Genomic DNA, 67,147 nt, shown 5'->3' with positions numbered 1-67,147 from the left:
GTTAGAGTAAAAATTTAGTCCAACGATAATACTATGTCATCAGTGACATGTGATATCACCAACTAATAATAAAAGATTAAATTACAAATATACATCATGAAATTGCTTAAAATTAATACAAATTGTCTCTTATGATTTGAAAAATTACAAATACTTCCCTATAAAAAAATATATTTAACAAAATTAACTGAAAAAATAAAATTCCTAATTGTTCTCCTATACAATAATAAAATCATTTGAATTATTAATCGTAATAAATTTATGACATCATTAAGAATTATTAATTGACTTTTTTTTATTGATAAAATGGGTCATTTGTTATGAAATTATAAACTTCAAGGGGTAAGATGTAATTTTCAAAACTACAGGAGACAATTCATATATTAAGAAAACTTTAAGGGGTGTATTTGTAATTTACCAATAATGAAACTATGTGAGAGATGAACCTACTTTTCATTATGTAACCAAGTTGCCACATATACATAAGAGAAAAAATAGCAAATAATTATTGCATGTGAAACCAATAATTTGATAAGTTATAATAATTTTTTTACTTTTTAACTAAAATACTTGATTCCCAAACATCCTTGACTTTTTTTTCCTGAGTTGACAGTTTTAACCCCCTTTATAGGGCAATCGTCCAAAAAATAAATACAACCATGACAAATGAATTTAAATGCAAGTGGGGATATTTTAATCCTTATACTATTGCTTGTTGGGAAATTGCTTGTTGTATTTGTCCATATCGGGAGTGTCTGGTATGGATTATGTTAGGTTTTATTCTTGGCAACCCTGTTTGACAAAACTCCTTTCAGTTGTATTTTTTTCGCACTTTTATTTCAGTGAGGCTATGAGTGTTTAGATGCGAATCCAACCCGAATTGTGCTTTTCAGAGAAGGTACTACCTATGTTGTCAAATCCGGAGACAAAACATTGTGTTGATTCAATTGTAATTTTTTGTGTTTTTGTTCTGTCCGCTTGAGCGTAGATTAGCAGGTCTCAGTATTTTGTCAGGGCAAGCAAAAAATACTGGTGGGTGTGATTTTACGCTCGAGCGGATTCTCCTACGCTCGAGCGCATCTCAGTTTGTTCGCACGCTGTTTTTGGTCAGTCCGCTCGAGCGGGCTGTGTTGAGCTCGAGCGGACCACGCGATCCCAGATTTCCAGATTTGATTAAAGAGTTGGTTTTCTTCTGAAATTAGGATTGCTTTGGTTCTCTATAAATACTTGGTTTTCTCCCAAAACTAAGTGATTTGATTGAACTTCTCCAGATCTTATTTTTGGATCTTAAGGTTTATATCTGGAGAGATTTTGCTAGTTTTCTTTGATGTTTTTATTGAGTTTTTCAACTCATGATTTAAAGAGAGTACATCAAAGGTTTGTTTGTTATACACAAAAGAGAGAGTTGTTCTTCAGTTGTGGATTCTGAAGAGTTCGAGCCTGAAGCTTTGGTGGAATCCGGAGTGGCTCATCAGAAAGACAATTCCGTGGTGAAGATGGGGTTGGAAGAGGCACATAGAGGTTGGTTCAATTAGGCGTTGTGGATTCGCTAGGTAATTTAGAGTATACTTGTGTAATTCCTTTAAATCTTCTTAGTGGATTGTTCTTGTAGCTGTTGCCCGTGGTTTTTTTATCACAGTTGGAGGTGTCCAATTGTGGTTTTTTCCACGTTAAATCGTTGTGTCTCTTTGTTTGATTGTTTGATTGGGATTGTTATATTCTGCTTAAAATTGATACATAATCACAAATCAACATCTAGGGGATTTCTAGATTTTTCAGATTATTTTTGGCCAACTTATATATTTTATATTTGAAAAAGTTATTTTGAATTGTTTGGTTAAACTTATTTCAAACAGATTCTGATTCTAGCAACATATTTTAACTCAAAAAAGTTGATTCTGAGAAACTGCTTATCCCTTACTTCTGATTATCAACTTCTACTATGGATATATTAATTTACAATTATACACTTAGTTTATTTTTATTTATTTATTTTTTTTTGAAAATAGAAAATGACCCAAATGGACTATGGATTTATTTTATTTTTTATATATTATTTATGAGAAATGTGCACTGATAGTGAATAACAAAAAATAAAAGTTAATTCAATTTATAAACTAACAAAGGTTAATTCAATTTACAATTAATAAGGGTAAAAATGATATTTATGCATCAAAAATTTATCTCATAGCTTATTTACCAAATACTACTCAACAACTTAAATCTATAATCCAGAAATTGCACCAAACAGATTAACAACTTCTTATAAAAGCTATAATCTATAATCTGTTAAGTTATAATATATAATATGTTTTAGCAATTGCACCAAACACCTCCATTACCTTTGAATAAGTCTCAATCCTCACCTCTTATCCAATTATCGGTTGACTTATTTAAGTTGTTAACATGTAGGCAATTTTGATTTTAGGAGTTAATTGATGATCAAAATAGTTACAAGTTGAACCCAACAATAACTCTCGCCCCCCCCCCCCCCAAAAAAAAATATTGGTATTAGTTTAATTAATTTGATCTATAATTAGGGGTTTGTGTAAGTCAATTTTCAATTTTAGGCCTATAAAATAAATAAAAAAAAAAAGACGAAAGTTGGGGAGCAACTCCAACCATACTCTTTATTTTTTACTAGCTAAAATATTAAAAAAAAAGTATACTATTTGTTTTGCCTATTTCCTTTTTAATTTATGTATTTCAATACTGCTCTTTATTTTACCTATTTATCAAAACAAATTGTTTAAAGAGCCTCCCAAAGCTCTTCAAATGTAGTTAGCCTTAAAGAACTTTGTTAAAATAACTATAATAAGAGCATCTCCAATGCTTACTCTTTTTTTTTTTTTTTCCCATCAAATTTGAGTAAAGATTTGGCTAAAAGCTTCATCTGATATCTGATACCAAGTGCTCTAATGCAAAATTTTCATTTTTCATCAAACAACCGATTGATTGAGAAGATGTCCGAGCGGTCGACCGGTTTGTGTAAACTGACCAAAACCTAAAACATTTTTCCCTCCATTTTTGTTTCCCTTTATTCCTTTTCCATTTATTTTTCCCTCCATTAATTATTTCCCTCCAAAATGTATATAAAGATTAAACCCATATATCTATGAATAACAAACCCAACAAACAACATAGTTAAGGAACCAACCAATCTTCATTGGCAAAACTCCAACAGAGCATAATGAGTTGTTCGAATTTTTATTTTTTCATTGATTTCTAATCCTCCTTTTCTTCCTTATCCTCCGATGATGATGATGATGATGAAAAAATAGTTACACTTGTGGGTCTTTATGAGATGAATAATGCTACAATAATGGAGATTTTGACAGCAGCTGAACAATCAAAGAAAAAACGTGGCTCTATTTTATGACATTAATACATACGTCGTGAAAGAAGAGAGGGTCATGATCGATTGTTTGCGGACTATTTTGTTGTAAATCCAGTTATTCCACTTTCAACATTTTGGAGACGTTTTCGAATGTGTCGTGATCTATATCTGCGAATTTTGAATGCCTTTGAAGTACATGACATTTATTTTATTCAAAAAGAAGATGCTTGTCATATTCTTAGATTGTCTCTGCTTCAAAAGATGACTTCGCCAATTAGAATGTTTGCATATGGAGTGGCATCAGATGCGGTTAATGATTATGTGTGAATTAGGAAAAACATGACAATTGAAAGTTTTAAACACTTTTGCAAATCAATTATCGAAATCTTTGGAGTTGACTATCTTAGATATCCATCAACAACTGATATTGCTAGATTACTTGCTATTGGGGAGGCTCGTTGGTTTCCAAAAACATTGGAAAGTTTAGATTGCATGTCTTAAGAGTGGAAAAATTGTCCAACGGCATGTCAAGGTCAATATGTAGGTTATGCGAAAAAGGTAACCATAATTCTTGAAGTAGTAGCTTCTTATGATTTGTGGATTTGACACGCCTTTTTTGGAATACCTAGATCATACAATGACTTGAATGTCTTGGATCGTTGGCTTCTATTTTCTGATCTTGCCCAAGTTAAAGCGCTGCATACTAATTACACTATTAATGGGCACACTTACAATATAGGTTATTACCTTGTTAATAGTATATACCATCCATAGACAACACTAGTTCAGACAATATCTTCTCCTCAAGGAGCAAAAAAGCAACATGTTTCTATGATGTAATCAGCAATGAAGGATGTAGAGCGGGTATTCAAGGTGCTCCAATCCCGATTTGCAATTGTAAGTGGACCAATACGTTTTTGGTATCCCAAAATACTAGGTAATGTAATGAAGACTAGTATTATATTGCATAATATGATTATCGAAGATGAAAGAGATTTTTATCTTGATTTTGATTATGAAACATCAACAACCAATACAGCAGTAATAGTTTCAGACACAAGTAACAATGACTTTGAAATCCTTTATGTCTCGTCATTTAGGTATTAGAGATAAGAATGCATATCATGTCCTTCGCAATGATTTAATTGAGCATCTATGAAAACTTCACGGTGAAAAGTAACGTCGACAATTGGACAAAAGGATATAGTTTTGGTTGGATTTTTTTATTGGGAGGTATTTAGGCAAATGGTTTCTCAGTGTTTGTTGCAAATATGTTATTTTTGTTGTTGTTTTGGTAGTGAATATGTGAATGAACTTGGACACATATATAGTTTTTATTTCTTAATGCATCAAATGAATATATTATGTTTGTTGGGTTATAATATGTTTTAAATTATATTTGTTGAGTTTCATTATGTTATTATATTTCTTTGAATGTTACTGCTAGTTGTTTCATTTATAATGCATAATGAAGTGGGTGAAGTATAAATAAATTTGTCTAGTCTTTCATGGATTTCTTATTATTATTTATTTTTGTTTGTCAGTGTTTGTTCATTATCATCAATGCATCATACTTCAATGAATGGCTTTTGTTGGTTCATTGATATTTGTATGAATGCATTAGTTTAACGAATACTTATTAAAAGTCTCATGAATATATTTTGATTGGGAGGTGTTTAGGCAAATGGTTTCTCAGTATTTGTTGCAAATATGTTATTTTTTGTTGTTGCTTTGTTAGTGAATATGTGAAAGAACTTGGACACATATATACTTTTTGTTTATAAATGTATCAAATGAATATATTATGTTTGTTGGGTTTTATTATGTTATCAATTATTTTTGTTGGGTTTCATTATGTTACTATATTTCAATGAATGTTACTACTAACTAAATTTCATTTATAATGCATAATGAAGTGGATGAAGTATAAATAAATTTGTCTAGTTGATTGGAGCCTAAATGTTACATTTTAGCCCCCTGAAATATATTTTATTAGTCCATTTATTTTTTCTATTTTATAATTTTACACATTTTTGTGCGTTTTTATATATTTTGAGTATTTGTACAAAAATTAACATAACTAATACATTTTAAATATTATTATATTAAAAAGGCGTACAGTATTTAACTATGCACCCATGCGTTTCCACTCAATTAACATTTAATATATATATATATATATATATTATACTAACTTTTGTTTGGTTATGAAGGTTTGAATCTATAAAAGGAGGTGAGAGGGAGCTCAGTAGAGGGCGCAGTTGAAGCTTGGAGCTAAGCTTTGCGAGAGAGAAAAAGAAAAGGAAAAAAACAAAAACAAAAAAAAAAGAAAGAAAGAAAGAAAGGGAGAGTTGGAACGCTGAAGCTTGGAGCTAAGTTTTGCAAGAGAGAAAAAGAAAAGAAAAAGTAAAGAAAGAAAGAAAGGGAGAGTGGGAAGGTTTAGAGTGTATATATTTTATAGTGGTTGTAATATTAGTATGTGGAACTAATTTCCATATCTAAGGGTTAAGATGAAACTCTGATCAAGTGATTGGGATAGTTTGTATTTAGTTTTGTAGATTTTTAATTGATTTTGGTACTGTTGTATAACTTAGATTTTTTTTTTTTTTTTTTTTTGTGCAAATAATGTTTTATCAAATTATGTGTTCATTGGTCATGAATACATGTTATATAATTATTTTCACTGCTTGTGTATTAAAATTATTAGACGAGTCATACTTAGTAAGATGGGTCGTGCATCAATCTTAGTTTAGTTTACTTTAGTTGTGACAGCCCGTGGTAAGCGAAGATGATTCGTAACTTTGTGATTTTAAAACAAAAATCTTTTTAAGTGATGTGTCCCAACCAAGACACATCGTAATCCCCATTTCAATGATTTTTCTACAATCTAAATACAATAACTCCTAATTACAAAATTAGTAGTGAATTCTAGACCTTAAGGTTTTCTTTTTCTCACTTTCCATTTTCAAAACCAAAATCTTTGAACTAAAAATAACTTGCCCTAGTCTCTGTGGTTCGACACCCATTCTCAATTGCTATACTTCGTAATAGTAGTTGCTACCTCTTTTATTCATTTTATTTTGGTGTGCAAATGACAGCATCACTAGTCTTTCATGGTTTATTTATTTATTTATTTTTGTTTGTCAGTGTTTGTTCATTATCATCCATGCATCCTACTTCAATGAATGACTTTTGTTAGTTCATTTAATATTTGCATGAATGCATCAGTTCAATGAATGCTCTAAAATTTTCATTAATATATCTATATCTACCTTATTTAAATTTCCATCTACCCATTTAACTCTTTGATCATCTATTGTTTCACTTTCCTATAAAAGTATATGAGTTTGTTTAATTGTATTCAAGTATGGTAGATGTAATTGGTAGAAGAGGGAACTGGTCATCCGAAATTAAAACAGGACAGACAGTTGCATCAAATTGGTCGACCGGGGGTGCAATTGGGCGAACGTCTAGCCGGTTAATCGGTGGCCTTAGGGATTTCTAATTACAAGTAGGATTCAGGCTCTGTTACTCAGCTTTTCACACCCTTGTTCTGTTGCTTAGTTTTTCACACCTTTTTTTGAACTCTCTCTCAAATATCCACACTAATGCATCTAAAATATTCACATTGACCCCTCTCACTCAAATCCTACTCCATATTCGCACGATCATGCCTAGAACCAAAAGAGCAAGAGGAAGACTTGGACGGCCCTCAAATCTTAAACAATAGTATTTTACTCTATACTTTCTCACTTTGCTCATGAACAAGCCTTTTCGATGTTCTACAACCGACCTATTGTATCAGGTAGAAGGGTTAATCTTGTTCCTCAATATGATGCTCTATTGGTTAGAAAACTTGAGAGTATGGGTTGGAAATTTTGATAAATTTATCACAGAAGGTATATAATCATCTTGTTTCTCTCTTTTATGAGCACTTAGATGTACCTATGAATAAGAGGAAGACTATACTATTATGTCTTGTAAAAGGTAAACATATTGAATTTAACATTCCCACTTTGGCAAAAAATTATTAGAGTTAAGCAAGGGAGATTCAAATATACTTTCACACTGAGTCTCAATTGGTTGATATTGTTGGTGATATGTCTTAAGTATATTCTACTATTTTTATGAACAAATTTACTGGAAATAATTTGCATGCCAAACACTTAAAGCCTCATCTTCGTGTTCTTCAACGATAATGGAAAATGTCACTCCAAAAGGAGGATATTTTGATGTTGTTCCAATTTATAATGCTTATTTTCTATATTGTTTTGAATTTAGACAAAAATTGGATTTATGCTATGTTTTCATGAGAGAAATGGTCGTTGCTATTACTATCATTGGGCGCTCATTGGTTTTTAGAGCTCTACGTATAAAATTTTAAAATATTTCAATATTAGAGTTGCAGGTGAAGTAGAAACAAAAATATCTTATGATATTTAAGAATACTCACTCACTAGAGTTGGCGGTGATGTTTTGTTACTACAAAGTCTGAATGCTCCAAATGCACTAATAGATGATCCCGAAGAACACAATGAGAATGCCATGTCACCACCTCAACAACCTCAATACTGGATTGATTTTCTAGCTATGTGAACAAGAACGACACAATCAGCGCGTTCAATGAGAACAAAACATAGTTAATCAGTTTGATGCATTTGTCACTGCTTAGAACTCATTAATTCAACAATTTGGTGATTTTAGTGTGGACACTGAAAGACGTCATCAAGAATCAATACATTGATCAAATTGAGCACCGAGTGATTGACATCTATCATCGCTACTTTCCTTCACTACCACTTGACACTAAGCATTTAACTTATTGAGGGAAAGAAAGACTGATGTTTCTTACAGAGGGAGAGAAAGACTGAATAGTTATTCTTAATTTTTAAGTTGTTTTTGGTTTGTATTTTAAGTATTTTGTTGGGTTTGTTAGTTTGCATTTTAAGTCTTTTGTTGGTTTGTTAGTTTCTATTTTAAGTCTTTGGTTGGTATCAGACTTATGATAACTTTCTATTATGTTTACTACTACAATTATGTGTATGGATAATAGCAGAAGAGTTTCATGGTCCACATGGTCCATAAGATGTTAAATGTTATTACTAAAACAACCATAATGGAAACTCATACAACCATAAGATGCTAATGGAAACTCAAACTAAAACAATCATGACTAAAAAAAAAAAATTGAAAATTGCTATTAGAAGTCAATTATCATTATTAAATTGAAATGGAAACTAATTCCAAACCCTTGGATCATCTTTGTAAAACATTCAAGACATGTTATTTTTTTATTTAAATAAGATTTGCCATTAAAGATCTTCATAATAAGAGCTGTGCATGGGATTTAAATTGGTCATATCTATTGATATGATTTTATGCTCCTTATTTCTTTGTTCTTTCTCATTCATCGTAGACAATATTTTTAGTTGTTCCTCTCTATCCTCGGCTCTTCTTCGACATTCTGCAGCCTTTTGTTCTCGCTTTATAGTGTTTTGTTCATCTTGATCAACACTTCTAAAGGACATAGTTGACAACACTTCAACAATTTTAGACTGGCTGGCTACCATTTAATTAAATCTAACATCATGAATTGCTTTTTTCTTCAACTTCTCTTTCGTAACTTTAGTATCAATTGGTCATGTTGATGTATCAGTTAAAAGTTGTTTATAGCGATCCCGGTTTTGACCCGACACTTGTGGTAGTCCAGACTTGGGTTTATGGTTTCTGAATGTTGTTCATTGTCATTTTCCCCTTAATCATCCTCAAATTTGGTTATTGGATTGTTGTTGTGTGTTTGGAACAAGTTGGTTGCTTGTTTTTCCAAACCTTTGTTGCCCAGATCTTTACTCTTCCGCTCGAGTGGCCATTCTTGTACTCGAACAGGCTTTGCAATTTTGCCCCTCCACTTGAGTGGCACTTCTCGTGCTCAAGCGAGCTTTGCGAACTCTCAGTACTTTGCAGGTCTGCAAAATTACTGGAAGAGTGTTTTCTACACTCGAGCGGTGTTTCCTACGCTCAAACGGGTGGGCACTCGAGCAGCCTTCCTTGCGCTCGAGTGTTGGTCTGTTGTCTGCAAAACTACTGGATGTGTGTTTTCTACGCTTGAGCGTCCTTTCTTGCACTTGAGTGGTGAGCGTCTTGTTCATTGTGTCTTGGCACTCGAGCAGCCTTTCTTGCGCTCGAGAGGAATAATTTTTTTATGTCTGGTGCTTGAGCGGACTATGCGTACATGTAGACACCCCATTTTTGACCGACCTTAAGACTCAGACGTCCTCGATTGAGCGCTCGGTGATCGCACATGTTTGTGCTCGTTTTGAGTTTCCGGAGTTTTCGGCTGAGTGCCTGGCCTCCGGGCCTATGAACCCTTTGTGTTTTGGCTCGGTTTGTGGACCAAGCCTTGTTGACCTTGCCTGGAGGGAGAGAGGGGTCTGTAGACCACTTTTCTCTCCTGTAGGCTAGTTTCCGGTTTCCGAAGCCTTTCAGTCGCGCGCCTTGTCTCGAGACTGCTTACCGTTCTCCTTTTGGCCTCGTTTTCAAACCATGCCTTGTTGCGTTGGTCTAGAGGGACACAGAGGTCTTGGAGATCACTTTTTGCGATCGTAGACCACTTTTCCCTCGTAGACCACTTTTGGTGCCCGTAGACTAGTTTTCGAGGCTTTCAGCTACGCGCCTCAACTCCCGAACTCTTGTCTTGCATCCTTTTTGGTTTGTTTTTAGCACAAACCTTGTTTTCCTTGCTTGGAGGGTGGAATGAGGGTTGGAGACCAGTTTCTCTCCCTAAAAATCACTTTTTTTCCCCGCTAGCCAGTTTTCTGGTCCGCCAACCGGTCTTGGTGGCCTTTAGACCACCAAAAGTGGTCGGTAGCCATGCCACCACTTTGCTTTCTTGGTGCAGACCACCTCTCCCCCCCTGCTGACCACTTGGTCTTCTTACAGACCACTTTAAGTGGTCGGCCGACCAGTGTAAGTAGCTGGCCGACCACATCAAGTGGTCGGCAGCTTTCTTGCATTTTCTGCAGATGTTATGGATGCCAACTGTGCCAACTGCAGAGCACAGATTGCATCCTCCATACACGTGTATGGAGGGATTACACCAAGCTTCTAGCTTCTCTAAGAAGCTTGAAGCTTGGAGTTCTATAAGAGGGAGGCTCTCTCTCCCTTTTCCAGGTTCAGAAACTAGAGGAGCAAAAAAGTTTACTCTCTCTCTCTCTCTCTCTATATTTGTGCCTTAAAGTGTTGCTTCCTCATACCTTTGCACACAAACACCTACTCAAATACCTTCCTCTTGTTGCTGAGGTACTTGGGAGCTTCATTTGAGTGGTTTTAAGCTGGTTTTTGCCTCAGAGCTTGCTGTTTCCAGTTGTTCTTCAAGGGTGAGTGTTTTCCCTCTTTAAGCTTTGTTTTGCTTAAACATTTGGCCATATTTACATGATGTTTTAGGCCTAACTTTAAACTAAAAAAAGCTTCATTTTCAAGTGCTTAAAGTGTTTGTTTGAGGCCTCTTTAGTGTTGGGGGTGGTCTACCCCCTTTTGTGCCTTATTTTGCCTTATTGTAAGCCATCTCTTTAAGCCTTTGAGATCACCTTCTCTTGGCCTTTTAACCACTGAAATCCAGTGGATTTTCAATGGTAGAAATGTGGTTTTGAGGCCTGAAATGAGAGGGGGGGTCCCTTCTCCTCTTGTCTTGTTTGTATGCATAGAGGGCCTATCAAATGAGCATGAGTTTACACTCCTTCGTGGCTTTGTTTAAGTTTGTTTTTGTGACTTTTTGGACCTAATATGACTCTGTTTTTGGCTGGTTTGGTTGTATCTTGAGTGCTTCATACACTTGTAGTGCAATTCCACATTGCTAGCCTAACATGCTCTATACTTTAGACAATCATTCTAGCCTATTTTGACTACACTCCAGCATAATTTTATGCATGTTTTGCCGTGATTAAGCTCTTTTTTAAGTGTTTTGGGTCATGCATGCCTTGCTTTGTATAGCCTTAGTGCATTTTTGCTCACTAGTTTGAGTTTCATGGTCTCTAACATGGCTTACTTGAGTTATTTGCATGCTTTGGCCTCATCTCCAACATGATTTCAGTGTGTGTAATGTGGCCATACTCTCTCATGTTTCACTATTTTTAATTCTTTTGGTGAGTTGTGCTTTATGCCTTAAAAGTGAGCCATTGTGTATGCATGTTTGCCTAAGCTCTTGAGCTCCATTTCAGCATGTTCTTGACCCTTAACTTGGCATGGTTAAGCTTTGTCCAGCTAGTTTAGTGGTTCAAGCTTAGTATTGCATGCTCCTTGTGTATTGCTCTTAACTAGCCTTATGCTCTAGGCCTTCTAACATGCCTCATTTGTGTTGTTTGGATGATTTGGCATCATTTAACACTTCATTTCAGAGCATGTAGCATTGCCATATTCACATGCATGTCACTCTTTAATTGCATCTAAGAGTTGTACTTTTATGCCTTGCTTGCGAGCCATGAGTTGAATGCGCATTCCATGCTCTTTGTGCCTAGGTCTTGTTGAGTTTTGGCCACTGTGTTGAAGTATCTCAGGTCTGTCCATGTTTGGTTTGGCCATTTGAGCATTGTCTTGCATGCTTCATGTGTGATGCACTTCACTTGTCTTGATACCTTAGCTCCTAAACATGCCATGCATGCATTATTCACATGTTAGGGTCTTACAAATACCATTAGCATTGATAGGTTGATCATGTTGCATGTGTTGCATTGTGTTTGGATTGGGTGTTAATCCAAACACGAGAAATGAGGGACGTTTCATACTTGAAGTGATGAAATGTGCCTCATTTCTTGGTCGCCAACGCTCTTGATCATGCATGATAGAGTTTAAGGCCCTTATTTGTTATTTGTGCATTCATTGACATTGAATTATGCAAACTCGACTTCTCAGCCATCATGCATTGCGATGCTCAGTTGGTGGCCCAAGAGTCGAGAACCGCACTCCCTTGAGTTTGAGAAATGATAGGGAGGGTGGTTGTGCACGCATATCTTGCAAATACACTACTGTACCCCTCTTTGTTCTCTGTTGTGCAAACTGGAAGTGTGTAGAATTTTTGGTTGGCAGACCAATAAAAGTGGCTGACTGACCACTTTTTCTGGTCTGCAGCAAAGGTAAGTGGTCAGCAGGTGGTCTATACCACCAATAAGTGGTCGGCAATGCTCCTGGAGGTCTCCATGTTGGAGTAGAAGCTACCTGGAGCTTTGTGAAATGCTTTGAAAACAAATGCAAATAGAGGCAAGTTGGGGCATAGCGATGGATTTCCGAGCGAGGTGATCGAGCATGCATACACTTCTCGCCTCGAGGCTCCTCTTTTACTGCTTTACTTAGCTTCTTTCCTTAGTTAGCTATTTGGTTCTGTACTTAATTAGTTAATGCGCTTAACTATTCAATTTGTGTTGTAATAACTAATTAGTTAACTAGGATTAGTTAATTAGTTTTTGATTTGTAATCATTAGTTTAATTAGCTTAGATTAGCTAGTTAGCTTATTATTCGGACCCTCCGTCGAGAGGGCACAACTGTTGTAATAAGTGTGCATGTGTGTGATGCATGTCTTCCAACCCCACGTCTTTTTCTCTTTTATTTACCAGCTTTTGATGGTTAGTTTAGGGTCATGTTTTAATTAGCATCCTTATGCTCGCATGTTTGCATCATTCATCTGTCTTACATGCACCGGGCTCGGCGCATCATACTAACTGCATCGTATTTCAATTCATATTTGAATACATGTTATCTAGTTACATTCATATGACATATTAGAATAGCCGAGCCTATCTTAGTTGCATTTTTGCATGTGTTGCATTAGGCATTATTGACATAGCTAGGATCATGCATTGATTACTAACTAGCTTCTTTTTTTGCTCGGAGTACACTATGAGTGTTTATGCTTTAGCATCCCTGTATGCGTGTAAGTGTTGCCATAAGGCTAACTGCTTATGTGTTTAACTGCATGAATGCCAATGGATGGAGGTTGAATTGCTTGAATTGGAACAATTCATCAAAGTGCGAGTTTTAAGCCCACTTAAAGTGGCAAAATCATGTTTTCCTAAGTCCACTTGAGGGTGGCAAATCCGTGTCTTAGCCTACTTGCAAGTAGCAACTTTAAACCATTTTCAAACAAACAAACATGAGATGTTTTGTTCCAATTTAGGCGATCTAGTCTATACTTATATACTGTGCGCATCACGTAGTAAGATTAGCTAATTAACCGGAATAAGAGTGTATATGTTTTCAAAAACAACATATCATGTTAATAAAGGCCGATCATTTGATCGGGCGAACGGGGGTGCTCATTGCATGACCTTTCCCTCTCGTACCCAAGTTCCTGAGCCGAGGCAACTTTGGTGATGACAGACATATGGCCTTAGGCATGAGTCAGGGTTTCCTAAATTTTTCCAAAATAAAATATTTAGGTGGAGACTCTAAAATCTGGCAAAGCAGTCCATGTTTGGCGCTTTTTGATTAAAATCGATTTTCCAAAACGATTTGCCTGATTTGGACTCTTTGGTGATTTATCAGTCTTACATTGCACTTTGTGAGATTAGATTCAGAACCGTGACATAAGCCCGAACTGTAGTAGCTAAGAACAACAATTCATGCCCTCGCGCGCGGAGTAGAGTTTCGGGGGGTCTACAGTATATCAGATCGCGAAAATGACTTTTTACATCACTTTTTCAGATCTTTTCTTCCAGAAACCCTAAAGTGAGACTCTCTCTATATATATTTTCTCCTAGACCCGTTGATTTCTCCGCCCTAGTGTCTTTGGAAAAAGGGTAGAGCATCTTGAGAGCTCCATTTTGATCCAATTGGAGTTTGGTTTCAGCGTCGTTGAAGTTTCGTCCTTACTTCATTGATCATCTAAACTTTAGGTAGGGACTTTCTACACCTTAATATGAGTTTTAACTTGGTTATAGGTTGTTGTGTGAAAATGGTGAGATTTGGGGATGTTTTGAGCAAACCTAGGGTTTGGGTTCAAGTTTGAAAAGAGGGGTTTCTATGTGGGTGTTATATAAATGATTATGGGGTTTGGATATGAAGTCATCTTGTGTTAAAATAGTTGACTTTGGTCTTTGGGTTAATATTTGGAAAATGAGGAGCTTTGCTCTAAAATGTCTTGAATAATTATTTTGTATAAATAATAAAATTGGTATGGAAAATGTGAAACTAGGAGAATGTATACATGAATGGTGTTGTTGGATTTGTTTAATCACTCACGTGTAGAAATTTGATGATTTATCTGTTATAGAGATTATATATCTGTTTAGAAATATCAGCTTTGGGCTATCGGTAGAGGATAGTCATGATTGTTGTAGACATTGCATGTGGATTAGGCGAATTGAAACTAATCCCTTAACCATTATGATTGAATATGATTATGAATGATATACATTGTATATGTATGATATTTCAGAGAAGAAATGAGATGTACTCCATGTTTTGAGGAGAAGAAAGGGGATGGACGCCATTGAACTAAGTTGGCCTATGTGTCCAGAGTGAAAATCTCGAAAACCATTTGTATACATGGATGCCGATTCCCACGAACAAAATTTCCATAAAATGGAAAATATAAGTGAATGTATTTGTATAATGATTTTATTTATTGGAAACTTGTGAGATGTATCCTCTATTGATGGGTTAAATGTAGCGGAGGTGTCTATTGAACCAAAATGAATGAATTTAGATGCGAGTTTGGCATAACTTGGTTTTGGAAAGAATTATAAAGATTTTGTCATAGGACAATGAACATGTGCATTATACTTATATCTTGTTAATTCTTATATATTGTGTTAGTATGTTTCTAATGGGTTTTGGCTCACCCTACTTGGGAACCATTTTTAGGTATTAGAGACATACCTCCGCCGAGACAGTAGTTTGGGGAGACTTGGAGCAAGAGCTTCCTTTTATTTTATTTATTTTGTATAGCCAAGGGCTAAGTTGTATTGAGTTAGACTCTTCCTTTTGCTGTAACCAAGCAATGTCTTGGAAAGATGTAAACTCGTATGGCATTTATTTTGTTGATTACTAACTGGTATTACATGCTATAGATTCAGGATGAACATTTATGAATGTATATTGCATATGTTATCTTTTGTAATACGAACTCTGATGAATGAAAGCATATCAATTCTATCATACTCACTTCTCTTATGAGTTGGATTAGTTGTATTTATTTTGGGGGCGTTACAGTCGAGGTCCACTTTTCCAGTACCGAGTTCGGGGTCTAGGGGAGGTGGTCAGAGAGATATCACTTGTTTCAAATGTGGTCAGTTGGGCCACAAGTCTCCAGCTTGCCCGCATAGAGGAGGAGGGCAGCGATCAGCATCATCTTCGGCTCGTTCTCAGAGCCAGAGTCAGGGGAGAGGCCAGTCGCTCACTTGTTCTCAGTGTGGACAGTCAGGGCATATGAGGAGGTTTTGCCCATAATTAGGTGGCACACCTGGTGCGTCTGGTTCTAGATAGACACAGAGCCACCAGCCAGCACAGTCAGCACAGGCCTCGAGGGCCAATCAAGGAGCCTTTTCGGCTTAATCAGTTCATCAATCCTATGCTCCCAGGGGTAAGCAGGTAGATCAGAGGCCTATAGCGCATGTGTATGCTGCTACCGTGCCGGATTTAGTACCAGCACCTTCAGTAGTAAAAGGTACCTTCTTATTCTGCAATTCAGTTACTAATGTGTTGATTGATACGGGTGTATCCCATTCATTTATTTCGTCTGCATGTGCATCGATTTTGGGGTTGGAGTTGGCACAGTTAGCATCTCCTATTTTTGTAGAGTCACCCATTGGTGGTGAGGTTATTTTTAGATAGGGATGTCAGGGTTGTGGCATAGAGGTTGCAGGTCGCCAACTCCTATTTGCATTTGTATTGATTGATATGTTTAGTTTTGACGTGATATTGGGTATGGACTGGTTGTCTTCGTGTCGGGCTATTATAGACTGCTACCGTCAGAGGGTTACTGTATGTACCTTAAGTGGTGATTGTTTTTACTTCTTGGGGGATCGGCTGGATAAAGTCTTATCACCAGTATATGATTTGCGTGGGCAAAGCGAACTTAATTGCCTTCTTGCTAGTTTCTTGAATAGTGAGTGTGATGAGGTCTGAGTTAAGTTGCCAAGGGTGGTTTGTGAATATCCCGATGTTTTCCTGAGGATCTTACTAGTTTACCACCTTACCGAGCGATCGAGTTCTCTATTGACTTAGTGCCTGGTATGAAACCAATTTCTATGGCACTGTATAGGTTTGCTCTTGCCGAATTGAGTGAGTTGAAGATTCAACTCCAGGAATTGTTAGATAAGGGTTTTATCTGCTCTTGTACTTCGCCTTGGGGAGCACCGACCCTATTTTCTAAAAAAAAAGATGGTGCGTTATGGCTTTGTATAGATTATCGGAAGTTGAACCGGGTAATTGTCAAAAACAAGTACCCAATGCCTCGTATAGATGATCTGTTTGATCAATTGAAGGGGTCTTGTTGTTTTTCTAAGATAGACTTGAGATCGAGTTATCACCAATTGAGAGTGAGGAAGGAGGACATCCCGAAGACAGCATTCTGTACGCGGTATGGCCATTACGAGTTTCTAGTGATGCCCTTTGGGCTAACAAATGCACTGGCCGTGTTTACGGATTTGATGAACTGAATCTTCGGTGAGTTTCTAGACCGTTTTGTAGTCGTCTTTGTGAACGACATCTTGATCTACTCACCCTCTGAGGAGGAGCACGAGGAACACTTGCTGGTAGTACTTGACTCGCTTAGATCTCACAAGTTGTATGCTAAGTTTAGGAAGTGTAAATTTTGGTTGAGAGAAGTTAAGTTCTTAGGCAATGTGGTATTCGAGGAAGGGGGTGATGGTAGATTTATCTAAGATAAAGGCGGTGTAAGATTGGGCACAACCTAAGAATGCATTTGAGCTTCGTAGTTTCTTGGGATTGGCCGAGTACTATCGTCAATTTGTGAAAGACTTCTCTAGTCTAGCCTCGCCATTAACTAGACTGACGAGGAAATGGGTCAAATTCATGTGGAGTGAGACCTGTGAGAAATCATTCCAAGAACTTAAAATTAGACTGACCACTGCTCCAGTTTTGATTATTCCGAAGTGGGGTTTGGGTTATTTAGTGTATTGTGATGCCTCACGGGAAGGCTTAGGTTGTGTTTTGATGCAAGAGGGAAAGGTAGTAGCCTATGGCTCATGACAGTTGAAAACATATGAGGAACTACCCTACTCACGACTTAGAGTAAGCGGCGGTAATCTTTGCCTTAAAGATTTAGAGGCACTATTTGTATGGTGACAGATTTGAGGTGCTTTCCGACCATAAGAGTTTGAAATATCTGTTTACACAGAAGGATTTGAATTTGAGGTAGAGGAGGTGGATGGAGTTTATAGAGGATTATGATTTTGAATTGCATTATCACCTGGGAAAGGCCAATGTTTTAGCTAACGCCTTGAGTAGGAAATCTGTTGGCAGTGTAGCTTGTATTGCCATCCGGGAATGGTGATGTTGGGTGCTATTGGGGAGTTTGACTTGCTTCTTGGCGAGTCTGTTGAGTCTGCTGCTTTGTTTTCGGTGGTTATGCAACCCACACTTGTGAGCTGAGTGATAAAAGCACATAAGGGTGACCTTGAGACAGAATCACTCTGGGAGAAGATCTCCAATGGGAAAGTAGAAAGAGGCTTGAATGTGTATCCTAACCTGAGTGTGAGATACCGTAACCTTTTATTCGTATCAGAGCCTTGCCGAGAGGGAGTACTCCGAGAGTTTCACCATTCACGCCTTGTGGTGCATCCGGGAGGCACAAAGATGTATCACGACCTTAGTTGCCAGTTTTGGTGGAGGGTTATGAAGAAGGATGTGGCAGTATTTTTATCAAGGTGCCTTACTTGTCAACAAGTGAAGGCCAAACATCAGAGGCCAACGGGTTTGTTGTAACCCTTGCCTATAGCCGAGTGGAAGTGGAAGCATGTTACGATGGATTTTGTTGTGGGCTTTCCAAGGACTCAACGGGGAAGTGATGCCATTTGGGTGATAGTTGACCGGTTAACCAAGTCGGCGCACTTTATACCTATGCGTATGAGTGACTCAGTAGATTTCCTTGCCGACTTATATATTCGGGACATAATAAGGTTGCACGGGATCCCAGTGACGATTGTTTCAGATAGAGATTCGCATTTTACGGCTTGGTTGTGGCAGAGTTTACAGGGTGCCTTGGGCACTAGGCTGACTTTTAGCACATTGTATTATCCTTAGACTAACGGGCAGTCAGAGCGTACCATTCGGATTTTAGAGGATATGCTTCGAGGTTATGCCCTTGATTTTAAGGATTCATAGGAGAGGCATTTTTCCTTAGTAGAGTTCGCCTATAATAACAGTTTCCAATCGAGTATTGGCATGGCACCATTTGAGGCCTTATATGGCTGACCGTGTAGGTCCCCTGTGTGTTGGGCCCAGGTAGGTGATGCACCTTTGTTGGGCCCAACGTTGGTTCAGGGAACGATGGAGAAAGTTACGCTTATCTGTAAGAGGTTGGTTACGGCCCAGAGTCGCTAAAAGAGTTATGTCGATCGTAGGAGGAGACCCTTGTCTTTTGAGATGGGGGATCATGTGTTCTTGAAAACATCACCTAGGCAGGGTTTGATGCGATTTGGAAAGAGTGGGAAGTTGTCCCCTCTATTTATTGGGCCTTTTTTTATCCTTAAGCGGATCGGAGAGATTGCTTACCTTTTGGCGTTGCTGCTGCAGTTTTCCGGGGTTTATGACGTGTTTCACATTAGTATGCTCCAGAAGTAGGGGTGGGCGCGGGTCGGTTGCGGCCACGGAACTTCCAATCCGTCATCCGTCCGCCAGATTGGCAGATTGAAGAAAATCAATCCGCATCCGTCCGCTAATCCGGCGGATGTGGATTGAGCGGATTCGCGGTTTGGCGGATGGATGCGAATCGGTTTGGCGGTTTAAAATTTTATAAATTTTCAACATAATTCAACTTGTGCACTTCCTCAAAAAAAAAAAGAAAAAAAAAGAAAGTATTACAATCAATGTCTTAAAAAGTATTACAATCACTGTATGCCTTATCCAAAGAAAGAAAGTTTGAAACTTTAGAATATCACGATCACTGCATGCCTTATCCACATATTACAATCACGGCATGATTCATCCACATAAAGTATTACAATCTGTGATTCTTAAAATATAATAACAATTCAAATCACCAAAACCATGAACAGAGCAGTAGTAAAGATTGTATGTCTCCGTATTGTTACATCTACATATGTTTTTGAAAACAAAAAATCAACCAGTATATATCATATTTTCTATTTATTATTTTTAGAGCTAGATTTAAAAACAAAAAAATATAGATAAATAATACGTTTATTTTTTTCAATTCAAAAAATATATTCAAGTTGAAAACTTTTTTTCAACAGAATATTTAAACTCTTTTTCAATTGAAAACACAAACATAATATTTATACAAATTTAAAATACAAAGTCCTATAAATTATTAGGGGTGCTCACGATTTGGCGGTTTGGTGGTTCGGTTGCGGCCAAAGAAATCTCAAATCCGCCATCCGTCCGCCAAATTGGTGGATTGGAGAAAATCAATCCGCAACCGTCCGCTCGTCATCACGCATCCGTCCAAAATGCGGCGGATCGGTTCGGTTCGGTCGGTTTTGGCGGATCGGTATATCCGCTGCTCACCCCTATCCAGAAGTATAAGCCAAATCCATCGCACGTGTTGGATTTGACCGACTTAGGGACAGACGAGGATGCCTCGTATGAGGAGAGACCGATGAGAGTCTTGGATAGATAGGAACAAGTCTTGCGAGGCAAGACAATTCCCTTAGTAAAGGTATTGTAGAAACATTACGAGGTCGAGGAAGCGACTTGGGAGCACGAATTAGAAGTCTAAGAGAAATATCCGGACTTGTTTGTTGGTGCCTGAACATATATTGAGATTTTGACTATGTTAATAAAAAGTATAAGCATTGTATATGTTTTAAATTATGAGAACATTGCATATGTTATGGGTGTTTTGAAGACATGGATTCAATAGAAGCATTGTATATGTTTTAAGAATATGAAATATTTTGTATGTTGCATCACTTTTGGGAGCATTGTATATGTTGTGTAAATTTTAGAAAAAGAACTTGGATTTTGATTAAACATTACATATGCTTTGGGAAAATATGAATTGTATATCCAGCGCTGAGGCATTGTTTACCTTGTTGTTGGGAATGGATGACTGGTGAATGGGTCATGGTGATGGAATTGAATGGTTATCCTTGTCATAATTAGTTTTAATCGTATTTTAAAACTTGATTTGAAATTTCGAGGACTAAATTCTTTAAGGGGGGAGGTTATAGCCATCCCGATTTTGACCCAACACTTGTGGAGTCCGGACTCGGGTTTATGATTTCTGAATGTTGTTCATTGTCGTTTTCCCCTTAATCCTCCTTAAACTTGGTTATTGGATTGTTATTGTGCGTTTGGAACAGATTGGTTACTTGTTTTTCCAAACCTTTGTTGCCCAAATTTTTACTCTTCCGCTCGAGCGGCATTTCTCGTGCTCGAGCGGGCTTTGCGTACTCTCAATACTTTGCAGGTCTGCAAAATTACTACGAGAGTCTTTTCTACGCTCGAGCAGCGTTTCCTACGCTCGAGTGAGTGGGCGCTCAAGCTGCCTTCCTTGCGCTCAAGCGTTGGTCTGTTGCCTGCAAAACTACTGGATGTGTGTTTTCTACGCTTGCGCGTCCTTTCTTGCGCTTGAGCGGTGAGCGTCTTGTTCATTGTGTCTTGGCACTCGAGCGGCCTTTCTTGTACTCGAGTAGAACAATTTTTTTGTGTCTGACGCTCGAGCGTCAACTTTTGCGCTTAAGCGGACTGTGCGTATATTAGATCACGAAAATGACTTTTTACATCACTTTTTCATATCTTTTCTTCCAAAAACCCTAAAGTGAGACTCTCTCTCTCTCTACATTTTCTCCTAGACTCGTTGATCTCTCCGCCCTAGTGTCTTTGGAAAAAGGGTAGAGCATCTTGAGAGCTCCGTTTTGATCCGATTGGAGTTTGGTTTCGGCATCGTTGAAGTTTTGTCCTTGCTCCATTGATCTTCTAAACTTGAGGTAGGGACTCTCTACATCTTAATATGAGTTTTAACTTGGTTATAGATTGTTGTGTGAAAATGGTGAGATTTGGGGATGTTTTGAGCAAACCTAGGGTTTGGGTTCAAGTTTGAAAATAGGGGTTTCTATGTGGGTGTTATATAAATGATTATGGGGTTTGGATATGAAGTCATCTTGTGTTAAAATAGTTGACTTTGGTCTTTGGGTTATTTGGAAAATGAGGAGTTTTGCTCTAAAATGTCATGAATAATTATTTTGTATAAATAATAAAATTGGTATGGAAAATGTGAAACTATGAGAATTTATACATGAATGGTGTTGTTGGATTTGTTTAATCACTCACCTATAGAAATTTGATGATTTATCTGTTATAGAGATTGTTTATCTGTTTAGAAACATTTGCTTTGGACTATCAGTAGAGGATAGTCATAATTGTTGTAGACATCGCATGTGGATTAGGCGAATTGAAATTAATCCCTTAACCATTATCATTGAATATGATTATGAATGATATACATTATATATGTATGATATTTGGGAGGAGAAAATAGATGTACTTTATGTTTTGAGGAGAAGAAAAGGGATAGACTTCATTGAACTAAATTGGCCTATGTGTTTAGGGTGAAAGTCCCGAAAATCATTTGTATACATGGGTGCCAATTCCCGCGGATGAAATTTTCATAAAATGGCAAATAGAAGTGAATGTATTTGTATGATGATTATCTGTTGGAAACTTGTGAGGTGTATCCTCTGTTGATGGGTTAAATGTAGTGGAGGTGTCTATTGAACCAAAATAAATGAATTTAGATACGAGTTTGGTATAACATGATTTTGGAAAGAATTATGAAGATTTTGTTGTAGGACAATGAACATGTGCATCATACTTATATCTTGTTAATTCTTATATATTATGTTAGTATGTTTCTATTGGGCTTTGGCTCACCCTACTTGGGAACCATTTTCAGGTGTTGGAGACATGCCTTCGTCGAGACAGAGCTTCCTTTTATTTTATTTATTTTGTATAGCCAAGGGCTAAGTTGTATTGAGTTAGACTCTTCCTTTTGCTGTAACCAAGCAATGTCTTGGAAAGATGTAAGCCCGTATGGCATTTATTTTGTTGATTACTAACTGGTATTACATGCTATAGATTCAGGATGAACATTTATGAATGTATATTGCATGTGTTATCTTTTGTAATACGAACTCTAATGAATGAAAGCATACCAATTCTATCATACTCACTTCTCTTATGAGTTGGATTAGTTGCATTTATTTTGGGGGCGTTACATTGTTGATCCTAATCTATATTGTTGTTAGGTTCCAAAGCCTCACCTTGAAGCGATGGAATTGAATATGGATTCGATGGCGGTGTGAGTTTCTTGAAATGTGTTCTATGTTCATCCCACTTACAACTTTGGCGCAAAATTTCCCAACTTGTATAAAATGTAAAGTGTTTTTTTTGAATTACGTGATACATGTGCTTAGTTTCAGCAAACTGAAAATGAAGTAGATAGTGAGTATAAAAAAACTAACTACAAATCATAAAATAAATATGCTCAAAAAAACCATAAAAATTACCTTGTCTTCTTCAATTGTTCCACTTTGTTGCCTCAATTGAATTTTGCTAAAAAAAAACCACTAAATTTATTAATTGCATTTTGCATTGCAAACCAACGGTGAGCCGAATAAAGATTGTTTCGATTTGATTGACTATTCAATTGTGAATTAAAATAAACGAGTACCGTTCCTAGAATATTAACATGGCCTGACTATTACCTGCAATGGGATCTTGAGAGACAGCCAACCAAAATCTACATAAAGTTTCATCTTCTACCACGCTGAAAGCTTTATCACAAGGAACACGAGAAGTTTCAGAAATAATACTTATGTCATGGTTCTGTTCTAAACTTTGTGATTTTTTAAATATTTCAAAATCATCCATGGTTTTAAGATAAAATTTGTACAAATAAACAAGTGAAAAAAATTCAAAATGATAAAAAAACTCAAGTTCAGAGTGATAATAACAATAATATTTAAAAAAGATTGTGAAATAAACATGTGAAAATTGAAGTTAACATTGACAAACAAAAACAAAAGAAGAAATTGTAGTGATATTGTGAGAATAAAAAACAAATCATTGTAATTTTATAGGCAGAGCAACAACGGTGACTTCCAAACTTTGATGAAGTCTCTGCAAAACCAACGGTAAACTTGCAATATTTGAATACCCTAGAAAATCAATGGCTACGAAATCTACACAAATTTAAAGCCTCTCCATAATTTTTATAGCCTCTGCAAAACAAAGGTTGCTATACTTGCAATATTGTTGATAAGAAATTTGCTATTGGTGGCAAAAATCTACTCAATTTTGCAAGCCGGTTGACACATAGGTTGTCTGGGAGGATGACACATAGGTTGTTTGGGAGGACGTCCTCCCAGTCGTCCGTCCTTTTGGTCAGTTATGGGCAATTTTACAAGGAAGAGGTTGTCCGGGAGGATAATTGGCCAGAGCATTGGTTGATCATCCAGTGTACCTACAACACCAACTACTACCTGCAACAATTTGATGAAAGGTTGAAGGCATCTTTAATTTGATGAAAGTTTTGGAGTTCCCTTCATTTGATATGGATTTGATGTCATTGTTGGAGCAGCAAACTAGTACTTATTTCATCAAATTTAAATTTGATGAAAAAAAAAGAGAGTAAGCATTGGAGACGTTGAAACTGACATTTCTTCCATTTTTCATCAAATTTGAATTTGATAAAACATCTAATGTAACGTTAGAGATGGTCTAATAGCCAAGAAGCCTGGTTTAATGAGCTCCTTGGAGATACTCTAATTATCTTAATCTATCCAAAAAAATTAAGTTAAACTCATGGGTCTAATTTAGTTGTAACTCATTTGATTAAAAAAATATTACCAACATAAAATGACATAAAATAATTATTTCTTATAATTATGAATAAAAACATAATAAATATACCCAATAACCTAAAGATATGTTAATTAAAGCTTGCCAGTTATGGAACTTTATAACAAAAAATAGGATATCAGCAGCCCATTTTTGGGTTAATACAAGTTACCAAATCACCAACTTGAAAACTGAATTGATTTGTCCACATTTTTTGATAAAAAATTTGGGTGCAACTCAGGTGGGTTTTGGGTAGGTTGAGAGGTTGTTCTAGTGTATCTTAAGTTGTTTTAAGCATTGGCCAGATTCAATTTGCACATGAGGTTGTTTGCCCAAGTTCTATCTAAATTGTTTGAATTGTTAAAAAATTTGAGGTTTTTTTTTTTATTTTTTTTGGCGCAACTAAGTTGATTAATTTGTTAAAATTAGACTTTATTAATATTTTTTTAGATAAATTATTGATAATATCCAAATAAACAATTTATATAATGTGAGAGAGATGGAGAGAAGAAAGATAACAACTGAAGAATTATTGTAATACAGTTATTTTTACAATTTATTATTAAGAAAAAAGAAATGGTAAAGTTTTGTACTGTATTACATGTTTATATAATAAATATGAAATAACTATCTAAATTATTTTATCATAATTCAATGGCTAATAATTATATGCATGTTTTATACTTTTATATATACGATTTGAATTTCAAGTTGCTCAGATTTCTTGGTATCACTGTTTAAGATTGTTTGAACAATTCAAACAATTTAGATAGAACTTGGGCAAACAACCCAATAAACTGGTAGATATTTTTTCTGGCTCCCATAGAACCAATCTAATTCATAATGACAAAGTTGGAGCATCTCCAATATTGAATCAAAAATTTTATTAAATTTGAATAAAAAATAATAAAAAATTTGATTTAATACAGTTCACTCTTATACTAAAATTGAAATTTTTATCAAATTTTTACATCTCCGATTGTCTAGGAGGACGTCCAAATGGATGTCCTGAAGGTCGTCTGGGCGAATGTCCTGAAAATCGTCTATACATGAATAAAAAAAACTATTAAATTATCTTAGGTGAACATCCGATCCAACGATAATAATAATTTAAATTTGACAAAGGATCAAACCTCCATTCATTTGATAAAATATTTGTTTTTTTCTTTTATTTGATATCACTTTGATAAAAATGTTAAAATTTACTTTTTAAGACTTTTTAATTAAATTTAAATTTAATGATAAATTTAAATAAAAATTAGAGATGGTAATTAATTGGTAATTTGATTTATCCGCGAAGTTATAAAAAAATAATTGGGTATGGTCGATTTTAAAATTTTGGGGTGGGCTATCACAACCGTAGATTTGTCAATCTAATTTAAATTTCGACGGTCATCCTTATCTCTCTCTACTCACTGAAATTCGGAAGAGAGAGAAAGTAATCGCGAGAGAGGGAGGGAGAGAGAGAGAGAGAGAGAGGAGAACCACTTTTTCTGGGAATAGGGTTGTTTGGTTCTTCGGAATCAATCCATCGATCTCTCCTCTCTCTTCCATTTTCTTTCAAATTCTTTTGATTCTTCTTTCTCCAATCGACCCCCGTGAAAGAAGAAATGAAAGAAAGTGAAAGAAAATAAAAGAAATCGAAAGAAAGTGTTAGAAATTTCATCGAACCCATCAAAATTTTGAGATTAGGAATTGTTTTTGGCCACGAATAATGGATTTAGATAACATTGAGTGCATATCGACTTCGGATGGAATGGAAGATGAAGAGATCTCGTCTCACCATCCTCACAATCATCATTCTCATCAATTCTCGTCGAAGCCTCACAACAATGGAATTGCTCCTGCTACAAGCGTCCACGAATTGCTCGAATGTCCGGTTTGCACCAATTCTATGTACCCACCAATCCATCAGGTTCGTCTTCTCTCTCGTGTTTTTTCCTCTTATTTTTACAGAAATGGGAATGTTTTTGTATTTTTTTCCATTGGTTCTGATTTTGTGGGTACAATGTTAGGTTTTGTTTCAATTTTGTGAAGATGAGGGTGGAGGAATGGACATGGATTCGTCGATTGGGATTGTTTATATTGATTTGGTTTGCTTGATTGATTTGTGCTAGATATTCTATGGCTGCAATGTGTTGATAGTTGTGGATCTTATTGAGATAAATGCATTAAAATGGTTTACTAGATGCCTACAAATTGACAAGATAAAAATAATAAATAAATAAATAAATAATGGGAAATGTTTCTTTTGTTTTTGGGCAACAACTCTGAGAAATAATCTAATGCAGAACATTTTTAATTAAATAGTTTTTGAAACTTACATAATGTTTTGATATTTTGTATAGGCGGCCTTGGTGGTTTCTCCAAAACTGGAATTGAGGAAGGGAAAAAATTACTGCACAATAGGACCAGTCTAGGTTTTAGTTGCCTGTTGCTATTATGTTAAAGTGCATTATTAAGTCCATTCGTTTCTTTGTTAGTAATGAAAGAGGACTAGTTCCTTGCTTAGATGCAATGAGAGCTTGCATATACTATTTCTAGGTGGAGCTTTTAGAAATAGTAGGAATGCAAAACTATGTTTTGGCTCAACATTAACTTGATTTACCTTCTTCTTATATGGTTTGTTAGAACAAATATCTAGTACTGACACTTACATGAGTTTTGGTACAATGGTTGCCAACCAGAGGTATATGGGTAGGACAACTTTGCCCCTTGATTAAATTTTTTTAATAGGATTCCTTATTCCATGTTTGGTTTGAACAGGATAAGGTGTCATATGGCTCATGCTTGTTGGATTTTGTGTCAACCCAGAATTGGCAACCCATTCATACCTTTTTTCCATATCGTGCAAATTATGTACATTGGACTCTTTCTAAATTCGTAGAGAATCTGTGTTGTACACTTGACACTTGGTTAAGGGGTATGTGTCTGATATACCTAATTAGACATGCACCTAACAAATATGTATACTACCAAATGTAAGCTTCTTCTTCTTCAAATATCATATAAAATTAGAGGATCTAAATGTCTAAATTGGGTACAGGTGTCAGATACTCTTACCCTTGCCATATCCTATTGACATTGGTACACTCCGGAAAAGTAGAAGAGTCCATGTAACACGGGTTAAGTTTACTATTTAATTATTTATAAGACTTCCGCTTTATATTTGAAAATACTGTATTTTATTTTGTAAACATTATTCTAATCTTAAATAATAAGAGAAATTTTTATGAAATATGAAATAGCCTTGTCGTGTCCTTGACATGCGAATTAGATAAACCTTACACTTAGACATAAAGCCTTGCACCTGACACCCATTTAACATATCTTACACTTAGACATACACCCTTGCACCCGAGACCCATTTAACAAAGTCTGCAAATAAAGTGCCCAATGTCGACAGGCTCATTTAGATTACTTATATTTCTGGAATTGACAAGCTAGTTTCAAACCACAGATTCCTTCACTTCAAATTGAGAAAAGAGTGATAGAAGCATGAACGCACGCATGCATAAAGCTATACTCGTGTACAATAGAATCTTAGTAGTAAACAAGAGAGATGGGAGGGTAGATTTCCTGAAAGGAAAAGAAGAAAAAACATTTATAAAATAATAAATACTAAAGAAGGCTTGCAACCGCCGTGATAAAAAATCATGGTGGCTTCCTACCAGCTAGAATGTTAACATTTTACTCAAACCAAACTTCGAAGGCAAGATTGTGGTATCTGACCCCTAATGAGATCTAGTATTTCTCTAAGCAGATATTAATATCTTCAAGGCTTGAGAAGGTTGTGGTTAATACAAGGAACCACAAAAGAGAGTCACTCTCCAATAACAGCAGAGTCAACTCTTCATAATGGCCCCCTTGACATGCCACTTGATGGGAAGGAGTTCACAGGGAAATGAGGGTCCTCTACTGGCTAGAAAATCAACCTCCCAAGTTTGCCAAATTTGGAACCCAATAAATGGTGATACCCTATCAAGTATTCATGTAATTTGGTAAAAAGGACAGTTACTACTCATAGTTAAGAAAAGTAAAGATAGAAAAAGTAACTTTTCAGATGGTGGTATCCAGCATGGAAGAATGAAAGTGACCTTTCGTTGAACCATGACACACCGTACATCATTAAGGCAGTTGCGTCTTCTGTTGATCGTAGTTCTAGTAAGGAGTGGTAATGAATGTTGCTTGGCTCAGCTGCGTCTGAAGGACCCTGAGGATTTTTTGTTGCACTGCAATGGTTCCTTCCCCTTCCATGTGTTTTACCTGATACTCAAGTCATGTGTGATTTTCTGTTCTACAAAACTTAGGCCTTTTGCTTGGCTTTTGGCCTGCGGGGGGTAAAAGGCAGGGCAGGGGGTTGATGGCCTCTACCTATTGTAATGATTGGCTGTAATTATGGGCTTTTGTTATTTGTTTTATTTGTTAGGTTGAAACATGTGACTTATAACTGGAACAAGTTCCAGTTTTGAGAGAGTTTCTAATTAATTGTTTGGTTTAGTTAATAGTATTAGATGTCATCAGCACATTGTGTCTTGAAATTCCATGAGGAGCTTTGGATAATTCAATAGCTGATTAGGCTCTTTTGAATTCAAAGATGTTGGAGAGGAATTGATAGTAGTGGGATCTAGTTTCTGTTTTTCTAGTTACTGTGTTTCTTTATGCTATTACTAGCATGTGGATGCTAACACTTATTGGTTTGTTGTAGTCTAGGGTCCCTTGCTATTATTCTATAGATTAATGCAAATTCATGATATTGTCCTTTACTCGAGCAAAAAATTATGTGGCTGACATTTTTGCTCTTGCATGCTTTGGCATCTTCTCTCATATTTCATTCTTTTTGGTTTCTTTTTCTTTTTTGCCCCTGCTCTTTGGTTAAAAGTCAGTGTGGTATTTGTTAGAATTTACCAATTTGCTCCTCCACCTACCATCTCCACTAGCACCCACTTCACCTACCACCTCCACTACACTACACCTACTACCACCTTCTCTTCTATATATAGGAGTTGTAATACATAACACAACATCAGAAATCAATCTTGTAATACATCAACATATCAATCAATAATACATCAATTCTTACATGGTATCAGAACTATAGGTTAAGCTCTTGGTGCTCTTTGCCTTCTGGCGGGCGGCAACTTTGCCTTAACCGCCCGCCAGACCTCAACCAATTGAAACCTCCAACACATACCTCCTCTCCAATCACCGCCAATAACCACCAATATTGCTATTGCCGCAGCCTTCACGTGATGGACAGAAGGATTTACAGGTTAAATCTTCTGCACCTGTTCAGGCCTTCACTCCCTCAGTTGCACCAGCAAACTTTGCTTAGGCCACCACCTGGGCTATCAATGCCTCCTTCCATGCAGCAGCCGATGCAGTATTCTGGATTCAATGCCCCATTTCCAACTGGAGCATCTAACTTGCCTGGTTCAAACTTACCAGAATATCCTTCTCCTCTGCTTCCTGTTACTACCAATTCCCTCAACTTGGCACCTACATCTTTTCCGGCATCAACTTTGCCATCAATGCTTCCTCCTGCACCTTCTATCACACTAGCTCCTGAAGCATTACCTAGTTCAATCACAAACAAGGCTCCTAGTGCTGCCCTCCCTACAGCAACTCTAAATGCTAACTTGCCTTCTCTTTCTCCTTTGGTTACATCAAATCCAGATACAAATGCTGTTATACCACCAATCTCCAACAAGACTAATGCAATCTCTGGTCCAACTTTGCCATATCAAACCATATCTCAACCCATATCCTCTATTGTTGGGAGTCTTGGGACATCCAGTTCAAGTCAGACTGAAACACCAACACCTTTACTTGTAACCCCAGGTCAGTTGTTGCAGTCTGTACCGGCTGCAGTTTCTTCATCTCAGTCTTCACAAACAGCTCATAAGGATGTGGAGGTTGTTCAAGTATCATCATCAGAACCGTCAGTTCCAGTTCCAGTTCCAACAGAAACTCAACACACAACCCAGGGAGGTGTTTGAGGGGTTGTTTGGTGTTATTCGCAGTCCCCCGTTTGATTTCAAAATCCATTATTTTTATTTATTTTCTCCAAATCACTTTCCTTATTTCCCCATCTTTCATTTTGATTTCAAATATATTTTTATTATTTCTTTCTTTAGTTTTCTTTCACATTATTTTTAATCTTTTTCAAATTCCATTCATACCATATAGCTTTGCACACCAAACCATAATTTATTCATCTCAGGGATCAACCCCGATCACAATTTTACACACACACACAAAAAAAAAAAAAAAAAAAAAAAAAAAAAAAAAAAAAAAAACAACACCAAAAGATTTGTTTTTCTTTTCTGCAGACGGCCACCCACCGACCTCACTTCTCTACTCTGCCGCCGGTCTTTTCTTCTTGCCTCCGTCCTGGGCGACCCTTGACGGTGTTGCCTCCGTGCTTCCTAGACCACCAAGCAAGTTGCCTCCTCCCTGCTCCTCCACTACAGCGTATGGTGGACCTCCAAATCGGAACATCACGGTGGCCTTCCGCTTCAGCTCCTTGTTTTCCGTCTTTAGCACGCTTATCTCTGCTCGCGCATCCTTATACATGCGTTGGAGCAGAGCCAGCTGGGAATTTAAATGCTGCACCTCATTTGTCCTACTCTGTAGCCGGTTCGACAAATTTGTGACCGCCGTCATGCTTTCCACACATGCCTTCAGAGTATACTGATTAGCCTCAATATCAGTTTGCACCGCCATTTTTTGCTCCACCGATCGCATCGGAAAGTTCAATGGAGCAAAACCAGAGGTGTTTGGTTGAGGTTCACTGGCCACCGCACCAGTTATTTCTCTTGTGGGCTCGTTCAGTTCTGGAAAGAGCGTGAGCAGGTTCTGGGTAGCTGGACGGGAAGAAGAGGCCATGTTTTTGGGTTGCTAAGTGTTTCAGAGAAAGGTTGGTTACCGGGTGTTTCAAGATTTGCAGAGACAAGCTCTCCGAACGTTCAGAGGTTTCAGACTAGTATGCACAGCCTTCGCCTCAACCTTGTTTTAAATAGCCAAGGCAGCCACGCGTATCGCGCGCCTCTTGCCGCCCGACAAACTGGCACGCCTTTTCATGGCACATCTTTTGACAAAGTGGACACGCCTTTTGATGGCACGCCTTTTTGATGAATTGGGCACGCCTTTTGATGGCACGCCTTTTGACAAAATTGGGCACACCTTTTGAGGGTGCCACTTTTACAAGGGTCCGACAAGACTCTATAAACTGTCCCGACATTTGATACCGGTTAGCTTTTTCATGGGTCCGACAAGACTCTGTAAACTGTCCCGACATTGATTCCGGTTAGCTCCTTTATGGGTCCGACAAGACTCTGTAAACTGTCCCGACATTGATTCCGGTTAGCTCCTTTATGGGTCCGGCAAGACTCTGTAAACTGTCCCGACATAGATTCCGGTCAGCTGCTACATCGGTCTGACACGACCACACAGTGTCTGCTACAACGGTCCGACATGACCCCATAAACTGTCTTTTACATCGGTCTGACACCGCCATCCAGTGTCTGCTACAACGGTCCGACATGACCCCATAAACTGTCTTCTACATCGGTCTGACACCGCCATCCAGTGTCCTCTACACCGTTATGACACCACCATACAGTGTCCTCTACATGGTTATGACACCCCCATACAGTGTCCTCTACAACGTTATGACACCACCATCCAGTGTCTTCACCAATGGTCTGACACGACCATACAGTGTCTCCTATCATTTTTTATTTTTATGTATTTTTCTTGTTTTGTTCCTCTCTCCAAACTCAAGTTGGTTAGTTTCTATCCTCCTTGAGTTTGCGGGGGGCTGTTAGAATTTACCAATTTGCTCCTCCACCTACCATCTCCACTAGCACCCACTTCACCTACCACCTCCACTACACTACACCTACTACCACCTTCTCTTCTATATATAGGAGTTGTAATACATAACACAACATCAGAAATCAATCTTGTAATACATCAACATATCAATCAATAATACATCAATTCTTACAGTATTCTTGCATCAAATGAAATGTCTTTCTGGAATGTATTGGATAGAGAATGTGATGTTGACCAGAAAAGAACAAAATTTGAGTTTTCCCTCCCTCCTTTCAAGGTTTTTAATTTATTATTTTGATGCTATATGACTGCCTGGAAAGCATGATTTCTCAGCTGCTATTTTCGTGACAAATTAATGCAGTGTCATAATGGACATACATTGTGTTCTACCTGTAAAACAAGAGTGCACAATCGATGCCCGACTTGTAGGCAGGAGCTGGGCGATATAAGGTGCCTAGCACTTGAGAAAGTTGCAGAATCACTTGAACTTCCATGCAAGTATTATTCTTTGGGATGCCCAGAGATATTTCCATATTACAGCAAGCTCAAGCATGAGGCGGTGTGCAACTTCAGACCATACAACTGTCCATATGCTGGTTCGGAGTGCTCTGCTGCTGGTGATATTCCTTTTCTAGTTACCCATCTGAGAGATGACCACAAGGTGGATATGCACACAGGATGCACATTCAATCATCGCTATGTAAAATCCAATCCCCGTGAAGTAGAAAATGCCACTTGGATGCTAACAGTAAGTGCTTACTGCCTCCAGATCTCAAAGTTGATTTCCCAATAGCAAAATTGTGGTAGTAATAGATGACAATCCTTTTTTTATTTATCGTTATATATGTTCTAAGACATCTTATTGTGGATCAAACCAGACCTTTTACCAACAAGGACTTTGTGACCTACAGTGCAATTATATTAGTGACTCTTTTGTGGTTGTGCCATGCAATTAGTTGACACTGGACTATTGTGGTCATTTTATTCTTTAGGAGGGATGATTGAAATGGCATGGAAATAAAATCATGTTACATGTACATTGTTTTCTAAGGTGTTGATAATCTATCTGCTTGGTTGTTTTCTAATGATATAGAAACAGTTTCAGGTGTGTTTTATATGTTTCTATGGTGATTGGAAGTATAGTCTATCCTGATTTTGTGCTAAATGTGTTTGGTCGATGATGATTTTGATCCGTGATAATTTTCTTAGTTGAAGATTTAACTGGATAAACCATTAAACTCTTGTTCTGCTAAACCGACTCTTTAATACAATATATATGTATATATATATGTGTGTGTGTGTGTGATTGTATTGAACAATATTGGCTTGCCTATATTATAGTACGACATGTGCAATTCAAATTCAATTTTCACCATTGGCTATTGTGCTTATGTCAATATGCTTGAGTAACTGAACCTTGCTCATCTCCTATTTGTTTTGTCAGGTTTTCCATTGTTTTGGCCAATATTTCTGTCTTCACTTTGAAGCATTCCAGCTTGGCATGGCTCCAGTGTACATGGCATTCCTCCGTTTTATGGGTGATGAGACTGAGGCCCGCAATTACAGCTACAGTCTGGAAGTTGGGGCAAATGGCAGGAAGCTCATATGGGAGGGCACCCCACGAAGCATCCGGGATAGCCACCGGAAGGTCAGGGACAGTCATGATGGGCTTATCATCCAGCGAAACATGGCACTTTTCTTCTCCGGTGGAGACAGGAAGGAGCTGAAACTGAGAGTTACAGGGAGGATATGGAAGGAACAACAGAATTCAGATGCCGGAGTGTGCATACCAAACCTTTGTAGCTGAGGCAGGTGATATATATGAGAGGCATTTTCATGATTTGTGTGTTTGTCTCTGTGGTGTTGTACCCATGATCACAAACTTTTCATCTGTGTTATGTATCGGAAAGCTTGATATGTGCACTGTTGCCAAAAGTTTTAGCTTTTATAAATTTGTTTACGCCGGCCTCTCTTATTTTGCTCCGGATACTCTCCTTTCCGGCCACCAGGTGAGGTATTGCACTCAAAAAGTCGGTGTAACTTAATGATCAATGTGATGAGATTGTTCTTTTATCTTGTTGATTCTTGCATGAACAAATTGTGACCTCATTTCAGTTTTGTTAGAAATTTGGTGGTAGCCTTAAAAATGAACATAATGAAAGATCAAAGTGTAAGTTCATGGTGTCATGAACTCCAGCATTCCTGATAGTGCAACAAAAGTTGACAGAGCACCTCAGAAGTGTGACTAATATGCTCTTGATCCACTTGTATCTCCCAGTCTAGCAAGAGTAAAATATTCAAACTATGACCAATGCTGGTGTGCATCTGCTAATTAAAAATGTGAACATGCTCAGCAAGTTTTTGTCCCTTGCTTGCTCATATAATCATCTAAAGAAACCTGGATTAGAACAGTCTGAACAGTTAGAGAAGACCTACCCATTTTAATGCAAGTTGTGATCCTATAGACGAATTAAGAGTCCTGAACTCTCGAGCGGCACCACACACGTTAGTGGCCAAAAGGGGAAAGTGGACACTTCTCTTTATTTTACCCATAAGCTAAGGCATGTACTTCTCATTATAACGACTCACCTAACTCTCTCCCACTATAGGGAGAGTTTTAATGCACTACTTCTCAGTGCGCGTGCAGGGGATCGCTCATACACTCCTTACATATAGATACTATTTAGGCCAAGTTTGGCATGATTAAAAAAAGACAAAAAGTCAAAAAGTCACTATCCTATTTAAGGGCTAGTTTGGCATGTACTAAATAAGCCAAAAAGTCACTATCTTATTTAAGTCACATCATCTTATTTAAATCACATCACCTCTCTAACACATCACATCAAACCCAACCCAAACCCAACCCAAACCCACCAATAAGTCAAAAAGTGCACTTTTTTAGGACATTCCAAACCAACCCTTATTTAAGCCACATCACCTCTCTAACACATCACTTCAAACCCAACTCAAACCCAACCCATATTTCATAAAAAGTCAAAAAGTGCACTTATTTAGTCTTCCCAAACTAGGCCTTAGTGTAAGAAAGCTTTCTTCCTTTCTTCCATTGGAGTGAGAGTATACAATCCTTACAAACAGATACTATTTAGTGTAAGAAAGCATTCTTCCTTTCTTTCATTGGAGTGACTGGCAATCATATGGTACTCTGCCAACCAAAAAGATTATCCAGGGGTAGATCCAAAAAAAATAAAGCATTCTGTCATTTCATTTTTAATGATACATTTCTCATTATCTAATTTCATAAATCTGAAACAAAAAAACAGATTCTATCAATGAACATAAAATAGGATCTATTTTCAATCACTCAAATTTGACATCATTGCCCCAATCTTCCCCGTAGGCTCCCTGCTCTGCCAGCGTGACAGTTGTCTGAATCATTTGACCCTTCTTCTTACCGAGCAGTCCCTCGACTTTCATTTCAGGTTCGGGGGTTCGAGTCTACTGGTGCCTCTCAGTTCCACTTGACACCTAACAAGGCTACTATGATATAATTGCTTATAGGTGGGGCAAGCTCTTCTATTCTGATTCATAGTTTTTGTTTCACAGAAAGAGGAGCATCTCTTGCTCATTATCAAACAATTACATATTCACAACCCTCATGTGGGGCTAATAGTTTCCGCTTAGCTTTGTCCCCCTCTATGGTTATTTTAGTGATCGGTTTTATAGGAACTACCAATTGATCCTCAGACCTATAAACCCTTGGGGTAATGTCTCCGTTAGATTCTCCGGTCGAAATAAAGGAAAACTCTATTCAACTCTGAATGGAAAGGAAAACTCTATTCAACTCGAGGAAAACTCTATTCAGCTCTCAATGGAAAGGAAAACTCTATTCAACTCTCGATGGAAACAGAGCTTTGTGAATTCATTCCGGAACTGGAAGATCATTTTGAGATCTTCGAACATATTCGAGGGTCGGGATTGGGCACACTATGAAAGATGCACAGTGTGAGGCTTTAAACATGGAATACCTTCTTGCTAGCCTAATTTTGCTCAAAATAGCATATCTTGTATAGTAAAACCATAGGCAAAAATCTCAATTTGATCTCATCTGAACGAGGCCAACAAAAGCTACTGGACCTTATGGTAGACATTCCAATCAGATAAACAGTCTTTATGAATTCTTCAAGAGTGAATAAAGCTTGAAAAGATTTAGATTTACATATTCTACACCCATCGAAGCTTCCAATAAGATCACAGGCTTGTTAACTTTGTCAGACAGTTCATCTTCATTGGCAAATATTATACGCCTTTTCCAACCCTCTCTTCCTTTCGAGAGAAATTATTCAACTTCTAATCCATCACGAGTGAAGGGTTAGAGAACATCACACAGGACTGCTACTAACTATCAAATTACATAGGATATTTAAGTATCAGTACCACGTTAACATTAAAATTCCAGTTCTTGCTTCCATAGTGCGAGGTGACACATGCTCTAATGCTGTGCAAGAAATCTGACAAATTTGAAAAGCTTCAACACACTAACTCCTCAAATATCAAGAGACGATAAAGTAAACAAATCAAGATGATCATTTCCATCTAATTACATAAAATTTGGTTCATACTTTAAAATCCTTTCAATTAAGAAAAGGACAATAAAAGATCATTTCATTGCTTCTTCATCACTTTTAGACTCCACCTCACCAGGTTCTAACCTTTCATTGCTTCTTCATCCGGAAAGTAAACAAATCAAGATGATCATTTCCATCTAATTACATAAAATTTGGTTCATACTTTAAAATCCTTTCAATTAAGAAAAGGACAATAAAAGATCATTTCATTGCTTCTTCATCACTTTTAGACTCCACCTCACCAGGTTCTAACCTTTCATTGCTTCTTCATCCGGAATTACCCCACCAGTATCAGTCTCTAAAAGAGTTTCAGGAACACTCTCTTCCTTCCCTAATTTCACCTCTTCATTCACAGAGGTAGCCTCATCAGCATTTCCAGTCGCAGCTGCCGAGTTTTCCTCACTTTCCTTAGTCCCAAACAACTTAGATGGTAGCAAAGAAGAAACAGCAGCTCTTGCACTGGCCTTAGCTTTTTCTGCAGCCTCCGCCTCTTTAGCTGCGGCTTCTGCTTTCTCTCTCTCTACCTCCTCCATAAGCTTCACCAAATCCTCCTCCCTCCCTCCCTTGCTCAATTCCCCTTTAACAAACTCTTGCAACTCTGCACTAAATTCAATCCCATCATCTCTCAGCAATCCACCAACCATTTCAAGTACCACATCGGCCTTCCCAACCTCAAACAATGCCTTCATCATATATTCATAGCTTGCATCATCCATCTTAAGCTTCCCCACCATTAAATCATAAAATGATTTAGCCTCTTCAACTTTCCCCACTTTAACAAGTCCCTCGATTAACTTATTATAAACCCCCAGGTTTGGCCTCAGTTTGGAATCGACCATGGTTCCGAAATACCCAGCAGCATCATCGGGACGATTCTCTTTAAAGCAATGATCCATCAATAAAACAAACGTAAACTCATCCGGGCTCACCTCTTTTTCACTCATCCCCTTATAAAGCTCCTCTGCTTCGGCCAACATTCCATTGTTACACAACTGTTCGATCAAATTATTGTAAGACAAAGTGTCAGGCCTACATCTCTTCTCACCCATGTTATGGAAAACCTCAATTGCACTTTGAAACCTCCCTTCGGCGCAATACCCATCCACCATCACATTAAAGCTCCCTAAGTTAACAGTTAGCTTCCTAGGTGGATTATGCTCAGCCATCATTCTATCAAACAGCTTCAATGCCTCGTCAAATTTCCCATTCTTGCTCAATGCATCCAAAACCGAATTGAATGCCACCGCAGTCATCCTAATCTTCGAATCATCCCCCACCGCTTCCTCATAGCAATCCATAGCCTCCTTCTCCATTCCTCTCAAGAAATACCCTTTCATCAAGCACCCATACACAACCCCATCCTCAACAGACCCACCCAATTTCTCCTTCAATTCATCATAAAGAGCAAAAACACCATCAGCATTGGAATTCTTAACATGACCCAACATCAGATAGTTATAAACAACTGGGTCAGCTGTAAAACCCTTGGATAACATCTCATCCTTCAACTCCATTGCCCTCTCAACCTTACCATTATCAACAAGGCCTTTGATTAGGATTCGATAAGTGGTCGGCGAGGGATTAAAGGGAGCATCATTAATCAACTGTTTGTAGTGTTCTAAAGCAGTGTCAGTCTTGCGACAATCAATGTAAGCGTTGATAAGGAGGTTGTGGGTGACGATGTTGGCTGCGACGCCGGCCTGGGTGATGAAGCGGTGGAGGGAGAGGAGTTCGGAGTAGCGGGACTGGCGGAGGAGGGCGGCCATGACGGAGTTGCAGGTGAAGATGGTGGGGCGGCAGTTGGAGTAGATGGAGTGGCGAGTGAGGAGGGCGGCCTCGTCAAGGTCGTTCTGGCGGATTAGGGTTAGGATTCGGTTGTGGAGATTGAGGCGGTTTCCGATGAGGACTGAGACGTTTTCGGAGATTTTGGGGGCGTTAGGGTTTGGAGGAGAGCGTGGTTGTTGTTGTTGTTGTTGGGGTTGGTGGCGGAGGGAGTTGAGAGGGGGTTCAATGCGGAGGCGACGTTTGCGGCGGCGGCGTTCGGCGGCGGCTTCTTCAGGGGTGGCAAAAGAGAGGAGGCGGAGAGAGATGAAGGACGGTGGCGGGTGGTGTTGATGGTGGAGTTTGGTTAGGGTTTTGAGGTGGGTGAAGAAGGTGGGTTTGGATAGAGCCATTGTTGCTCGAGAGAGAGAGAGAGAGAGAGAGATGGGAATTTTTAGGGTTCTAGGTTTGGAAACAGAGAGGCATTTTTTTGTTTATCTGCCCAGTTGTTTGTGAACAGTGCAATCTAAAGGCCCATGGGTCTAATCCATTAACAGCGACGTACTGTGGGCTTGGGAAAGTGTTTTGAGTTTGGGAGACTGACCCAAAGGTCCAAGCCCAACATATCATACCCCATTTAGATCCAAAACAAATTTAATACTCCATTAAGTCCTCAAATTAACAATAAGACGAAAATACCCACAATATATCATCCAATTTACACGCGCGCAACCATCTCCCACGTCCCCATCATCTCAGTCCGATCACTACACTGTCACGTCTCCGCCGCTCGAAATCGACTCCTCAGTCCTCCATCTCTCTTCCGTTCAACTCCATCCCCTCTGAAACCCTAACTCTAACCAGAAAACGTAACCGTTCATCTTCATCACCCACAATCATCTCAGTCTGATCAGTACACTGTTACATCTCCGCCGCTCGAAATCGCATTCTCAATCCTCCATCTCTCCTCCGTTCGACTCCATTCTCTCTGAAACCCTACCCTAACCACAAAACCAAACCGTTCAACTTCAACACAACACCAAGCCGTTCATATTCTCCAATCGGCGACTCTCAACAACACGAAGAACCATCACCACTCTGAAGAGATTTCATAGTTCCTGACTTCCGATTCACAAAAATGGGGAAAAAAAGTAACATCTCTCTTCACCTATTCATTATTTTTCACATTTGTACATCATTCTTTAATATTTCTTATATACACATTTTACATACTTCCAAATATATAAACCCTCTTTTAATATATATATAGTCCCCTGTTTTTCAACATTCTAAACACTGTTTTTGCACATAAATCCCTGTTTTTACACATTCAACACCTTATTCTTATTCTTGTTGTTCAATATTGGCTTCTCTTATTCTTATTTTTGAATTTTTAATCTTCTTGTTGTTATTGTTGCTTTTTACAAAATACAATGGGCTGTTCCTATTGTTCATACTGTTTCCTTATAAAAACTGCAACATCATAGTGTTTCATTTCATCACTATACAAGCAACATATCTAAATTTATTCAAAATGCAAATGAAACTGCAAAATTACACAGTTTAACCACTACTCAAAACAAATAGCTAACTTATTATAAAGTGCAAATCAAACTGTCAAATTATACAGTTTCGTAACTCTTACGAACAAAATACATATAACTTCATATTAAACTGCATATAAAACTTCAAAATTATACAGTTTTGTCACTATATTACTCATACCCTGTTGTCACTTTCATTTTTTCAGAAATAGCTGTTGGAAGATATTGGAAGAAACAAACCCGTATGCCCACAAATCCAATCAGGGATTTAACCATCTCCCCTTTTGAAAGTCCCTCTCCTGTATCCACTCAAATGCCACCACCACACCCAAAAACAACCAAATCCAACAGACCCCACCAAAAAACCCACAAAACAACCACACCACCTACAAGAAAAAGCCCAAGAACTACACCACAGACCCCACCCACCCAACAAACACCAACCACACCTCCAACCACAACAAAAACAAACAAAAGAAAGCCAACAAAAAACCAAGAAGCTCCTCCAACCAAAAAAAGAAAGCTCCAAGAAAGCCAATCAACTCCCAAAACAACAACCAAGGCATCAAAAGAAAAAAAACCAGCAGTCCCTGCAAAGAGAGTCCAACGATTTAATTATCGTTCCAACATCGGAACGGTAATCAAACTGTTGAAGGGGGTCAAATTCACAAAAGCCCAACAGATAGAGCTGCAAAAAACCCCTTTTTGGCCCCTTATAAATGCTCTCTCCTCAACACAACTGAAGGCCTCTTGGTGCAGATGCTACAATTCCATTGTAGCAGAAATGACAACACTCTACAACAAAATAAAAAGATCATTTGTACTTGGCAAAAAGGAAATGAAACTCAGAACCAGTGATGTCAAGCTCATTTTTGGTATCGACTGTGGAGAAGACAGCATCACCACCAAATCCTATGCAAGACCAAAGGATTTTGAGCTTCCATTTTACAAACGAAGATGCAAATCAGTCAAGAGATTGGATGGCAAGTCTTTGACCAAAATGTTTCAACAAACAAAAAAAAGGAAAATCAACCAATGATTGTCAAGATCTTGCAAGGGTAATCACCCTTTACTTGTGCTTGAAACTTCTCATGCCCACAACAGGCCATACACTCAGTTGGAGTTTCCTCAACTATGTTGACAATCTCAACAACATCAAGAAGTACAATTGGGTTGAGGCAATAAAAGACACACTGATGAATTCAATGGCAAATGCAAACAACAACCCAAGGCATGTCACTGGATGCGTCATGTTACTCTTGGTAAACACATTACTCAACTACTTCCCACAAAAATATCAGACATTCACCTATTTCTAACTATCTAACATATTTCAACTTTTTTTTTTTTTTTTTTACAGTACTGGTACTGTGAGCACAGTAAACTCCTCCGACCATCCAACAAAGAAGGCTTCCCAAGGTTTATGAAATGGAACCTTGGCAAAATGTACTCCAAGTGGAAACACATCAGTCTCGCTCACTTTGAAAATGTATTCAAACTCTTCTATACTATCCTAGCACAAATCTATTCAACACTCCTTTCATATTCATTGTAGTACAAATCACATTATGAAACTGTGAAAATTTTCAGTTTCAAAGCACACACTTCTTTAACATCACTCATGTTATGAAACTGTAACATTTTTCAGTTTCAAAAAACATATTTCGACACTTAACCCACATTACTCACAGTACAACTCATCTTATGAAACTGACCAAATTTACAGTATTACTGATATATGCCACATTGTTCCAATGCAGGTTAACCAAAGTGCTTTAACCCCAACTGAACAAGAAATACAGTTATTGCATATCAATCAAAGCACATCAACAGACTCTTCAGCAAAGAAACAAGACCACAAAAAGGACAATAAGCAAAAAAAGAAAACAAAAGCAACAAAAAAAAGAACACTTCTAGACAGTGATGAGGATGACTTTCTCGAAGAAGAACATCATTCAGAATCAGGATCACAATCAGAAAAAGAAGCACAACAAAAAAAAAAAAAAGAAAGCAAAAACCACAACAAGAACCACAAAGTGATGAACAAGAAGAAAAGAGTGATGATGAAAAAAATCAAGTGACTGATGAAGAAAAAACTGATGAAGAAGAAACTGAAGAAGAAGAAGAAGAAGAAGAAGAAGAAGAAGAAGAAGAAGAAGAAGAACACCTTGATCAAGAAGAAGACCAACAACAAGAACAAGAAGAACAACAAACAAACCAACACGAAGAAGTCAATGAACAAGAACTGACAAACCAACAAGAAGAACTGCAAGAGAAATCTGACATACTTCATGCACAAGGTAAACTATTGTCTAATACTAAAGCATACTGCAAAATTTCATTAAACTAACCAAAACACAATCCAACATTTTTATAGGTCATGACCAACCACAAACACCAACCAAAGAGGACGACAAGGACAAGCTCATATCAGCCCTGAGAGCACAAATGTAAGAAATGGAACAAAAATTCATGGCTGAATTGCATAAAAAAGAAGATCAATTGAAGGAAATGTCCACCAAAAAAACTGGCAGTCCCCAACAAAGATCCATGGTCAAGAGAATCAAACAAAAATCAAGAAAACAAGCACATGACCCAGATTTTGAATACCAACCAATGACCAAACCCAAAGAAGATGCAACAAACAAGACACAAACTGCTGCTGATGTACCCAAACCAACACAGGGTACCAATGAAGAAAAACAGAAGAAGAATGACAACAAAAAAGAGGGTGCTCATGAAGCAAAACAACAGCAGAAAGAAAAGATGCAAGAACATATTGGCCAAGAGAAACCAGTTGCTGCTGAAACAAACCCAAAAGAGCATGCCAATCAAAAGAAGACAAATCTTCAAGTATTGGAAAGTGATGATGATTTCCAGGAAGAATCAATCCCAAACAAGCCACTCACAATTTCATGCCGCAAAACAAACAAGGTTTGGCATAGCCTATCCAAAAAAGACCAAGACCAAATTCAACTCATCAACAACACACAATCAACTGCTTGTGTCTGGTCTGGCAGCGAAGATGAAAACTGCGTATACTTTTCAGATATATGCAGATTGACCAACAGGGAACCCTTATATGGGAATGTAGGTCTCCAACTGCACAATTTTACAGTTTCTGTACATATTCAATAACCTATTCCACAAACCTAACACATTCTCATATATAACATGTTTCAGGTCATTGATGCCTTCTCAGAAAAGCAATTGGCACTCCAACCAACCATTGAAGAATTTGAGAAAAACGATCTAGTCTTTGCAAGCAATCCATACGCAGGAAGATCTTACGTTTTCTCAACACTCATCAATGTAAGCAAAACTTAACATACCTTACAACTGCAAAATTTTCTACTTTATCAACATGTATTACTACATAGTTTTATGACATATTTCAAACATATATATGACTTACAGACTCCACTACAAAACCAAGATCAAGCACTGAGAGAAAAACTGATGGACAGCCATTTTCCAGAAGCAATGAAAAACAGATATATTCATTTCCCAATCAACCACGACAACCATTGGACAATTGTGGTCTTTGACAATGCTGATGGAATATGGAGACACTATGACTCTTTGAGACCAGCAAAAGATTGCCATAACAAGCACTTTGAAATTGCAAAGCAAATTGTAAGTTAAAATAAAATTTCATACTTAGTTCCATCCCTTTACAAACATCTCAACTCATCACTATAACTAACAAAAACACCCACTAACTATTTTGTAGCAACAACATCAACTGAGATGGAATAAAGCATTACTCAGCAAACAGGGAAACATGTTTTCATCTCAAGAGTGCGAGACAGAAATTGCATCAATTGAGGAATGCCCACAACAAACCCCACACTCGTAAGATACAAAATCCATAAACTAATCTTCCAATATGCTAATTTTTGCAGTTTCACCTAACTAATTAACTTCATCTCAAACATTGCAGGAATGATTGTGCAATTGCCGTCTGCAATGTTATCAACCAATATCTCAACTGGCAACCTGTGCAGAAAAAACTTCGTCCAACTGAGTGGGTCAAATTTCGAGCACAAATCATCAATCAATTCCTCAATGATGAGAACCGATCTTGGAAACTCGAGCACTACCAAATGTTGACAAAACATACCAAACCATAGAAACAATGAACAAACTTCTTAACAATACAAATATTCAAGGGAACATATCTTTGAACCTTTTTTTATTTTTTTTTATTTTTCTTTTTTAACATGTGACAAGTACTTTATATACTTTTGAGAATGATCTTTTTCTGGTTATCATGGTTATGGTGAAAATGATTGATGTTGTTGTTGCTCTTCTTCTTATTATTATTATTATTATTGTGGTTCTTTTTTTGATTGTTTGTCTACCTGTTTGTGGTTGCATATATTTTCATACAGTAAAGGTTGATTCTAATAATTCTTCAAACTGCAAAATTTTTCAGTTTCATCAGCTTGTTTCTAATAATTTTTAAAACTGCAAAATTATGCGGTTTCATCAGGTTGTTTCTAAATAATTCTTAAAACTGCAAAATTATACAGTTTTATCGCTATGAAATATGAACTGCCTTTCCATATTATACTGTTTCAATAAGAAATTTTCAACAACCTTCTCTGCATTCCATAAAAATAAAAAACAAAACCAGACTATTAGAAAACAACTTCAATAAGTAAAAAACACATCAACAAACAAAAAACAATTCAACCAACTTTATTCATTACTTCCATAATACCAAGTATCACATTTTTTTATTATCATAATTCCTCAAATTCAAATACAAATCCAAAAGAATAGATTGCGGCCTCAAATAGCAGCCTTGCACGTCTTCTTATTGTGATTCCCATATTTCAAGCACCTCCCACACTTGATTTGCTTCACATTCTCACCCCTTGAAGGTATCCTCTTCTTCTTGTTCCGCCCGGGCTGCTTCTTCGTTATAGGAGGTTTGATAACCGAACTACTGGCACCATCAAAGTCAAATCTCTCACTTGAAGGCACTGGATAAACAGATTCCTTGTATGACTCTCTAAAACAATCTACATGAAAAAAAGGATCAATGAAACCATACACATCTCTACCACTACTACGCAAAGCATGCACAGCATGACAACAAGGAAAACCATTCAATTGCCATTCATGGCAAGAACAAGTTTGTCTACCAATATCAACATAAAAAGAAATAGAAGAATGAACCTCAAGCACAGTATCACTAGCAACAATCACATCCCAAGACTTAGCTAGCTCCAAAGAGTCCACCAACTTCTTTTCCATAACTGGACACAATTTCGTAGTCCATCTTCTAGATTCAGCTCTTCTATCCGACAATTGAGTCATGATTTGAACCCTAATCATATCAACCATACAAGTAATAGGCAACTCACGGGCCCCACCAATCCAATTATTATAAGACTCGGCAGCATTAGATGACATCTCACCATATCGTTTCCCTCTAAAAAATGCATTGGCCCACTTATCATTTTGCAAACCATCCAACATACTATCAACTCTACCATTCCCAGCAATACGCCTCAATTTCTCCATATAATGTTGGAAAGAAGCAACCGTTGGCGCATAAGCACATTTAACTAATATTTTCATCAAACACAGCTTATAGTTAGTACGAAGTCCCACCAATTTGTCAATCAAATTTCTCTTCAAATGATTCAAGCAATAAGCATGATGTGCATTGGGGAAAACCACTGAAAGAGCGTCTAGCAATCCATGTTGACGGTCCGACACAAAAGTCAATCTCCGGCCTGAACCAACAGCCTTCAACAACTGACTTAAGAACCACATCCAATTATCTTGATTTTCAGCGTCAACAATCGCAAAAGCCAAAGGAAACAAACCTGCAAACAAACCCACATGAAACTGCAAAAATTAGCAGACTCACAATACAATAACACACTGACAAACTAAACCAATACTAACTGCAAATAAATACATACCTTGATTACCATCCTTTGATGTTGCTGTAAGCAAATGCCCCTTGTAACGCCCCTTCAAAAATGTACCATCAACAAACAACAACGGACGACAAAATTGAAAGCCATACAAACATCCATGAAATGCCACAAACAACCTCCGAAAACACCTACTACTTTCATCCACATCTAATTCAAACACACTTCCCGGATTCGTTCTCATAGCCGTCTCAAGGTACCATCGAAGCTGGTCAAAAGAAGTTGCAAAATCACCAAACAACCCACCTCTTGCCTTATCAACTCCTAACCATGCAACCCGATAAGAAACATCTATACCATATTGCTTCTTCAACTTTTTTTTAACTTCAATAGGACGAGTCAACGGATTATCACTAATATCATTTTGCACAATATCAGACACAAGTCTAGAACCAACCATTTTGCTACAAGATCTACGAGCAACAACCCCACAAGTATGCACATTATCCAACTTCATTATAAAAAAAACACCAGAATCCATCAACACCCTTCCATGCACAAACCATTTACAACCCGTAGACGACTTCATCATACATTCAGCGGTTACTCTTGTTGCATCATTCTTCAAATAATTCGCTGCAAAACCACACTGAACCGCATACTTAGCCAATGCAATGCGGAACCCCGACACTCCACCTTCAAATTCTAGACCAACACTATGTATAATCCCCTTCCAACTAGCAGACAACAAAACTCTCTCTGGTTCTGGATAAAAACTACGCAACAAACCACCAACATCATCACAATCATTCACAAAAGAACTCTCACAAGTTACAGAATCAATCCTACAAGAATTGCCATCATCAACCTCCACAACTCTCTTATCCCCCACAATAACATCAACAACATGACAACCATTACCACCTACCATTGACAGCATATTCCCCAAATCATCATCACATTCAACAATACAATTAGAATATCCAGGAACAGAGAAAAACAAACAAAAGTTACCAACACTCAACTCCTTGAACTTCGCACATATTTTCTCAACAACTTCATCATAACTACATCCGTCACTAATCTTAATAGCAGCACAACAATTACTGTATTTGCACATTAACATGAAACACCGCTCCATACTACAAAATCAGAAACCAACAAACAATTGTTCACAGATTCCAAACTGCAAAATTATGCAGTTACAACATATCAATAACAACAGTACACAATTTACAATTCCAAAACTGCAAAATTATACACTTACGACATATCAATATCAAAACACCAGAATTCACAATTCCAAAATACAACTTCAAAACACATTACACTATACGACAAACAAAATCAACAAAATCAAAATCAAACAAACAAAATTCGCCAAACACAAACCACATATCACGCACATTTGCTTATATATATATACATACATATATGTCGACAAAATACAAACCACATACACACACAGACATATATATATATATATATATATATATACATATATATGTATATCTATGTATCGACAGATACATACATACACATACATATATCTATCACCAGAGAGAGAGAGAGAGAGAGAGAGAGACAACGTACGAAGATATCGCCTGTACACAGAGATTCAAATCGCACAACCAGATCCACCTCACAGTACAATGAGATCGACCACACAGCACAATGAGATCGCCACAACGAAGAGAAATCGAGATCGCGGAGACGAAGATTTGATTTCCTTTTTTTCAACGAAGCAAAAATTTGATTTCTCACGTACATATAGATCTCAAAACAAAGGGTAACACAGTCATTTAAAAATACGAAAATAAAAAACGGGACCTCTGGGTATAAAACTAAAAAAACTGTGGACCTATTAAACTATTAAAAATAAATTGGGATTAGAAGGGAAATAGATCCCCTACATAGGACTACATGGTAATTTTCCCTTTGAGTTTCGGGCGTACTAGTATTAGATTTTTTAAAAAGAATTAAGGTGCCGTTTGGTCACATTTAGATTTTTAATTTTTTATTTATATTTATAAAAATTTAAATAAAAATTTGTTTGGTAAATTTTTTATTTATAAATCAGTGGTTTCAGTTTATAAATTTAACTAAAAAATATATTTTCGTTTTGAATTTTTAATTTTTTTTTTTACCACCCAACACTAGCCACCACCCGTCACCATTTTCCACCACCACCACCACCCACCAGCCACCCCCACCTGTCACCACCACCCACCACCCGCCACCACCACCCACCTGTCACTCACCACCCACCACCAGCCACCACCCACCTGTCACCCACTCGTCACCACCACTCATCCCTCACCACCACCACTACCACTACCACCCACCTGCCATCCACCGCCACCACCTACCACTCGACACTACCATCCACCGCCCGCCACCACCATCCACCACCTACCCGCCATCACCATTCGCCACCCACCATCCACCTGCCACTACTATCTATCACCCGCCACTCGCCACCCGCCACCCATTTACCACCACCACCCACCACCAGCCACCGTCACCTACCCACCCACCCACCATCACCCGCCATCTGCCACCCACCTGCCACCACCACCCGCCACCACCACCACCACCACCCACTCGCTACCAACCATCACCCGCCACCGTCACCCATCCACCCACCATCACCACCCGCCACTTACCCGCCACCACTACCCACCACCACCCGCCATCAGCCACCCACCTGCCACCACTATCCACCATCCGCCACTACCACCACCACCACCACTCACTCGCTACCACCCGCCACCGTCACCCACACACCCACCACCACCACCACCACCACCACCACCACCTGCCATCATCGCCACCACCACCCGCCACCGTCACCCACACACCCATCACCACCACCACCACCCGTCACCTACCCGCCACCACCGCCGCCGCCACCACCATCCACTCGCTACCACCCACCACCAGCCACCGTTACCCACCCTCCCACCACCACCACCACCTACCGTCACCAATTTTCACCACCGTCTTCTGCCGCCACTTGCCGTCACTTGCCATTTTTCACTCTTTTTTATATTTTTAAAATTTTTTAAATATTTTGTCAATTACCATACTCGTTTATAGTTTATGTTTTTCTAAAAATAAATAAAAATCAATTTATAAAATTTTTATAAATATAAATTAAAAATATAAACATTACCAAACAGATCCTAAAAATTTCCCTCTTTCATGGTTTGAATTAGAAGTTTTTTTTTGGATGTGTTTTGATCTTGGACTGATGAGGGATTTTGTAGAGAAAAAGAAAATAAAATAAAAAAAAATGAAACGGAGAGGTGGGTCCGTTCTCTTTTCCGTTTATATTAGAATCTTAAAAGTCAAACACAACTTAAGAAAAATAAAAGGAAAAGATATATATATATATATATATATATATATGGCAGTGGTTTGCCTCCCGTCCATCATCTTGAGTGGAGGATTTAGTTCGACTTATTGAGTTTACTTTTGAACTCATTTTTGATAATTTGAACTGTTTACATTTTAAAATTTATTGAGTACATTCGACTCATTAGGTTCACTTTTGGACCCTTCTTCAATAATCTGAACCGTTCACACTTTAGGATTTGTTGAGTATATTATTCTAATAAAAAATCACATCGATCAAATAACAGATACTAGGCCTCGTTTGGAAACTCTCATTTTTAGCCAAAAAGTCAAAAAATTACTAGCCTCCGTTTGGGAAGTGGATTGGCTTTTTGACTTTTTTGACTATATAAGCCTGGGCTCAAAAGCTTAGTTTGGGAAGGGCTTTTAACTTTTTGGCTTTTTTGATTTTTTTGTGAGAGAAGAGTGTAAGATTTTGGGGTTGGATGGGATGTTTTGTCTGTTGTGGCTCATGAGCCTATTCTGTCTTTTATGGCTCATTGAGCCAAAAAAGCCCAATGAGCCCTTGCCAAACCAACCCTAAATTAGCCAAAAAGCCAACAACCTATGCCAAAAAGTCAAAGATTCTCTTTTCTTTCTACTTTTTGCACATCTTTTCATAAAAAGTCAAAAAGTCATCCCAAACATATTAGTTTTTTTTAGCTCATATTTTAGCCAAATAGCTAAAAAGTTACTAAATTAGCCTTTTCCCAAACGAGGCCGTATTCGGATCACTTTTTTACGAATTGTTAATTTTCTAACTATCTATTTTTTCAGACAAAAGTGATTCGAATATATTGTATCTATTATTCGATCGACGTGATTTTTTACAGAAGTAATGTACTCAAGAAACCCTTAAATGTGAATGGTTCAGATTATCGAAAAGGGACCCAAAAGTGAGTCAAATGGGCCGAATTGGACCAGACTGTCCCAGATCTAAATTGGAGACAGTCCAATCCCTATATATATACACTAACATTTATATATATACACTAACATTTAACTCATGCTATGCACGGTTAAATAAATAAATATATATATATATATGACAATGATATATATTAATATTTATAAAATTTTAAATTATAAAGTTATTTTTATCTTTGAATTTGGAGATATATGTGATAACGATATTTACAAACGTTGTACGGATTTTTAGATTATAAAATTTAGAGCAAAATCTATTTAACTTGAGCAATTTAAGCTATAAAATTGGGTAAATTGCACAGACCTTCTCTGAGATTTCTGAAAAATACAGCGACCTCTTCTGTACTTTCAATAATTACTATTAGAATAGTGGAGAGAGAGAGAGAGAAAATAATATGTATTGTATTGAATGATTTGTATTGAATGATTTGTAGAGTTGAATATATTCTATACAATAGAAAGCCTGTATATATAGGCTGAGAAAGATTACTCTACTAGAAACCTAATTATGAGAAAAAATATCCTACTAGAAATCTAACTATGACTATTTCTAAATATATCTAGGAATACCGCATATACATTAACATCTCCCCTCAAACTCAAGGAGGATAAACATCTTGAGTTTGGAGAGAGAAACTAAAATATAAAATAAAGCTAAATAAAATTAAAGGCAAATAGATTGCAAAATCCGAACGGGAGCGTAAGGGCGCTTGAAATAGATCAGATGTCAGAACTAAAGCCGGGAAACAGTTTATGGTCATGTCAGACCATTGTAAGAACTGACTGAAACTAATGCTAGGACAGTTTAAAGGGGTCATGCCGGACCGATGTAAGAGCTAACCGGAATCAATGTCGGGACAGTTTGAAGGGGTCATGCCGGACCGATGTAGTAGCTAACCAGAATTAATGTTGGAACAGTTTAAAGGGGTCATGCCGGACCAATGTAGAGACAGATTTAAAAGGGTTGTGCCGGACCGATGTAGAGAACTGGATGTTGAACCAGCAAGCGTGGCACACACATAACTAATGACGTGGTGCTGAACGATGATGACAACAGATAACTGAGTACGCTAGAGGATGGCTTGGATAGTGCGCCAGGGGCGACTTTGGAGGTGCATCAAGAAGACGGTTTAAAGAGTACAGTAAAAGGAGACGAATTAGGTAATGTGCCAATGTGGCGGCTTAGAAAGTGCGCCAAAAAGGGTGGCTTAAGGAGTGAGCCAAAGAAACGGCTTAGATAGTGCACCAATGAGACGGCTTATTGGTGGTTTGGGGCTTAGGTGGTTTACATGGTATATCACCATACTCACCATGATATAGGTATAATACGCCCCCTCAAACTCAAATAGGTGTGAAGATAGATACCTATTTGAGGTTGAAGCAGCGGGAATGACAGAGTGGAACAGAAGCACAAAAAAAAAATAAAAAATGATAGAGATATTTAGGGTAGGAATAAACCAACGGATAAAAGAAGAGATCACCACGAAACATTATTGATAAGAAAATATGATAGCGGAATAGGTTGAGGTCCAACGGGCGGCCATGGCGAGGTTGTCACCCGCCGGTGAAGCAAAAATACTAGGTTTTTAACTTAACTCTGATACCATGTTAGAATGGTAGAGAGAGAGAGAGAGAGAGAGAGAAAATAATATATATTGTATTGAATGATTTGTAGAGTTGAATATATTCTATACAATAGAAAACTTGTATACATAGGCTAAGAAAGATTACCCTACTAGAAATCTAATTATGAGAAAAAGTATCCTATTAGAAATCTAATTATGGTTATTCCTAAATATATCTAGGAAATCAATACCTAATATATTTAGGAATACCACATATACATTAACAATTACAACAATCTCCCCTATTTTACTTGACATTCTCCAGATTCCCCCCTTCTGTCAAATTGGAGCTAACAGGGTTACTTTTTTTTAATAATAAATGACCTTATTGCCCTTCTTTTTAAAATATTAAAAATTGCTTTTGGATTGGAAGGCATGTTTGGAAGAAACGAAAAGCATTTGAAACAGTATTTTTGGATTTATTTTTTAAAAATATTAAAAAATGTTTAAGAAAATTTTATTTTTTATTTTAAATATATAATTTTTATTTAATTTTTTTTTATTTTAAATCTTTTATTTTATTTTGTAAATATTTTAATTTTTTTAATTTTAATATTTTGAACTCAAAACATATTTCCACACTCATATCATAACTAAACGCATAACTCAAAACTCAATTAAAAAATTATTTCAGACCTTATAACCAAATACATTACTCGAAACTTCATACTACTTTCAAAATTCTACACTCAAATCATAACAAAACACATAACAAAAAAAATTAAAATATTTAAAAATATATTTATAAAATAAAATAAAATATTTATAATAAAAATTATATATTTAAAGTAAAAATAATTTTTTTAAATTTTTTAATATTTAAAAAATATATGTAAAATATTAAAAAAATACAACACATAAATATATGAAATATAATGCACATTAAAATAAATAAATAAATATTTATCCTAGAAAACTAAATTTGAAAATTTTCAAAACTTATAACCAAACAATTTTTTTTTTCTTTTCAAAACTCAATTCAAAACTTATAACTCAAAATATGACTCTACACTCAAACTATGATTCTAAAAATAATTCTAAAAAATAATTTTTAAAATTTTTTTTTTCTTTTAAAATAGAATTTTGGAAATAGTTTGGTTTTGAGTTTTGAAAAGAGTTTTGAGATTTAAATTGAGTTTTAAATTTGTGTTTTTGGTTATAAGTTTTGAAAATAATTTTTGAATTGAGTTTTGAGTTTTGTTGGTTATAAGTTTTAAAAAATTTCGAATTTATTTTTTTAGGGTAAATATTTTATATTTTAATATTTATTTATTTATTTTAATGTGCATTATATTTCATACATTTATGTGTTGTATTTTTTTAATATTTTAAATATATTTTTTAAATATTAAAAATTTTAAAAAAATTATTTTAAATATATAATTTTTATTATAAATATTTTATTTTATTTTATTTTATTTTATAATATATTTTTAAATATTTTAATTTTTTTATTATGTGTTTGGTTACGATTTGAGTGTAAAGTTTTGAAAGTAGTGTGGAGTTTTGAATTATGTGTTTGATTACAATATGAGTATGAAATTGTATTTTGAGTTTAAAATTCAAAAATTAAAATATTTACAAAATAAAATAAAATATTTAAAATAAAAAAATTTAAATAAAATTTATATATTTAAAATAAAAAATAAAATTTTCTTAAACATTTTTTAATATTTAAAAAAAATAAATCCAAAAATACTATTTCAAACGCTTTTTGTTTCTTCCAAACATGTCCTCCAATTCAAAAATATTTTTTAATATTTTAAAAGGAATGGTAATAAAGTCATTTATTATAGGAAAAGTATCCCCGTTAGTTCCAATTTGACAGAAATGGGGAATCTGGAGAATGTTAGGTAAAGTAAGAGAGGTTATTGTAATTGTTAAAACTATAGAGGAGGTCGTTGTATTGGTCAGAAACCTCAAGGGAGGACAGTGTAATTTATCCTGTAAAATTTTATGGTCTTATGACTATTAAAAATTTGTTTAGGACTAGGGAAAATTTTTTTTAACTCGAATTAAAAATTCAATCAGGACTTGAGTGTGGATTGTCACAAACAAAACATCTTCATTTTTGTCGTTAATAATATGTAACACTCGCGTTGAATCTGTGCATACGTCAATAATTAAATTAAAAAAAAAATGTTTCGGAACATAAATTTTAGATTGATTTATGTTCATTTTAGAAATTTTTTTTCAAAAAAAAAAATTTATATTGTATTATAAATGACTTATCAGATTTTACTATTAAGAACAATATTTAAAAATATTATATCATATAATTAAAAATTAGGTATTGAAATTTTTTTATTACTAGAATTTTGACATTGAAATATTTACATACTAATATTTGAACGCCACTAAAATTTTCAATACAAATTTAGTGGTTGAATTTAAAATCTAAAATTATATCTACCCTTTAAGGGAAAATTATTTATAAGTCCTATTAAGGAGACTCATGTTACATATGGTCTTACTAAAAAACTTACATTCCCATGAGTCTTGTGAGAAGTTTGTTGACACATTTACCCTCAATATTAATTGTTAATATCATAAATAATAGTAAAACCATATATAAGAAATTGAATGTTACCATAGATAATATCTATATAAACGTAACGTAACGTGACACCTACATAAACGTAACGTGACACCTATGATCTATGGTAACATGCAATTTCCTATATAATTGCATGTTACCACAGATTATATCTACATAAATGTAACGTAACGTGACACCTACATAAACGTAATGTGACACCTATAATAACGTGGCATCAACATAAGCCAACAACATTTTCACATTCAATTTAAAAAAATAAAAACTCATTAAAGGACTTGAGTAGGTATCACGTTACGTTTATATATATGTCACGTTACATTATGTTTATATAGGTGCCACGTTACGTTACATTTATGTAGATGTCACGTTACGTTACGTTCATGTAAGTGTCACGTCACGTTACGTTTATGTAGGATCTTGTGGAATACATTCCTATCTAAATAGGACTTGAGTCTCTATAAGAAATTACACAGGATTTAGCCTACCATAAGTGTCTGAAAAAAGACTTATAAATAAGTCTCCATATATTTAACATTTATCAATTACATATCTCGTTTTAAGATTAAAATTGTTTCAATTCAAATTTGAAAACAAAGTAGCATATGAATTTAGCTTATTATTCAACTACAAAGACAATGAATATTCAAATAATAAAAAAATTAATCACCAAATTAAATTGTTTAAAGAAAGATTAATATACATTTTGTGAGATTCCTAACTTTTGTAAATCCTATTAGGTTCCTAAATTTTGAATTATTATAATAAAGCTCTTAGTTCGTTGATTATTCGCAAATTAAACCCTAGAACCGAAAACGCATCACGGACGAACCCATACAAACCCTAATCGACCCTAGAAACTTAAAAATCATTTCTAACACTTTAATATTAATTATTTAACTCTCAAATTTTAGATTAATTTCTCTAAACCTTGACTTTCAGTTTTCATAGTTTTCGTTATGTTATTCACCTTTAAATTCAAAATATGATAATGCAAACTGAATTATTTTTCCTAACACTAATTTATTAACTCTATACTTGAAATAGATATTTTAATTGAACCCACACCCTCACATTTTTCTTGAATCACATTTTGATCCCAAACTAGTACCATTGCGTGTGCGTGCGCGCGCACACACATATGCGCGCACACACACGCACACACACATATATATACTTGTACATTTTTTAAATAAATAATTTTGTACACAAAATATCTATATATATATATATAATCAACAAAAATCTCCCAAATTCTTTGCACATGGCCAGCCACCCTTGAGAAGAGAAATTGATATAACTTTTTCAAATCATATCCATGAAATTAAAGAAAAAGTTTACTAGTACACCTCAAACCATGGAACCTTATCTCCGCCTCAAGTTCCATCCTAAGTAGAGCCCAACTAGATCATGATTAACTGCATAATTAAGACTTCTAATTATTCACTATTCTATTAAGTTTCAAGTAAATCCAAAATATCCAATCCATTTCCAACCAATGGGCAAAATGGACCATTTGCACAAATTTTCCTATAAAAGAACCTCACCCTTAGCATTTTGCACACAAGAACAACACTTATACACACCTACACATTCAGTTGAGAGAAAGAAAGACGAGGAAGAAAGAAAGACGTGGAAGTGAAGGAGAGGAAAAGAGGAGAAAAATTATGCATGTACTTCACATAACTTCAAGTAAGTTACAACACAACTCTCTCTTTTATTTTTCTTTTTCAAATTTATGTTATTAGAGATTTAAATCATATTTTCAGATGTGTTGTAATGGTGTTCATGTGTTCAGAGTTGATAAATTTGGCTTTAATCCTTCTTCTATTCATATTTCCTTTTAATAGATGCAAAACTACATTTTCCTTCTCATATCTCACATTTTTTTTAAAGGCATAACATTACTCTAAAAATTTGAGTTATTGATACATTATTTAGTATGTTTTCATCACAAAAGAAGTGAAAAATTTCCCTCAGTTGCCCACTTTTCTCACCATTCTTCTTATTTTGAGTATTGTGCGTGAAAAACCTATTTTACAGCCAACGTTCAAAAATTCTAGAAAAATGTATAAAAATTCTCTTGAGCTCATTTTTATCTCAAAACCTTCCTTAAAGAGTTAGATTTCAAGGATAATTGGTTTCATTAGAAAATAGTGAGCGGTTTGTGAGAAAATCCGATTCTTGTAACGGTCAATGAATTTGGACAACGCTGGAGTGCTTCTTAAATAACAAAAAATTTCGGAAAGCTATTCCATTTCCATGTTTTGAAAACCAGATAAAATTCCCTATGGATCATAGGAAGGTCAGGCTCGGCAAAAATTTGAAATGGTCCTTTTAATTTCAATCTTTAAGTGGTTTTGAATCTGGAAATTCTATTTCACCTTGGTGATATAGTAGATGAGAGTTGTAGATTTTATCAAAATAAGATCAGAGTTATTTTTTGAGATCCATGGAGAAATATCGAGATTAGAGTATTGGCTATGGAAGAGATTGATTTGAGGAAATTTGGGTAGTATACAATATGTCTCCTTTAAATCTCTTTGGAAAGACTGTTATTTTAATCATCTTCAATTTGTACTTCTCTTGATAATTCTGATAATTTGATAAATTTTGTGAAGTTGTTCATTTGATTACTCTAGTCATTTGATGAACTCTATGTAGTTATTTTGTGTTGGAAATGTTAATTTGTCAGGCTAAATGATGTAGAAATGCTTCGTACATGGATCGAGTGGAATTTGCCAATATGCTTTGTACCAATAGCCCGAATAAGCGGTCGTGCTTGGGTGAGGGGGGTAAGGCCGATCACTGGTCATGTACTGAGTAGAATCGAGTATTTAATCTTGGATAAATTATCATGTAGTCATGTACTGAGCAGGACTGAGTATTTAGTCTTGGATAAATTATCATATATTGAGTTGGCTTGTTTGTGCAATTTAGTAAATTGCTTGGTATCTCGAATTGAATTATTTGTGTAATTATTGGATCACTGTGAATTCATTCTTTGTCCGAGCTTTGTTATTCTTGTCGTATTGTGTACTTTCCAAATTAATTTATTTTTTTAGGTGTGGAGCAAATTTAGTAGCGGTTGGAGTTGAAGAATTTAAAGGATTATTGAATTAGAGATTTTTGGACTCACCACTATATACTGTTTTTAGAGATTTGTATAAGTTATATTTTGGAGACACTTGTGTAATTATTTTGGAGATAATTTTGTATTTTTAATTAGTTAGAATTTTAAATTTGAGATTGAGTTAATTTATTTAAGGCCTGAAAGTTGGGACGTTACACATTTAATTATTCTATATAAAGAGATTTATATACATTTAAATCAAACAAAGGGTTAGACATATATATAATAAGAAAATTGTAACATAAGGTAGAAAAGTCTAACTTATGTTTACTATTTATTTAAATTAAATTGCTTAAAAAAAAAAAAAAAAGAGCCAATGTATTAAAGTATTTTTGTATATCTACTCAATTAATATATATATATAGGGAGCAGCTGTTCGGCTCTTGGGAGTCCACCACGGGTCCCGTTTTGATAATCTGAACCGTTCAATATGTAAATCTCGTCGAGTACTATATGCTCATGAAAAATCATGTTGATCGGATATCGATAGCTATGTGATCAAATCAATTTTGTATAAAACAAAATGGACGGTGAACAAATTAACGATTGACAAAAAATTAATCTGATGAGATAGCTATCGATATCCGATCAACGTGATTTTTTACAGGCATATAGTACTCAACGAGTTCTATACATTGAACTGTTCGAATTATCAAAAAGAAACCCGTGGTGAGCTCCCATGGACCGAACAGCACCATTCAATTTGATCTCAAACCAGAGGTAAGCTGCTTTGCGCCTATGAGATTAACTATTTGGCATGACTTAAAAAGCATATATATATATATATATATATATTATCTTTTTATTATTTTAGGTCATATTATTTATTTTTATTTTTTTACATATTTAAAAAATAAAAAATATGTAAAAAAAATAAAAATTAAAAAGTATACTTATTTAAATTATCTCAAACAGCCTCTAAGAATTTTGTGATTTCCAATGACAACAGGACATGTATGAAAATGTAAAACTCATTCCGATCAATCCCAGTAAGGTTGATGGTCAGTTAAGTTGATTTTTGTTTTTTTTTTAATCTATTCATGAGTGATCAACATTCTTCATCATAACTTTTCCTTCTTTTTTTTTTTTTTAAATAAAAAATGTAAGTTCCATAAAATTTATTTTACTATTAAAGAATGATTGCCCCATTGACATCATTTTATTTTTTAAAATAATATTTCAAGGTGAAAATTTTAATGAAAACTAAAAAATTGCATTTTTATTTTTTTTTATTTTTCTATTTAGTGAAGTTTTTTTAAGAATTTTTTATTTTTCCAGTTCGTCTAGTGTAGAAGAATTTAAAAAAATTCAAAAAAAAAAAAAAAATTCATCAAAAAACCAACAATCATTTACTCTTGCTTGTCTACAATAGAATTTTTATTATTTATTTTTTGTTTTTTATTTTTTAAATTTTATGATTTGTCTAGTTGAGTGTTACCTAAAAATCTAAAGTTATCCAGATAAAAAAAAAAAAAATCACTAAAGATTCAAAAAAATTAACAAAAAAGTCACTAAAAAAAGTCAATCCCTAACAATTAATAAGATTTTCAATATCAAAATTATGAGAAAAAATTATAGAAATTTTTAACATCAAACACCCAACAAAAGTTATACTTTCCAAAATAGTTAAATTATAAATAATAGATGGTCTATCTAAAATAATTACTTATATTATTTCATTTTCAAATAAAAAACGAACATTTATTTATTTTATTAAAAACATTATAATATTAAGTTAATATAATTGATCAAACAGTTTGCATGATTGCATATCTCAAATCCGTCTTATTATGTTTAAAGGAACAACTAGGGCTGAGCAAGGAATCCGTGAAATCCGTAATCCGATCCAGTCCAGTCCAATCCGATAGGTTTGGATTGGTTTTTTGAATCCGCGGTTCGGTTCCGGATTGAATAATTAAAAATCCGTAGTTCACGGATTGGTTCCGAATTGAATCCCACGGTTCCGGATTGGAACCGATCCGGACCGTATACAAATAGTCTATATTTTTATTATACATCCTCCCCCATAGTATCTTTTCTTATTCTATGTAAAATCTAAACTCAAACCTAAAACCGTATAATATCTTCTTTTATTACTTTTGTTTGTTAGTTTTAAGTTTTAATTTGCAATGGTCTAAATACTTATAGTGAAATTAGTTTTCTTATGGTTGTTTAAATTCTAGAACAGTATGTCGTTATTATAGAAAAACATGTTGCTATTATGGAACTAATATAGCGCTATGTTTATATTTTTATGAAATTCAAATGTTATATATATATTTTTGTTATTTAATTATGTGAATCCGTGGTCCTAAACCGATCCAATCCGTATTTAAATGAATTGGTTCGGATTGGTTCCATGATTTAAACGGATTGGATTGGTTCCAATTTTTTAGGAACCGTAAATAACGGATTGGTCCTGTTTTTACCCCAATCCGGTCCAATCCGGACCATGCTCACCCCTAGGAACAACGGATATATTAGAGGAGACACCGTCGAAAAAATTATAGTGGTATTTGAAAAATGAAAGAAAAAATTATATTATTTTCCTGACATTTTTTTTTAATAAAATTCTGAAATGATAAGGTAATTTAGAAAAATAAAAATAAAAATAATTAATCAAAAGGATTAAACAGAATTTAAAAATAAATTATCTAATAATCTTGTAAAAAAATATAAATAATTTGCATTTTTTATAAACATTTTTAGAATGATTTAGAAACCAAAAACTTAATTTATTTTTTTGAAATATTTTTAAAAAGTTATATTGTAAGGAACTTTGAATACATTTTCTTATTAATTAATAAGTCAATAATGTCATATTCTTTCATCTAAAATTTACTTTAATTTAGTTTCTATTAATTAAATATTTATGAAATATTACTCTATTATGAAACCCAATATATTCCTTCCATGAGTATTTTTATAATTTATATATCCATATAATAAGGGAAGAAGGTTTTTGAATATTTGATGGGACTTTTGTTTATTTGTCAAAGTATGAACCGTTAGATTGGTTCAATCCCATGGTTGAAAATGTTTCCCTCACCTGGACATTTCAATGGTTCAGATTTTTTGGGTGAATATGAAGGGTTGAGATCAGTTTTCCGTTTAGCTTTTAGATTTTACACAGACATGTTGATTTTACACAAACATCAGTTTTCCATTTCAATGTTTCTCTCACACCTCTTCCTCTTCCCACCACATATCTTCCTCTTTCCACCAAGCTTTCTCTCTCCGGTGGTGATTAGCTCTGACAGAATATAGCCTCGGTGGTGATATCCGGAATCTCTGTCTCCTCTCTCCCTACACAGCTCCAAGGTAGAAAGCTATCCTCCATGTTATTTTTTGTTGTTTTTTTTTAGGTGGTGTAAGAATCTAGGGTTTCCCCCCTCTTCTATTTCCAGAATATTGCTCCATCTGCCTCAATATCTTCTTCTATTTCTTCCCCTTCTATTTGGGTTTTGAAAATAGGGGTGGAAGTTGTAGTGATTAACCCTAATGAAATCTAGAAAACCCAATATGTTGTTTTAGTGATTAACCCTAATAAAATCCATAATCAATATGTTGTTTTAGTGATTAACCCTAATGAAATCCATAATCAATATGTTGTAGAACAACAATTCTAGAACAACAAATTGATTATGGATTTGTTCATAAACCCAAATAGAATTGAGTACAGAGACATAAAATTGGGTATTATGAAATTTGTTCATAACCCTAACCATAAACAAATAGAATTGGGTATTATGAATTGGATCCACTGTAACATAAAATTGGTTTAAAGTTGTATGTAAATGCTAGGTTTTGAATTTCTAGAATTGGGTATTATGAATTTCTTTTGTATACATAAAATTGGTTTAAAGTTGTATGTAAATGCCAGGTTCTGTTTATGGTCAGTGATTGAGTTGCAAAAGAAGCACATTTTGCCCCTGTTTTTATGATTTAATGATTTAATTCATAACTAAAGTTCTAGAAGTTTTGAGGAGTCTATTATGTCTTCCATTTGAAGAGGGGGAAAAAGAAAGAAAGAATGTAAAGACTGAATGTAAAGAATGTAAAGATTTGATATTAATTCATAACTAAAGTTCCAGAAGTTTTTCTCTCACTTCCCCCTTCTCCCTCTTCTATTTGGGTTTTATTTATTTTTTCTTTCTTCCTGTTTGGTTGCCGAGAAAGTGGCGGCAGAAGTAGAGAAAATGAAATTTTCGTTACTGTCATTTCTGGGTTTGACTGAAAGGTTTGTTAATTTTTTTTTTTTTGGGTTTTGTACTCAAGAACAAGTGTTAATGTTCTTAATTGTTACAGTGGACCGGAGACAAATTCAACTCTATTTAAATTCTAAATATTTTTCTAAATAAATCATATTTATGAAGAAAGAAATACCAGCTTCTTTTTTAAGTGTAACACATTAACCCCAATCATCCATTCAGGAGGTGTGTCTCTTAGTCTTAGATATGGATATCTCAAGGAGATGAAAAGAGCTTGAATTTATTGACTTTGTTCTTGGCTTTAAACAAGGTCCTTTGAAACTTTCTCTAATTTCAACTTCAGCACCAAAGAAAGCAAAATGACTACTCCAACTTTCAAAAGTTGTAATGTAACAATCACTGATTTGATATAGAAAACAATAACCCTCACTAGCTGTTTCCAACCCCACTTCTTTATCCCTTCTTTTCATTGCAATTAGAATTGAAACTTTGTCCATTTATTTTATTTAATGTCATTCTATATTTACCTCTGTTTCACATGGCTCCATGTATTCCCTTGCACCAAACAATATCACTTCTTTTTTAATTGAAATCAGGAACTTGGAGTTAATCAATTTAATTTGTTTATATTAATGATGCCACAAGTCTTTAGGGAGGAAGGTTAGTAATTGTAGGAACTATAGAAAGGCACACTTGGTTATTTCGTTTCTAAATAGAAAATTATTAGATACTCTAGGAATACCATGTAATATAGTTTCTTTTTTGCTTTCTACTACATCTTTCTTATAGGTTGAGGCTTTTATTTATTTATTATATCTAATTTCCTTTTAATAAAAAGCTTTTCCTATAATTTACAGGTGGACGAGACTTAAACCCAGGTAAAACTCTATGCTTATTCATTTTCTCAAAATTTTCCCTTCGCATACTATTTTTGATTTGATTATATATAGGTTATAGTCAAACTCTTATGTTTTTGTGTGTCGCGATTATATAGCATATTCTGTAATTTTGCCAGTAGAATGTTTGATAAAATATCAAGTGGAAGCATAGGCTTGACTGCCTTCAGAGTTTTTGTGCTTTGAATTTGGTATGGTAACTCTCTCTATTTTATATCAAATAATACTTTCGTGAGATGCAGTCTGGCTTTGCAATATTTATGGCAAACGATGCCATGGCTTTGACCCATTTTCGTAATAGGATGGTGAAAGAACATATTGTGGATGACTTTGACCATTTTAATTTGATCTTAATTTTGTTTTCTCCAATTGAACCCGTTGCTCCATAAATGTTTTGGTTAGCAGATTGGTTTTCCATTGTATATGGAATTTTAATGAGAATGCTGTGAGTATGGGAAAAGGTCATTGGAGTTATTCCCTTCCCAAATTCGCATTTCATTTTTTATAATCTGTTTTCAGCAATGGGGTATCTTTATAATAATTCCATCCTTAAAGAAAAGGATGGTCGGGATAGCTAATAATGTTCTGTTACATATTTTTTGTATTCCTCCGATTGAAAGTTAGGTTGCAGTGTGTGCCTCTACAGCTTGCTTCTACTCTATGATAAGTTTTTGATCGGTCATGCTAATTTGGGTCTGATGAAAATGAGCAACCTTGGTTATGGTGATGAAGTTGATGTCATTACTAGGTTGTGAGCTACTTATCAATTATGACAGTTAGCAAAATTGGTGAGTACTCTATTGAATTTGGTAATTCTGTTAAACCCAGTGAAGGTTGACAAGTGCTACCGCTTGAGAAATCCCAATAAACAATGTTATCAGTTTTTTTTTTTTTTGTTGGGATTGCCTTCAGGCACGAGTTATAGGCTAGGAGAGCTTAGGCATCATTAGCTTTACAGTTATTTTTGCCCTTTTGTTGATGAAGAAACTTATCTTCATTTGTTATTTTCAAGTGTATGGAACTATGCAGTTCATTTTCAAGTGTAAATTTAAAACTTTGTCATGTTTATATGTGAAAGTAATTTGTGAATATCCTAATACACTTTTTGAATATTTGTTTTGATAGTTAAAAGAAGTTTCTTTACCCATAAAGCGTCTTTTGACTATGTGTAGTAGTGTAAGCACATGCATTGCACGCCAATAAATTTATATTAGTGCAAAGCTAGGAGTTTGAGGGCAGAATTTATACTATTTTTGGTTTTATCATTGCCAAATTTTGAAAGTGATTGACATTGTATAAAGTTAAAGATTATTTAGAGGCAGATTGATGTTGTGTAAACTTATTTAGGTTTGGTTTGGTTTGGTTTGAGAGGTAGACATTTGGAGGTGTCTGCTTGGATTTTGATCAAGAACACCATTTTCGTATTGGCATGGGGTGCTCCAAAGGGAGAACACCATTTTGTTATTCTTCTTATTTTGAAGTTGTATTTATAATAAAGGGTATCCTCTTGCTCAAATGCATGCTATCTATTCATTTTGTGTGTCATGGGTAAACAGAGTTTTAGGTATATTTGATCGTCATTTTTCCTAACTTAAGAGAGAATGATAAATGAAAACTATTAAAAAAAAAAAAACATTATTTACACTGTGTCTTCAGGCACGGGCATACATTAGTTTATTAAGATTGCAGAGCACTTGCTGGTGTGTTTTATTTGATGTCCAGTAAATTTTTTTTTATTTTTTATTATTGAATGTTAGCAACTGTACAATAGCTTTGATTTGTATATTTTGTTTAGTGTTAATAATTTTTTTTTGGCTTACTCTTATATTTTGAACATTTTAAATCTTATATGTTTGTTTCTTAATTTGCATTAAGGTTAGTGGAGTTGTTATTTTATTTGAGTTCTGTAGAGCGTGTGATACAAGTAAAATTATTACAAGTTCTTTAAGAAAAATAGTATTTCTTTATATTTTTTCAATATTTTTATCAAAAAATACTAAAGATTCCATAACTTTTAACATGATACGTATGAATTATAATTATATTTTGATTACAATATTATTTACACCGTGCCTTTAGGTATGAGCATACGCTAGGTATTGTTCAATTTATTTTTGAAAATGTTATAAATAAAATATACTTTTTTATTTAAATAATTTGTGTCAAATTTTTCCATTTTTTATTTTATTTTATTTAAGGGTCTTATATTTTATTTTGTTTTCCAATTTTTCTCTCCTTCATTTTTGAAGTGCATGATGGATCATACTATTTTATTTTATTTTTGTTTGTGTTTAATTTCCTTATATTGGGACTGAAGAGTTTCTTTGCACATTGATATTCTGATTATTGGAATTGTTGGGCTTCAAGGTCGTTTCTTTGTTTCCGGAGTGGTATACTTCAATCACTAATTGTTATTTGTTATTTGTGTTCAAATGAGGTCTGATTTTCTCTCTATCGGGCTTTTCTGTGGTTGTGTCTGTTCAAACCCCAAAATAGAAGATTAATCCCAATGTTTTGCTGAATGTTTCTATAAATTTCAATGCTCTGACTTCTTAGTTGAAGGTTTATATAAATTTTCTGAATTTTCTATACCCTACTCTTTGAAAAGAAAAAATGTTTGTTCAAGGGCAGTTCATAATTTTTTGAATTTTCTATAAATTGGTGTATTCACTCCCTACTCTTTCAAAATAAAAATAAATAAATAAATAAATATTCCTTTAACATAACCTATGACCACCAAAACTCTTAAAACAAAAAACAAAAAGCAAAGAAAAGGCAAAGAAAACTCTTCAACTTATATTCTCATAGGCATTTTCATTTTAGTAGAAATTAACTTGAAGTTCTTGATGCTTGCATTTCCAATAGTCTACATGGAAATTTAGTATTATCCGTGTATTGAGCATGACCATCTTGGTAGGTAATTATTCACCCAAAAAAATCTTGGCAGGTAGTTTCTTTCGTACCAGGGATTGCATCATTCTGCCATAGCATTCATTTCATTATTTCCATTGCATAATTTACTACAACATCACATTAAATAGATGCCACAACCAATGAAGGAAACTGTGGGTGCATAATATGATGAAAGAATCTGACACTGAGGCCCCTGAAAATTCCAGTGTCAAGTTCCAGCTTTCTCACTAAATTTTGATTTTATTAATTTTTTTTCCACTTCAGGTTCTTTTTCTTTTTCTTTTTCTTTTTTGATATGATTGTTTTGAATTTTTTTATATTTTGGTTCTTCTCTATATGCAGAAAAGCATTTGCTAATGCATTAGCAGCAGCGCCATCCATGTGGACTCTTGGAAATGCAGGCATGAGAGCATTGCAGGTTTTTAATTTCTTGAAACAAATGACCTTTTGGAGCCTTCTCATCTGTCCAAATTTGAAAAAAATTCATTGAAGATAAAAATATATATATATATATATATATAACTTATTTAGTTGTTGCCAAACAAAGGTTGGTTAACATTGCCTTTTTTTATTTTTTATGGCGTCTTGATTCTCATACCCCCTCTCTCAACCCATTTGGCTTCACAGCTCCAATGGCTTCCTCCATGCCCAAACAACTTGGAGAGCTTCTCCAAGAGCAACAAGAGCCTTTCATCCTTGAGCTCTACCTGTTTGAGAAAGGGTATCTGAGAAACAACTTCAATTCAGAGACCAACTTTCATTGCTGCTTTGGCAATCCAAGCAGCTTCTTGAAGAGGTCAGCTAGCTGGGGTGGTCTAAGCAGAGAAGAAAAGCTATTCTAAGCTGTTCCAAGATTGTACAACTTCTGTGTTTAACCAGATTGTATCCATTACTAATGTGCTTTATTATATGGATTTAGTATTTTTTTTTTCTTTTTATTATAGATTTAGTATACAATAACTTTAATTTATGTTTTTTGTTCAGTGTTTATAATTTTTTTTACTTGCTCTTATATTTTGATTTGTAATATTAGTGAACATTATAAATCTGATATGTGTTTATTAATTTGCATTAAGATTAGGGGAGTTGTTATTTTATTTGAATTTTGTAGAGCATGCAATACAACCAAAATTATTACAAGTTCTTTAAGAGGAAAAATATTTCAATATATTTTTATAACAACATTGTAATCTTAATATTATTTACATCGTGCCTTTAAGCACGAACATACACTAGTATGTCTATATCAGCACTAGAACCACCGGTTGTCTCCGTTGCAAACGAATTTTCACTGACAGTTTGATTGTGATCTAACAGTAGTAAGGTAAAAATGAGAAAAAAAAATATTCAAAACAATAATTTGTCTTTCTCTCTGAATAATTTCATTAATTATTTCCTTATCTCCATAAAAGATCAATAAGTGGATCTAATGCCTCTCTTGTTCTTTATCATGGTAGGTGAACCGAAAAATTATGGTTCGAATGGCTC

At 35.5% G+C, this 67,147-nt stretch overlaps 4 protein-coding genes and 1 long non-coding RNA gene across 5 annotated transcripts; 3 read left to right on the top strand and 2 right to left on the bottom strand.

Annotated features, from left to right (window-relative positions):
• Positions 1-25,729: 25,729 nt before the first annotated feature.
• On the top strand, positions 25,730-34,286 carry LOC114304471 (E3 ubiquitin-protein ligase SINAT5). The gene is made up of 3 exons (XM_028249625.2): positions 25,730-26,289; positions 32,575-32,961; positions 33,658-34,286. Exons 1-3 carry the CDS (start codon positions 26,089-26,091, stop codon positions 34,018-34,020), a joined length of 951 nt encoding a protein of 316 aa, XP_028105426.1. The 5' UTR covers positions 25,730-26,088; the 3' UTR covers positions 34,021-34,286.
• A 2,307-nt stretch (positions 34,287-36,593) lies between these two features.
• EMB1796 (Pentatricopeptide repeat (PPR) superfamily protein) lies at positions 36,594-39,071 on the bottom strand. The gene has a single exon (XM_082884356.1). It carries the CDS (start codon positions 38,971-38,973, stop codon positions 37,048-37,050), a length of 1,926 nt encoding a protein of 641 aa, XP_082740482.1. The 5' UTR covers positions 38,974-39,071; the 3' UTR covers positions 36,594-37,047.
• A 2,793-nt stretch (positions 39,072-41,864) lies between these two features.
• On the top strand, positions 41,865-44,417 carry LOC145797370 (uncharacterized). The gene is made up of 6 exons (XM_082884351.1): positions 41,865-42,404; positions 42,482-43,194; positions 43,288-43,416; positions 43,522-43,740; positions 43,838-43,959; positions 44,048-44,417. Exons 2-6 carry the CDS (start codon positions 42,562-42,564, stop codon positions 44,235-44,237), a joined length of 1,293 nt encoding a protein of 430 aa, XP_082740477.1. The 5' UTR covers positions 41,865-42,404; positions 42,482-42,561; the 3' UTR covers positions 44,238-44,417.
• Positions 44,418-44,797: 380 nt separating this feature from the next.
• Positions 44,798-46,614, bottom strand: LOC145789959 (uncharacterized). The gene is made up of 2 exons (XM_082867705.1): positions 46,047-46,614; positions 44,798-45,947 (listed from the first exon to the last, which is right to left on the bottom strand). The coding sequence occupies exons 1-2, from the start codon at positions 46,591-46,593 to the stop codon at positions 44,902-44,904; spliced, it is 1,593 nt and encodes a 530-aa protein (XP_082723831.1). The 5' UTR covers positions 46,594-46,614; the 3' UTR covers positions 44,798-44,901.
• Positions 46,615-60,785: 14,171 nt separating this feature from the next.
• On the top strand, positions 60,786-66,734 carry LOC114294176 (uncharacterized). The gene is made up of 4 exons (XR_003640391.2): positions 60,786-60,960; positions 62,708-62,728; positions 66,002-66,077; positions 66,287-66,734. It is a non-coding gene; the product is annotated as an uncharacterized LOC114294176 (long non-coding RNA).
• Positions 66,735-67,147: the final 413 nt, after the last annotated feature.

The sequence above is a fragment of the Camellia sinensis genome, chromosome 1 (assembly GCF_055761805.1).
Source record: "Camellia sinensis isolate YWXY chromosome 1, ASM5576180v1, whole genome shotgun sequence".
In the NCBI taxonomy this organism is placed as follows: Eukaryota; Viridiplantae; Streptophyta; class Magnoliopsida; order Ericales; family Theaceae; genus Camellia; species Camellia sinensis.
This window is presented reverse-complemented; position numbering and strand designations above follow the sequence as displayed.

Bases quoted from the DNA above. Each gene is read 5' to 3' on its own strand.
- EMB1796 (XM_082884356.1), bottom strand. From the start codon at position 38,973: ATGGCTCTATCCAAACCCACCTTCTTCACCCACCTCAAAACCCTAACC.
- LOC145789959 (XM_082867705.1), bottom strand. From the start codon at position 46,593: ATGATGAAGTCGTCTACGGGTTGTAAATGGTTTGTGCATGGAAGGGTG. The intron at 45,948-46,046 runs GTATGTATTTAT...GTTTGTTTGCAG, and splicing joins ATCAAAGGATGGTAATCAAG to GTTTGTTTCCTTTGGCTTTT.
- LOC145797370 (XM_082884351.1), top strand. From the start codon at position 42,562: ATGGAACAAAAATTCATGGCTGAATTGCATAAAAAAGAAGATCAATTG. The intron at 43,195-43,287 runs GTAGGTCTCCAA...AACATGTTTCAG, and splicing joins GGGAACCCTTATATGGGAAT to GTCATTGATGCCTTCTCAGA. The intron at 43,741-43,837 runs GTAAGTTAAAAT...ACTATTTTGTAG, and splicing joins TTGAAATTGCAAAGCAAATT to CAACAACATCAACTGAGATG.
- LOC114304471 (XM_028249625.2), top strand. From the start codon at position 26,089: ATGGATTTAGATAACATTGAGTGCATATCGACTTCGGATGGAATGGAA. The intron at 26,290-32,574 runs GTTCGTCTTCTC...AAATTAATGCAG, and splicing joins TGTACCCACCAATCCATCAG to TGTCATAATGGACATACATT. The intron at 32,962-33,657 runs GTAAGTGCTTAC...TTGTTTTGTCAG, and splicing joins ATGCCACTTGGATGCTAACA to GTTTTCCATTGTTTTGGCCA.